Source organism: Rhinoderma darwinii, chromosome 3 (genome assembly GCF_050947455.1).
Source record: "Rhinoderma darwinii isolate aRhiDar2 chromosome 3, aRhiDar2.hap1, whole genome shotgun sequence".
Classification (NCBI taxonomy): Eukaryota; Metazoa; Chordata; class Amphibia; order Anura; family Rhinodermatidae; genus Rhinoderma; species Rhinoderma darwinii.
The window spans coordinates 35538305-35610393 of NC_134689.1; the positions used below are offsets into that span (position 1 = coordinate 35538305).

Here is a 72089-nt window from a genome sequence, read left to right on the forward strand (position 1 = left end):
TAGTGCCGCACTTAGTGCCTCCTGTAGATAGTGCACTCTGTAGATAGTGCCACAGTCCCTCCTGTAGATAGTACTTCAGTGCCCCCTGTAGATAGTGCCACACACAGTGCCCCATGCAGTGAGGGACAAACACTGTCCCCTGTAGATAGCACCACAGTTCCCATATAGATAGTGCCACAGTGTCCATATAGATAGTGTCATAGTGTCCATGTAGTATCATAAACTCCCCTCTGTAGATAGTGCCACAATGCACCATGTAGATAGTGCCACAGTGATCCATGTAGATAATGCCACATACAGTGCGCATACAGTGTCACACACAGTGCCCATGTAAATATTTTACATTGTACATGTATTTTACATTGCACATGTAGGGAGTGCCACACTGCCCCCTGTAGATAGCATCACAGTGCTTCCTGTAGGATAGCCACACTGACCCCTGTAGATAGTGCCACTCATAGTGCCCCTTTATATAGTTCCACACACTGCACCCTGTATATAATGTGCCTCAGAGTGTCCCCTGTAGATAATGCGCCTCCGAGTGCCAATGTAGATAATGTCACATACTGCCCCCTGTAGATAGTACCATACTGCCCATGTAGATAGTACCACATATGCCACTGTGCATATGTAGATATTCCCCCTGTACATAGTGCCACATTCACCTGTCTTCCTGCACCATCCTTTCCTCCAGCAATGCAGGTCTGGTCTCCTCTGACCAGGCCTGCTTCAGCAGAATGACGCAGGTGTCATCACGCCGACGGTATCAGAAGAAAAGCGGCGCATGGCGGAGAAAGAAAGTAATGATTCCCTTGCCTTGCCAGCGCTTTCAATTGAGTCCCGTTGTATGTGGGGGTGCTGCCGGGAACGAATGGAAAGGGGGCAAGTTGGTGGCAGAGGGCTACATTTTTTCCACAGTTGGCAGGGAGCCCCTGTGGGGATGGGGTCCCTAGGCAATTTCCCAGTTTCCCTCCCCCAACGCCGGCCCTGAGCATCCCTTATCATATCATTGTTGATCTCAGTCTATTAAAAAAATGAAAATGTTTCACACTCTACAGACATGTCTTCAATTAAGTTTGACTCAAAAGACTGGGAGCAATAAGAAGATTGTTCTCACTCTGTGAATAAATTCCAAAGAAACCTTAAGGAGGGATGGGTTGAACCCTCTGGGTGACCAGATATCAGAAGAAGCAGTCCTATGAGTATGAATGTCTGACAATGGTAACTGTCACATTGCTACCAGGGGCATATAGGGAGGTGTGGGGGCCCCATAACAAAAATTAAAACGTTTCCCCCTTCTGGTAATGGTTACACTACCATCTCTTGGGACAGGTATGCTTGGTGCTTGTCTGCCCCCATTTAATTTCTATGATCCTTTGGTTAATCCCCTACATACTTGTCTAAAGGACTTGTGGTAAAGGTAGCCCTCACATGTTCTCACCATCCATTAAAATACCAGCTACAAACCTGGCCAAGCCTCCTGTCTCCATGAGCCCCATAGAAGGTACACATGGCCTAAATATGCCTCAATAATACATATGCCATTGAAAGCTACTGTCACAGATACTCATGGTAGAGGAAGTTGATTACACAAACAGCTAAAAAGATTAAAAAAGAAAGTCTGAACATAGTTAGAATATACAAGTATTCAAGATTCTGTTATATTTGGCTAAAAGTATACTTTAAAAATGTTAAAGGCGTTGTCTGCTTTAGATTATTTATTTTTTTTGTTGGAAGGTTCCCCAGAAAATAAACTGATCAAAGACTATTCTCCTGCTGGGACCCCTACCAATCAGTTATAATCTGCAGGCAATAGGTGTTTAGTCCTCCTGGATCGCCACCACAGGAAAAATGATGAGTTACACAGATCCCTTTGAAATCAATGGGCTGCCTGTGTACTGCATAGATGTATGTGGTGCTTCAGAAATAGAAATGCTCTTTGTTGTGGTTATCTACTCCAGCTAATTGACAACGTTTCCCAATGAGGGTCAATGCTAATTTATATCAGAATTCCCAAATTGTATATTAGGAAATGTTTTTTCTTAACCACCCAAGCCCTTTAAGTTTTCAGTGACAATTATTATAATTTATATCAAAACAATGTGCCCACATTTTTTTTTTACCATTTATCTATCAGCACTATTGTTTTACTCTAAAATGTTATGTTTTTAACATCCCTGAGTTAGTAAATTTTAAAGCTAGGTAAGAAAGGGATAAGCCATGTAGCTCTTTGTCCCATTTTGAAATCATAAACTTACTATCAAAATAAAGCATCAAGACAAATGGATATGCAGCTTTGATTTTTCGATATTAAACTATGCTATAAGAGGTCTTACAATGACTTCTTGTTACCATGAATGCATAGATGCATAGATTATATTATTAATACTGTACAACTTAACTTTAACAGGTAAACTTCACTGATTATAGTACCATGTATGCTAATTACTACTTGGGGGCTGACATTTCATTTAGCGGTGAGATCACTCTGTGAATAGGAGATCATTGCTATTTATATAACTGCCGATAGATATAAAGATAGATAGATGGATAGATAGATAGATAGATAGATAGATAGATAGATAGATAGATAGATAGATAGATAGATAGATAGATAGATAGATAGATAGATAGATAGATAGATAGATAGATAGATAGACGGACGGACGGACAGAAAGGCACTTCAAATAAATAACCATCTTATATTTTACACAGAATAAGCAAACATATTGAAAATTTAACTTGGCACAAAAAAAATATGAAATATAATTTTGACGTTTTAAACACATCCTCCAAGAAAGTAAGTAATTACTAAATATAATTCAGTAGTTTCAAGAATGTAGAAAACAAAGTATACCTTACCTGGGTACATTGTTCAGTTGACATATTGTTATCAACATCTGCAGAACCTCCAGTGTCTATGAGATTCTCTGTAGGGACGTTCTCCACTGGTTTCAGATAAGCAATTTCATTCTGCTTTGAGTCCATAGTCACACACACATCATAGAATGGAAAAGGTAAACTTGTATCACTGATCTCAGAAGGACATCCCAGGGTGAACTGAGGATACACATTTCTATTGAACGCTGCAAAAGATGTTGGACTATGAGTTTTCCTGCATTTAAAAATGACTGTGATCAACACTGTCACGATGAATAACATAGAGATCATGGCTATGGCTATTACAAGGTAAAAAGTTGTATTAGAAGCCGTTGCTGAGTAATTGGGTTGGCGTCTTATCTCTGGTACAACTTGTTGAAAATTTTCAGCCACAACCAGGTTCAAAGTAACTGTAGATGACAGAGATGGGACTCCATTATCCTTCACTAGAACCACTACTTTTTGCCTCAAAGTTTCTATATCTGGAAGATCTCGTCCAATCCTGATTTCACCATTATATTGGCCAATTGTTAATAAAGATGGATCAGGAACTTGTAGTAAGTGATAAGAGAGCCAGGCATTGTGTCCAGAGTCAGCGTCCACTGCGATCACTTTGGTGACTAGATAACCTTTCTCAGCAGAGTGAGGAATAAATTCATATAATGCTGATCCCTCAGTGTCTGGAGATGGGTAGAGGATCTTAGGAGCATTATCATTCTTATCAATGATACATATCCTCACTGTGACATTACTGCTTAGAGGAGGAGATCCACTGTCTTTAGCCATCACCTGGAACTGAAATTCCCGCAACTCTTCATAGTCAAATGATCTCTGAGCGTAGAGAACTCCAGTCATTGAGTTGATGGAAACATATGATGTCACTGGAATGTCATCAATATTTCTGTTAATGATATAATATGTGACCCTAGCATTCTCATTTTCATCCAGGTCAGATGCATGGACACTATGTATTGATGTCCCTGCCTGGGTGTTCTCTGGAATATAGGAAATATAAAGGGGTTTATCAAAGATTGGTGCATTGTCATTAATATCTGAGATAGTAATGTGAACTGTCTTCTCGGTTACCATTGGAGGAGAGCCTTCATCTTCTGCTATAATTGTGATGTTATATGCTGAGGTTGTTTCTCTGTCAAGTGGTCCTGCAGTTTCAAGATTGTAATAATTATTGGATGATGGAACTAATTTCAGTGCCCGTGTATCGGTTATGTGGCAGTTCACTTCTCCATATTTCCCAGAATCCAAATCCTTCACATTAATTAATGCCACAAGGGTCCCAGGAGCAGAATCCTCTGGAATTGGTGTAGACAGTGATGCAATAGTTATCTCAGGAGCATTGTCATTAATATCCGTAATCTCTATTAAGACAGAACATTTGGCAACTAGGCCTCCACCGTCAGCAGCTTTTACAGTCATCTCATAAGTCTGTGTTGTTTCAAAGTCCAGTTTTCCTATTGTCTTAATGACTCCAGTCTGAGAATCAATAGTGAATATTTGTAGTGCATATTCCGGAATATGACTAAATGAATATGAGATTTCTGCATTGGATCCTTCGTCTTTATCACTGGCATTCAAATGTAGAACTACAAATCCAATTGGTAGATTTTCATTTAAACTAATTTTATAATCTTCTTGACTAAATACCGGATAATTGTCATTCGCATCCTGAACATCAATCTTGATAATGGCAGTTCCGGTTTTCTTAGGTCTTCCTCCATCAGAAGCAGTTAAGATTAATTCATATTTTTGTTGTTTTTCCCGATCTAAAGATTGCACTAAGGTGAGTTCAGGATATTCCATTCCAATCTCAGGTTTTTGCACCAATGAGAAGTATGGGTTGGGACTTAGACTATAACTCTGTAAAGAATTGGTGCCTACATCCGGATCTCTTGCATGTTCAAGAACAAATCGTGCTCCAGGCAAAGCAGATTCACTTATTCTAATATTAAATATTTCATTAGAAAAACCTGGTGGATTATCATTTATATCTTGTATTTCAATTTTTACTGAATAAACTTTTACTGGATTTTCTGCCAAAATTTCAAGGTCCATAAAGCAGCTCTGCTCTGATCCACAGATCTCCTCCCTGTCTATTCTGTCACTGACATATAAATTGCCATATTCTGTGCTGATGTTGAAACAATTTCTGTTATGATGAGAAACAATTCTTAATTTTCTTGCTTTAAGGTTGCTGCTGCTGTTCAATCCTAAATCTTCTGCAATATTCCCAATAATAGAATTCAGCTTCATCTCCTCTACAATTGAGTAGTAGAACTGATTAGAAGCAGCCATAGAAAAGAAACAAAAGTAGAAAAATAGTACTTGCCATGCCATGTCCTGTATATGGGAAAATGCTTAATCCGTGCAGCTGTTCTCTTAGTGTCCAAATAAAGGAGAAAACGAAAGGGTGGAATCCAAACACAATGTAAAGGAAAATACAGGAATACAACCTGGCTTCTTGTTCAGATCTGCAGAGTGTGTGTATTAAAAAAGAATCACCAGCTCCACATGCTGTTCAGATTGCTTCTCTGTATCGTTAGGCAACAGCACCATCATGAGGATTAATTTAGGTATTACAAATAAACTTTGTGTGCTAAGAAACAGTAATGTTTATACAAAATATTTTAAACAAATACTTAAGTGTTTGGTTACAATTAAAATTAAACTACAATTAAAATTAGAAATTAAACTTAAAATATTTTTTGAAATATGTATTTTTCAAAAATGTTTTCTTTCTTTGATTTTATGGATTAAGCACAAGTATCCACATATGGGCCACCACTAGTAAAAGTAAAGCCTGTGGACACAGTATGACATTTTATTTAAATGAGACATAAATCAATATGACAAACAATTCACTCAAAAACACAACATTATCGTCCTTACTAATCTTATAGAAAAAGTGTCATTTACAGTGATTTTTCTTTTTCTTTTATCTTGATCAATAGGCAATTAAAAATGACTGTCTTGGACACTATTTTCCTTTTTATTTTTTTATTTTTTTTATTTAATGGTAATATTTTAACTTTAGCATTGAATTTACAGTATAACTCGATATATGGCTTATATTGCTCCAATCTTTAAATTAAACTTTTTTTTCTTTTAAGTTTCTCAGTAAATTATACAGTGTAGAGAAAACTACATTTGCTTTACGTAGCTCTATAACATGCTTTAGATATCTAACACTCTTACTTTACTTATTCTCAGGTGTTTCTTATTGTAACTAATTTTACACAAAGATAACAGTTTCTATTGCTTAACTTACTTTATATTTTCTGGAAAAGGCACAGAATTTTAAAGTGCAGAATAATAAAATGCAAAAGCAATAATGAAATCTAAATTATCAGTTAATTTCTGACTTCGCAAACTTTTTCTTAGTTGTTCTAATGCATCTAAAATTAGGAAAAAGAAAGAAGTAACTTTTCAAATTGTCTTAATTAAAGATATCCTATTGTTTTGTGTCTGAAGCTTCTGTATGGGCTTATTGTTTTAATGGCAACAGATTAATCACTGGAATAGGGTATCCACTAATATTAATAAATAAATGTTATTGAGTATACTTTAAAGGGAACCTGTCACCAGCATTTCACCTATTGAACTTTACTTATCCCTCACTGGCCGGTGCATTTAAAAGTTCATTGCCGTTATCTCCTCCCCTAAACTCCTCCTCCGACTGTAAATAATGGTCTGCAAACATTTTGCGCCTTTTATCGTAATAATCCGGTGTCCGTTTGTGCGCACACACCAGAAGAGGACATCAATGCACAAGCGCGGGATTTTGTGTGCTGGAGGAAGGCGATGAGCTGTCAAACAAAAGTAAGGAGGCGGGGTAAACTCGGAAAGACTTGAATGAAGATTTGACTCTTTTCAAACGAAGATTTGACTCTTTTCAAACGAAAATATGACTATTTTATGCTCATTAGCATACGGTGTGGGAACACTAAAAAACTGAGTAATAAAGGTACAGAGCCGACTAAGAAGACAATTCTAGGTTATATAGAAATTATTTTTCACCCACTACCCCCTGGTATTGCTGGTTTAACAGGTGAAATGCTGGTGACAGGTTCCCTTTAAAATCAACCAAAATGGTGACTTAAAAAAGTTCACATAAAAAAATGAATGAGGTCCCTAGGCCATGGGATATGCTCGTATTCACGATTACCCCAATGGTGGATGTGTTTAGAAGTAGAGAGCTTAAATAAAATGATTATTAATCACCATTCAAGTCATTCAGTGCTTGCTCATTTTACACTAATAGTCTATATCAGATATTTATTTTCGTAGTTTATTAACATACAGATGCAATGACATGAGAGACTGTTGTGTTAGAGCATTAACAGTTAGTCATTTGGTTCAGCTCCTATATTTATCAGTCCCACACCCACATTAACCCAGCATTCAGGGGAATCACAGCATGGAAGATATATATGTGGCATGGAAGGCTGTTGTATTAAAGTGCTAACAGTCGTATGGTATAACTCCTATTTTCGTCAGTCCTACAGCCACATTTACCCTGTGAAAGTGACTCCATCTTGTATGGTAGGCGTCCATTTTGGATCGTTGGAATCCATCTTGTGGCCTCAAGGAGCCATCTTTAGATTAATAAGTAAAAACTAATATATTAATCTAAGTCAGCAGTTGTCTTGAAACAATTCCATGTTATGTGTTCTTGAGTTGAATGTTTTTATTATTCTTGTAAGGAGCAGATCAATCATCCTTGGTAGAATGGAGAATGACATTGTTTACCATAAGGGAGGGGGTGAGCCTTGAATAAGGGCTTTGTTTAAATGGTTTAATGTTGTGTCTCAGCCATCTTATCTGCAGTCTCCACTCTATAGTGAGATAAGAAGTAGAGACACATTAACTTGTGTATCTGAAGTGTGTCTCCCCCATGTAGCAAGGAATTGGCCACCTGGGAGACCTTTAAGGGTGAAGAATCATTATAATGCATTGAAATAAATCAGAGTCATTATCATATTGTAGATGATTGGCTGAAATCAAAGCCTACACCTTTTCTGCCCTCATACTTATATACTTGTTTGGATCAATAAAGATCAGAGGAGTATTTTGAGCATACCAGCAGTGTCTGTGTGTTATTTCTCCTCCGCGATATATCGATAACCAATAACCACTGAGATTATTTGAACCTGAACAGTTGTACTGATACAGGTGTTGGTTGACACACCTACCTAAATCTTCAGTCTAATATACTTTTGGACGAATCTGCGTCGACATACCCTGTTTTCAGGGATTCACAGCATGAAAAATATTGGCAAAGAAGACTGATGTATTGGAGCATTATTAGTTAGTAATTTGACACAGCTCCTGTTTGCATCAGTCCATGCATTGCACCTGTATACATGACTGTATGTTTAGCCTTACTCTCCCTGAAGATCCCTGAATGCAGGGTGAAACATGTTGGGGAGGCTAAAGATAACTTGACTATATTGACAGGATAAACTTAGAAGCAGATAGCTTAGGTAGTACACTCTGTTCGGAGTATGCTTCCAAGATAGTTCAGACTAGACTGTTTGGAAGAGATAGAAGGAATTTGTATATCTTTTATGCTGAGTCTCCCTGAATGCAGGTTTAATGAGGCTGTAAGACTGCTTGAAATAGGAGGTAAACTGAATGACTAACTTGTAGTACTCCAATACAGGAGCTTTTCATGCCAGCTGTATGTCCTCCATGTTGTGATTCCCTGAATGCAGGGTTTATGTGGCTGAAGGACTGATGCAGGATTGTCAAACTACTAACTTAAAATGCTCCAATACATCAGTCTTCTTTGCCAAGTACATATTTTTCATGCTGTGAATCCCTGAAAACAGGGTAAATGTGGCTGTAGGACTAACGAAAATAGGTGTTATACTAAATGACTAACTATTAGTATTTTAATACAACAGCCTTCCATGCCACATATATATTTTCCATGCTGTGATTCCCCTGAATGCAGGGTTAATGTGGGCGTGGGACTGATGAATATAGGAGCTGAACCAAATGGCTAACTGGTAATGCTCTAATACAACAGTCTCTCATGTCACTAGCATCTGTATGTTAATAAACTACGAAAATAAATATCTGATATAGACTATTAGTGTAAAATGAGCAAGCACTGAATGACTTGAATGGTGCTTAATAATCATTTTCTTTAAGCTCTCTACTTCTAAACACAACCACCATTGGGTAATCGTGAATACGAGCATATCCCATGGCCTAGGGACCTCATTCATTTTTTTATGTGAACTTTTTTAAGTCACCATTTTTGTTTATTTTAAAGTATACTCAATAAGTTATTTATTCATATTAGTGGATACCCTATTCCAGTGATTAATTTTTTGCCACGTGGTCTATAGAACCAATTTTTGGTTGATAACCAGCGATTATTTCCATGGCAACAGACAGCAGACATCAAACAAACCCTGTGTAGTCTGACTCTGCAGTCATATTGTCTTCCTTCAGCCCCCTATTTCTTAAAGACGTACATTTATTAGGCAAGCAAGATGTAGGGGAAAGATTGAAATCAATATGACTGCTGGATCAGACTACATAGGGTATAGCTATTTGTTGTCTGTTACCATGGAAATGTATAATCCATATATAGAAGCTGTACACACACTCATATATTTATATATATATATATATATATATATATATATATATATCTCAATCAGAGAATCGACAGGAGTATTTCTAGAAAATGTCAAATGTCTTCCAAATGTGGGAGTCTATGGGCGACAGATAGCATCTCTCAGAGTATCCGTCGGCCATCCATTGCCCAAAGACTCCCATGTTAAAAAAAAAGCATGTTTGTTTACCGTTTTTCTAATAGGTGGTGCAAGATTATATAGAATTGGTATCATGACAAATTGTATAACTTAATGCAATTTAAAAAAAAAGTAAGGGTGGACACATTTGTGAGTTAATTTTTAATTTAGATTGTGACCCCCAATTGTAACAGGGACTGATGTGAGTGATGACAATCTCTGTGCAGCGCTGCAGAATATGTTGGCACTATTTATATATATAAATAAACAAATAAAACTAAAATGTACAGGCAGAGAAAGGGAAAAAGGTGTCAACATGTTATCACTAGAGGGTAGGGTATCGGATGACAGATGACAGTTTAATTGTAGGCTGGATGTTATCGTATACACACAGATAATGCTCTATATGCATCTCCCATGCCACTTTTTGTTTCTGGAGGAAGCTATACTCTATTTCTTTCTATAGACTATATTAGTTTATGGACACTTTTCTGTCCATTAACTCCCATTCATTGCAGCAACCCGAGCCAGGCTTTATTGAATATACAATCATGCAGGAAAGATGTGTATTTTTCCAATGTGTTAGTCTCAGGGAAATGTAAAAAAAAAAAATAGCTACAACATTTAAAGAAAATAAAAAACACATTGGTGAAGATTTACTAAGCAAGATGCACTACAATTATGGCACAATTTGGACCAAAAAAAGTGCCATACATGGCATATGCTAAGTTTATTTTGTAATTTAGACACTTTTGCAGCTGACTTGACAGTGTCTAGGAAAAGGTGCATGGCTAAGAGTCTTTAACCCCTTAATGAACGCCGATAAGCCTTTTCACGGCAGTCATTAGTGGGCTTTATTCTGATGCAATAGCCTTTTCACAGCTCTGCATCAGAATAAATAAACAGAGCAGGGAGCCGTTAAATGTCCCTGCTCTCAGCTGCCAGAGGTAGCTGAGGGCTGGGGGCATCCCTGCTCGAACGTGTGAGATTGATATTAGTATCAATCTCACCCGTTTAACCCCTCAGATGCGGCGCTCAATAGCGAGTGCCCCATCAGAGTTGTTATGGAGAGAGGGAGGAAGCTCCGTCTCATCCCAACGGCACCCGGCGGTAAAATCGCAGAGTGTTTGTGTCTCCGATGGCAGCCGGGGGCCTGATAAAGGCCCCCAGGTCTGCCTGTAGTGAATGCCTGCTAGGCTATGCCAGAGGCATGTCCTAGCAGATGCCTGTCCGTTTTACACGGACAGGCAGTAATACACTGCAATACAGAAGTATTGCAATGTATTATAAAAGCGATTGGATAATCGCATAGTAAAGTCCCCTAGTGGAACTAGTAAAAAAGAAAGTTTAATACAGTTAATAAAAAAAATGTGAAAAAAAATGAAAAACCCACCTTTTTCCCCTTACAAAATGCTTTACTATTAAAAAAAAAAACAACTAAATAAAGCAAAAAAGTTACACATATTTGGTAAACGGCGTAGAGATTTAGGACGCAAAAAAGAGTGGCGAAATTTCAGGTTTTCTTCTATCCCCGCCAAAAAAAGTTAATAAATGTTAATCAATAAATAATATGTACCCCAAAATGGTGCTATTAAAAAATACAACTTGTCCGGCAAAAAACAAGACCTTATACAGCTATGTCGACGCAAAAATAAAAAAGTTATAGCTTTTCGAATGTGATGATGGAAAAACGTAAAAAATGGCTTGGTCATTAGGGTCCAGAAAGCAAGCAGGAGGAAGGAGTTAAATGTGCCAAAAATATTAACAGCGTGCGCTATTTTTGGGCACAGAATATTGATGTAAGGTAAACCAGCCATGAGGTGGCATAAGAAATAGAAAAGTGTTTAATATGTCTAGGGACAAAATTTGTTATATAGCGTGCGCCATTGTAATTAATTTGGCACAGTTTCTCCCTGTTCGGTCTAGTTTTATCCTGTCTATATTACGGAGAGAATTAATAAATCTGCCACATTATTTTTCTACAACATACTTACATTTAATTAAATACAGTAGATATTTTTTTTAATCCATTATTAAGGAATAACAGGGCAGGATTAAATTTGGTAAAGGCCCCTGGGATACCACAACATCAATGCAGCAGACTGCAATTAAATAGTTGCAAATGTGACCACAAATTATGAATCACCATTTGTTAAGGTTACTACTAAGGATATGCTGTTCTCCTACTCTAGTCCATCTTTACATAAACTTAACATATAGATGTGTCCACCTCTACCTTTGCTTGAATTTGGTTAAGGACTTAAATTTCTTTTAAAACAAATATTATACAATATTGTGACATACTGGCAAAACCCTTGACAGTCTCCAGCCCACATCATAACCACTGGGTTGCCACAAATAGACATATACAACATAGACACCTCGTGACAGCATATATCAAAATATTTTTTTTTCAAAGCTGGTCATCTTGCCCCACACATCTCAGTCAGGATATGTTGAAATAAGAGAAAAGGCAAGGAAGGACACATCTGTACACATATATACCTACTTAACCTAAACAAGTTAACATAAGGCTATATAAACTCTAATAAATAACCTACAAGAGCTAGAAACAAGAAAGGATTTTTATAAAATTATGAGTAATCTTTATAATGCTAAATATATATATTAAAAAGCAAATAAAATCATGGACAAAACTGAGTTACAGTACAGGATATACACCTGTCAGACTCCTATGGTCTTACTGCAATAAATATCAATATAACTACATATGAATCACTTGACATGATCAAAGGCAAACAATGAATTCAATCAGCCTACAAAAATTTGCATGATCAAAAAATGGTTAAAAAAAAGAACATGACAAGAAACCTAAACTACATATTAACATGTGGCCTGGAGACTCGGCAAGCCCTCAACATATGAGGTTTTTTTCATATACACTTATATGTGTGTACATGTATACAAGTGTTCATTTATACATAGTTCATACACACAGTTCACACACACATAATTCACAGCATTTCCCATTTCATACAAACACAGTTCATATACACATAGTTCATAAACACACGGCTCATAAAGGGTGTCGGGTCTATGCAAATTTACATGAAAAGTGCATATTTCCAGTCATTAATGGGGCATTCCTGGGCCAAGTAGGGGCAGGGCTTAAAATGCTTTGATTTGGTGAATTTAAATGTTGGTAAGTATGCTACACAAAGTCTTACTTGTATTAATCTACCTTCTTTTTTATTAAATATCAATTACATTAACGCCAACCAATCGGTTCATGACCTCTGCAGTGGATTCAATCCCCTCATGGTTATGTGACCGTAATGTCATTAAAGGTCCTCCAATCCTACTAGAGGTTAGTACATATAACCATCATTTATTTAGCGATAAACAACAACTTTTGTAATTGACTTTCATTGAAAAAAATACACTGTCTCATTTCTGCAGCTTCTCTGTTTCAGAGTACATTGAAGTTGCAGAAAGCCGTTTCAAATCAAATCCATCTTTGATCAGCACTGCACTGACAGCTCAGCTGACAGCGACTCCTGTGTGCTCCTGAGCAATTTTCTAAGCTGAGTTCTGATTAATGTTGAATTGATCAAAACTGAGCTTAGAAAATCGCTACACAGAAGCCACTGTCAGCCGAGCGATCAGTGCAGCTCAATGATGGATTCGATTTAGAACTGCTTTTTGCAAATTCTGTACTGTGAGATAGAGAAGCTACAGAATTGAAACTTTTTTTTAAGAAGTCAATTACAACCGTTGTTTTAATCACTAAATAAATGCATTTAATAAAAATAAAAAAAGACAGCTAAGGTGTCCGTAGTCTTTAAGTAAAGTGCACTAAGACCATTTCCATAGTTATGGGAACATAGTAAAAAAAATATACCTTACCTGTGCCACTTGTTCAGTGGGGGCATTTTCTCCAAAAATAATAGAATCATCAGAGTCTATGACATTCTCTGTCTATGTGATATAATAATTTTCCATAATTTCATAAAAGAAACTTCTACATACCTGGATATTTTTGCTTGTAGACAAGATGGCATTTATAGAATCAGTTCCAGGAGCTGCAACTTCAGTGTCTATGAGATTCTCTGTAGGGACATTCTGCACTGGTTTCAGATAAGCAATTTCATTCTGCTTTGAGTCCATAGTCACACACACATCATATGAGAATGGAAAAGGTAAACTTGTATCACTGATCTCAGAAGGACATCCCAGGGTGAACTGAGGATACACATTTCTACTATATGTTCCAAAAGATGGCGGTGTACTTGACTTCCGGCACTTAAAAATAACAGTAATTAATACTGTTATAATGAACAATAAGGAAATCAGAGCTATGGCGATGACAAGGTAAAATGTGGCATTAGAGGGAATATATGATTTATTGGGTTGCTGCTTGATTTCTGGTAAAACCTGCTGAAAGTTTTCTGCCACAACCATAGTTATTGTGACTGTTGAAGACAGAGACGGAACTCCATTATCCTTCACCAGGACCACAATCTTTTGCCTTAAAGAATCCATGTCTGGAAGATTTCGTCCAATCCTGATTTCTCCAGTATATTGACCAATGATAAATAATGATGGATCTGGAACTTGTAGTAAGTGATAAGAGAGCCAGGCATTGTGTCCAGAGTCAGCGTCCACTGCGATCACTTTGGTGACTAGATAACCTTTCTCAGCAGAGTGAGGAATAAATTCATATAATGCTGATCCCTCAGTGTCTGGAGATGGGTAGAGGATCTTAGGAGCATTATCATTCTTATCAATGATACATATCCTCACTGTGACATTACTGCTTAGAGGAGGAGATCCACTGTCTTTAGCCATCACCTGGAACCGAAATTCACGCAACTGTTCATAGTCAAATGATCTCTGAGCATAGAGAACTCCAGTCATTGAGTTTATGGAAACATATGATGTTATTGGAATATTCTCAATTTTTAGATTTCTAATAGAGTATATTATCTTGGCATTCTCATTATCATCTGGGTCAGATGCATGGACATGAAGCAGGGAAGCTCCTGCTGGGGTATGCTCCAAAATATAAGCATTATAAAAAGATTTTTCAAACCGTGGTGGATTGTCGTTTGTATCTGAAATAACTATATTCACTGTTTTCTTAGTTACCATTGGAGGAGATCCTTCATCCTCAGCAATAACCGTGATGTTATAAGTAGAATTTTTCTCTCTATCCAAGTGAGTTGCAGTCACAAGTTTGTAGTAATTATTAGATGATGGAATTAATATAAATGTAATGGTTTCTGATATTTGACATGTAACATCACCATTTTTCCCAGAGTCTAAATCCTTAACATGAATTAAAGCCACAAGTGTCCCAGGTGCAGAATCCTCTAGAATAGATGTTGATAGTGAAGCGAGCATTATTTCCGGTGCATTATCATTGACATCCACTATTTGTATTATTATAGTACATTTGGCAACAAGGCCCCCACCATCTGTAGCTTTCACAGTCATCTGGTAATTTTTTGTTAACTCATAATCCAGTTCTCCTTTTGATCGAATGATTCCAGATTGCCAGTCCATAGTAAAAACATCATTTGCTTTTTCAGGGATATGACTAAATGAATATGTCACTTCTGCATTGGATCCTTCATCTTTGTCAGTAGCATTAAGTTGAAGAACAAGTGAACCAACTGGTGAATTTTCATTTAAATTGATTCTATAGGTGTCTTGACTAAATACAGGATAATTGTCATTTGCATCTTGTACTTCAATTGTAATAAATGCAGTTCCAGTTTTCAGAGGTTTTCCTCCATCAGACGCAGTCAGAATTAATGTATACTTTTGTTGCTTTTCACGATCTAGACTTTCCTCCAGGATCAGCTCTGGATGTTTTGTTCCTTCACTGTCAGTTTTTTCCCCTAAGGTGAAATGTGGATTTGGGCTTAAAGTATAACTCTGTACAGAATTGGTCCCAATATCTTGATCAAGTGCATTTCCCAGAATAAAACGTGCACCCGGAGAAGCAGACTCACTTATTCCTAGCTCAAACATACTCTGAGAAAATGTTGGTGAATTGTCATTGATATCTTGGATTTCAACCTTGACAGGATAAACATTTACAGGATTTTCAGCCAGAATCTCAAGGTCCATAAAGCAGCTCTGCTCTGATCCACACAACTCTTCCCTGTCTACCCTGTCACTGACATATAAGTTGCCATTTTCTAAACTGACATTGAAATAATTCTTGTTGTTATGAGAAACAATCCTTAATTTTCTTATTTCTAATTCATTAGTATTTAATCCCAAATCCTTCACTAAATTCCCTACTACAGCATTTATCTTCATCTCTTCTAGAATTGAATAGTGAAGCTGATTAGAAGTTGCCACAGAATATAAGATAAAACACAGAAATATTACTTGCCATGCCATGTTGTATAGAGAAGAAAAGTCTCGTGCTATTCTTCAAAATCCAAGAAAAACTGTAATGCAGAATCCTGAATCATAGGAAGAAAATAATCCAAATTCTAAGAGGAGTAGTAGAAATGTCACTATCCTTCATTGAGATCTGCAGTGTGTGAGTATTGTAACATTACCAGCTCCCCATACAGAATATTCAGCTTGTCTACCATCTTATCCAATACTGACATCATGAGGATAAATGTAAGAACTGCAGCACTATTCTTCGAAAACTAAGCATACTCTTTACATTTATCTTATCATCAATGAACTTGCAACAAATAATAAAGAAAACCAAAACATTGATTAATTAAATGTTTTTTTTAAATATAAACAACAGACAAAAGGGAAGATCTGCCCCTCATTTACCATCCGTCCCCAACTTAAACAATCATGATTGCTCTCTTTTCCAGACTCATGTATGCAATCCAATATTGCCATTGACAATAGGACTTTTCAAGTCTTGAATTGACCCTAAAATATGATTTTTCATATATGATTACTCTGTTCAGATGTCTTCATCATTCCAAAAACCCCGGAGAGAGCCTTACACAACAAAGACTTACATCCAGTTCCTATGTCATTTTGGGTCATTTCAAAGTAGGTATGCAGGGTCCTCATCAGGTGCTAAACATTTTAAACATTTAAGGGCATTAATAATATTACATTTTTTCAAAATGTTGATGTCTAATGAAGTCTGTGGTTTATCATAAACTGTGAAATACGGTGTGCAAAATGTAATGACAACTGTTTAGTGCCTTTGTATATATTTTTATATTTTACCTCTGGCATTGGACCCATATCCCTTTCCCATTTAACCTTACTCTTATTAAATTATGAATACTATAGACATAGTGACATTATCTTGTTCAAAGCCAAAATTAAACCCTTCTTTTTACTTTGTCTGTTTAATATAGTGTATATTAAAGATTCTCATTAATTAAATCTTGACTTCTATTCCATTTTATTAAATATGTAAAAGATTTGTGCAAACTATATAAATCCATACCTTGGAAAGGAACCTTCCTTTTGCAGCCCAAATGTATTATCCACGTTATGTTTCCCCACTTTCCCAGGAACTCTGTGTTTATTGCAGTTTCATTCTAGCCCACACAGCTTTGGAATTGACTTGCAATAATATAATCACAAATTTGGGAAATAGAGACCTCCATGCTCAATTTTTTTTTTTTTATTGTTCATTTGCTTACTAACTGAAAAATGAAGCAACTTTCTAAATAGACTACATTAAAAATTTCCTACAATTTTGCTTATGTAGAGTCTGTGTAACTCCTGTAGACAGCCAATCTCGTGCAAATTTTAACTTAAATCCATCAGTCCACTACTCCTGATGCCTGACTCAACAGCTCTCCCCTTTCTCTTCTATCGGTATTGGAGACATCAACAGGGAGGGACAGTGGAGTTGCACAAAGCAGACTAATGTATAGAGTGAATGAAAGCTTTTAAGCGTTCAGGGAGGGCAGATCACACAAGTTGTTAGTATCATAGTGTAGATAGGGAAGAGATCACATAGGTTATCAAGATGCTTTCTCTATACTCTGACCTGCTGCGTACAACCCCACCCTTCCTTCTGCTATCTCGAACACAGAGAAGAAAGGGGGGAGAACAGTTGAGTCAGCCATCATAAGCAGGGTGGATTAAGGGTACCATGGGCCTCGGGCACTTTTTCAAGTCTGGGCCCCCCAAACTCTGAAGACAGAACTCTGAAGACGCTGTACTGTATACATTTGCAGATTTCTGTTTAGGCAGTCACAGATCTGGCACGGTTTTTAATTAGCTGTAAAAGCAGAATGAGCCATACAGAATAGAATACACTAAAGGGGTCAGGAGCTTTATAACTTTTTTTATTTTTACGTCAATGGAGTGGTGTGTGAAGGATTATTTTTTGAGGGAGGAGTTGTAGTTTTTATTGTCACCATTTCATGTACCAAAAAATGGGGGAATTGGAAAAAACTGAGATTCCTCCATGGTTTTTTTGGGTTTAGTTTTTACAGTATATATTTACATTCTTTTAAGGTAAAAGTACATTTAACATCTACTTTTACCTTAAGAGAAAGTAAATATATACAGCCCCAGAACCAAGCTCAGTACATATATAGAGGACCAGAACTAAGCTCAGTACATTAATACAGCACCAGAACAAAGCTCAGTACATAAATATAGTGCCAGAACTAAGCTTAGTACATATATATTTAACTCCTGAACCAAGCACAGAACATATATATAACTCCGGAACCAAGCTCAGTACATAAATACAGCCCAAGAACCAAGCTCATTAAATACATACAGCAGCTGAACCAAGCTCAATACATAAACAAAGCAACAGAAACAAGCTTAGTACATATATACAGCACCAGAACAAAGCTCAGTACATATATACAGCATCAGAACTGAGCTCAGTACATAAATACAGCATCAGAACCAAGCTCATTACATAAATACAGCACCAGAACAAAACTCAGTACATATATACAGCCCCAGAACCAAACTCAGTACATAAATACAGCACCAGAACCAGCCTCAGGACAAATATACAGCACTAGCACCAAGCTCAGTACATATATACAGCACCAGAACAAATACAGTTCAGTACAGAGATAATTTGCAAATTCAGTTTAACCCCTGCCGTATAAATTTGTACAATATAAAACGACAGCTCCCAGTACAGCCTGAACAATGGTTAGGATATACTGGGAGTTGCTGTTTAATAAAAAAAAGACTGCTACCATCCGTCATCTCGCTGCAGATCATACAGTGACTACAGTACTGATCAGTCACATTGAGAATAAACATTTGCATTGAGTGACTCACAGGTGACGTCTCAAATTCTTTTTCTTTCTTTTTCTCATTTCTTCTCCATCCAGTCCAGACCTCTATAATGACTTCTCCCGTGCACGGACCATTTCTGCAGTTTGCAGCTCAGATGTCTTCGGCTCCTCACTTTTCCAACATTTCCACACCTATAGACGAAGATAAAATTCCACACTCTATATTTCCGCACCTATAAACGAAGATAAAATTCCACACTCTATGCCTCTAAAAAGAATATTATCATACACTGTGCCCCTGAATATAATAGTACTATACACTGTGCCCCTGAATATAACAGTTTTATACATTGTGCCCCTGAATATATTAGTACTATACACTGTGCCCCTGAATATAATAGTACTATACACTGTGCCCCTGAATATAATAGTACTATACACTGTGCCCCTGAATATAATAGTACTATACACTGTGCCCCTGAATATAATAGTACTATACACCGTGTCACTGAATATATTAGTACTATAAATTGTGCCCCTGAATATAATAGTACTATACACTGTGCCCCTGAATATAATAGTACTATACACTGTGCCCCTGAATATAATAGTACTAGACACTGTGCCCCTGAATACAAGAGTACCATACACTGTGCCCCTGAATATAATAGTACTATACACTGTGCCCCTGAATATATAATAATACCATAAACTGTGCCCCTGAATATAATAGTACTATACACTGTGCCCCTGAATATAATAATACTATACACTGTGCCCCTAAATATAATAGTACGATACATTGTGCCCCTGAAAATAATAGTACTATACACTGTGCCCCTGAATATAATAGTACTATGTACTCTTCTCCTGAATATAATAGTACTATACACTGTGCCCCTGAATATATTAGTACTATACACTGTGCCCCTGAATACAATAGTACCATACACTGTGCCCCTGAATATAATAGTACTATACACTGTGCCCCTGAATATAATAGTATTATACACTGTGCCGCTGAGTATAATACTGCCATATACTGCGCCCCTGAATATAATAGTATTATACACTGTGCCCATGAATTAAATTGTGTCAAACACTGTAAAGTAAAGCACCACGCACTAACAATGCCTCCTGTAGATAGCGCCAGTCACAATGCTCCCTGTAGATTGTGCCAGGTACAATGCCCTCTGTAGATAATGCCCCTTGTATATGGCGCCAGTCACAATGCCCCCTGTAGATAGTGCCAGTCACAATGCCCCCTGTAGACAGTGCCAGTTACAATGCCCTCTGTAGATAATGACCCCTGTCGATAGCGTCAGTTACAATGCACTCTGTAGATAATGCCCCTTATAGATGGGGCCAGTCACAATGCCCCCTGTAAATAGTGCCAGTTACAATGCCCTCTGTAGATAACGCCCCTTGTAGATAGCGGCAGTCACAATGCCCCCTGTAGACAGTGCCAATTACAATGCTCTCTGTAGATAATGTCCCCTGTAGATAGCGCCAGTTACAATGCCCTCTGTAGATAATGCCCCCTTGTAGATATTGCCCCCAACACTGCCCAGAAAAAATAAATATTCTCACTTGTCCCAATTCCTGCGCCGTAATCCAGCGACGCAGGACTGGTCAAAGACCAGACGGCATCATCCAGCGTAACGACGCAGTTGGCGTGATGACGTCATAGCGCCGACTGCGTCAATAGTAAAGCGCTGAATGGGAGGAAGGGAATGGAACGTTTCCTGTCTCGTCAGCCCTAAAGTAAGCAATTGTATCCTCATCCTAAAGACGCGGATACAATTGTGTGAGAGGTCCTGCTTCACCCCGATTCTCTGAACCGGCTGTAATTTTAGCAGCCGGTACGGGAAAACCGGGGCGAACTGGGTCCCCTTCCAGCCTCGGGCCCCGGGAACTTGCCCAGATTGCCCTCATTATAATCTGCCCCTGATCATAAGCAGTGGACTGATGGATTTGATTAGAATTTGCAGGAGACCATCAGTATTAGAGGAGTTACACAGACTCTACAGTAGGCAAATGTTAGGAAATATTTCATGAAGACTATTTAGAATGTTGCTTTACTTTGCATTTAAGAAGCAAATTAACAAAGAGAATGTATTTCAGTTCAAAGGTTTACATAGCTTTTTAGGTCAACATATTCAAGTAAATCCTTAGATATTCTAGCCCCAAGGAAAGGAGCTTACCCGCTCTAACCCTAGACATTGGAAGACTGATAAACCTACAGTGGGGTTCAGTAGTAGTAAACTAGATTCTTCCCAGTTGATCCCCAGCCTGGAGTAAGCACTAAATTGTTCATAATTTCAGATGACATTCTCCACTAAAAATAATATTTCCCAGAAAAAGGAGCATATTGTCCGCATACAACATAATTTTTTTCCTCGTCATTACCAAAAGGAAATCCCCTTAAATTGCCCTTGCTTCTCTATATAACAATTTTATCCATCCTATACATTTCTTGACATTTACAAAATGGGCCAAGACCTTCCATAGAAAACAACAATCCACAGTGTTGAAGGCCTTCATCAAATCCAACGACAACAGCCCTCCCCACCGCCAAAGCTCAGACACTTCCTGAAGGTTAGAGAAAACCCTTCATAGATTATGTACGATGGATTTACCAAATAAAACGTAACTGGTCCGGGTAAATTACAGAAAAAAATATTGAACTAAGCTAATTTATCATTTGCCAAAATTTTGACTAGAAGTTTGCACCACCAAAACAGCTCTGACTCGTCGAGGCATGACCTCCACAAGACCTGGCATCTTTTAGCTTTGGACAAGCTTGTACAAGGACTTGTTATTCCAGCAAATGCCACAGATGCTTGATTGGATTGAGATCTGGGGAATTGAATGGCCAAGTCAACACCTTGAACTCTTTGTCATATTCCTTAAACCATTCCAGAAGAATTTTTACTGTGTGGCAGGGCGCATTATTCTGCTGAAAGTGTCCACTGTCATTAGAAAATACTGTTGGGGTATACTTGATCTGCAACAATATTTAAATAGGTAGTATGTGTCAAAACAACATCCACATGAATGCCAGGACCCAAGGTATCCTAACAGAATATTGTCCAAAACACCACACTGCCAACTTGCCGTTTTCCCATAGTGCATCCTGGTGCCATCTCTTCCCCCCGGTAAATGATGCACAAACACCAGACTGTCAACATGATATATATAAAAGAAAACGTGATTAATCAGAACAGGCCACCTTCTCCTGGATGCTAACTTGCCCATTGTAGATGCAGCCCCAAATGCAGCAATCTGCAAAGGGTGGAAGAATGTAACCCTATGCAAGTCAGCCCCTCAAAAACTCCATATATAAAGACAAATCTACCATCAGAAACAATGTTTACATCTATGAATTAATATGCTAACACCACAGGAAAATGATGAAATTACTGAGAGAAAATCGTAGGACAGCCACCTTTTACTGAAAAAATTAACTTATTTAGTGTCTCTTGTACAGGGTGGGCCATTTATATGGATACACCTAAATAAAATGGGAATGGTTGGTGATATTAACTTCCTGTTTGTGGCACATTAGTATATGGGAGGGGCGAAATTTTTCAAGCTGGGTGTTGACCATGGCGGCCATTTTGAAGTCGGCCATTTTGTATCCAACTTTAGTTTTTTCAATGGGAAGAGGGTCATGTGACACATCAAACTTATCGAGAATTTCACAAGAAAAACAATGGTGTGCTTGGTTTTAACATTACTTTATTATTTCATGAGTTATTTACAAGTTTCTGACCACTTATAAAATGTGTTCAAAGTGCTGCCCATTGTGTTGGATTGTCAATGCAACCCTCTTCTCCCACTCTTCACACACTGATAGCAACACCGCAGAATAAATGCTAGCACAGGCTTCCAGTATCCGTAGTTTCAGTTGCTGCACATCTCGTATCTTCACAGCATAGACAATTGCATTCAGATGACCCCAAAGATAAAAGTCTAAGGGGGTCAGATCGGGAGGCATTTCTTCTGCCTAGACTAGCTCTGAAAAAACATGCTGCAGATGAAAGATGAGAATGGTACAACTTCAACATATTAAAACATTACAATTCGTCCTTACACTTTTCATGAGAGTCGCATATAACACGAGGTGGTAGGCCAACGTGCCTTTTATTATTTACAGGTTTGTAGCTATGCTTACAAGGTGCTTAGACAACTACAGAATAAAGACTGGTATAATTTATTTTACCTTTCAACCCCTACATATCGAAACAGACATCAACAGATCACCATATATTACAATATTTTGCGGAAATCCTTTGACTATTCTACCTTAAAGTCGGGTATATCTTACTGGACGGAACGCCTAGACAATGTGACGCATGAAGACATTTTCACATCTATGGTAACTGCAGCTAAGCATTTCCCTTCAGCCATGTACTGGGAGTTTACTTTAAAGATAGTCCACAGAGTCTACGTTTCCCCCCACATTGGCATTTCTTATGGGGAACTCCTCTGATCACTCCTTCCCGAAATGTAACATGTCAAATGCGGATTTACTTGACTGTTTTTGTACATGTCCCTCTATTACCCTATTTTGGACACAAATTCGACAGTTTACTTCAGATTCTTTGGCATTACAATGTCCGTTTACTCTTCAGTGGGGACTTTTGGGGATTTTGCCATCAACTATGCTTAACATCCCAAAACATCATAAAAATTCCATACTTTGTGTCAGCTGCCACATGAAAATAAATTCTACAAGTCTGGATTGAGATCACTTCTCCTATCAGTCGAGTTTTTCTGGATAAACTGTCCTATTTGTTTCAGATGGATTGGGTGGAGACTTCTCTTTGTAAAGAAAATCTAATTGAAAAATGTATTTCTCTCTTACCATCACATATAAAACAAAAGCTTACTGAGGGTGTTGGTCCTACCACATGGTATTTGGAACGTCAAATGATAGGAGACGTACCATTTGCTATATAATCTCCTTTCCCTTAATAAGTTTGTAATCCCACGTCGGATGAAACAAGCGTTCACCTCTCCTTCCCTTCCGTACGACTTCTTCCCCATTCCCCAGTTTTCTTTTAGAATATATGCTCCCTGATACTGAGATAATCTTATATTTTTTGGGGAAAAATCCCACCCCTAGAATAGCTCGAGGTTAATGAACTATATTCACGGGAATTGGTTTTTTTATTTCCTGCGATTATTACAGGGCCATTTCCTTGTGCTCTTTACTTACTGTTATTAAAACTTATTTGACCTCTTTTGAAGGGATTTCCAAGGAATATGGAATTGATGTATTTACTGTTGTGCTTTTGTTTTCAATTTGTATTGAAAAATGGTTAATAAAAATATCTATTACAATTGGTACCAAAATCACAGAATAGTCTTTCAAAAACTACCAAAAAAGCACAAATAAAAGTATCATGCAATGCCCAAAAAATGCCACCACAAGGTCCAAATAACATGTCTATACAGTGCCTTAATAATAATACCATACAGTACACTAATATATTGCCCAAATAATCATATTATTTAATTAAAGTTTATAATGCCCCGCTAACACTGCTCAAGTCCCAGGTTTCCAAACCTTTGCTTCGTTCAACATGAATTCTTAATAATCATTATCAAAATAAACCATCAACAAACATTGACCAGCAGCTTGAGTAATTCTTTTTTAAGCTGTATGCCTAAAAAGACATTACATTGAATAAATATTGTATATATATATAGTTTTTTCCATACTATATAACTCTTGTTCTCTAACTATAACAGACAAGGTTCCCTGGTCAAAAGGACCATATATGCCCATTTTTATTTGGGGGCTGGGCTTGCTTTTAGTAGAGATCACTCTGTGTATAGGAGATCCTATAGAACAGTTTTTTATATGTACTTTTTATTATTGCCATTAAGTCGGAAGTATTCTCTGGGGCAGATTTACTAATACTGTCTGGATTAGCGTAAACTTAGTCAAAGCCGTCAAAAAATGCTACAAATGTAAAGGATCTGCCAGGCACAGCTTCGGGGTTAACGCCCATAGATAATCAGTCTTCACCTGAGTCTATGTCTCTGAGACTGAATCCAGCTTCCACCACTCAGGCTGGCAGGCTTAGGAGTGGGAGAGCCTATCGCAGCCTGGCCAGACTCAGCTAGCTCCCGCCCTCTGTCTATTTATACCTGCCTTTCCTGTTCCTCCTTGCTTGTGATTCTTTCCGTGTGGTTTCCTGGCCCAGCTACAGCTCCTACTATTTGATCCTGCTCCATACTGACCCTGGCTTACTGACTACTCTCCTGCTCTGCGTTTGGTACCTCGTACACTCCTGGTTTGACTCGGCTTGTTCACTACTCTCCTGCTCTGCGTTTGGTACCTCGTGCTCTCCTGGTTTGACTTGGCTCGTTCACCACTCTGGTTGCTCACGGTGTTGACGTGGGCAACTGCCCCTTTCCCTTTGCTTTGTATTCCCTTGTATGTTTGTCTCGTGCACTTATTGAGCATAGGGACCGCCGCCCAGTTGTACCCCGTCGCCTAGGGCGGGTCGTTGCAAGTAGGCAGGGACAGAGTGGCGGGTAGATTAGGGCTCACTTGTTCGTTTCCCTACCCCCGTCGTTACACCAAATTTGTGAAAGTATAATAAAATTGTTGCATCTTGCTAGACATTCTAGACACTTTTCTCTTCCTTATACCTCCTATTGGTTGGCTTAGATTATGCCAGTTTTTGGCTCAATTTTAATAATAAATGTGGCACACACCATGTATGCCAGAATTCTGGTGAATTTTGAAAAGTATATCTGTCCCTCTATGAGTTAGAGATAGATTATTTTTTTTATCTAATTTTGCATGATAGAGAGTTCAGAGCATCATGCTTTTGTGCTTTATATTAATATGCTAACTGACATAAACGTTTCACAGTTTCTAACTAAAGATATTTTACCTAACTTCTAAACAAAATAATGTAACTACACATGATTGAAGAAAAATAAATAGAAACCGATTATTTTCCACTCTGAGAATTATTTAATTATTTAAGATGATTATAAATAGCAGCCAAAACTATGCCACACTTTGCTCGTGCCATGGGTAACACGCTGTAATTAAGTCCCTCCAGTTTATATGGCAAGATATTGGTAATTTTATACCCCTACTTAAAACATGCATGCAATATCAATATAAAGTATTGCCTGCAAAAAAAGCAGAAAGAGCATCATCTAACTACCGTATAATCACAGTTGAAATATTAAAATTAACATAAATGTAATATCTAAAGTTTTTTTCATTTAAAATAAAGAGACACCTAAGTTCTTTAGGAACTTTAATATCGGCACTAAGTATTCAGAGACGATAACAGAAGCAGATAATAAAAATGAATATAAAAAAATTACAAATTTGTATAAATCCACAGATAAAATGTTCAAAATAATCAAGGTTTCAAAATTAATAGCTTTTATTGATTATATAAGTATTAGGCTTCTTGAAAATAAATTTTAGCTCAGCTTTTGACCCAACAGTTACAGGGACAAGAAGTAAACTCATCTAGAAGCTTTTATTGCAAGGCTTCACTGTATAAACAGAAATGGACTTATGTATATGCCCCATCCCATGCATTCATGTTTCCATAATTTAAAAATAATTTACGTAATTTTAGAAGAAAATGTTGGCTTATGTCTTAACTATAGGAATTGTAGGCCAAGATTGCTGTTATGTATTCATACTCCTTTCTGAATTATATTTATAATTAATGCAAAGGAAATCCCATTATTAAATGACACATGGAACCATAGCATAGATGGATCATAGCATAGATGGAGAATACTGTTAGTGAATTAAAAAAAAGCTCAAACGATTTAATATTGCACATTTTTATATTTTCTATAATAATCTGCTTCATACCTGGATATTGTTGCTTGTAGACAAGATGGCATTTATAGGATCAATTCTAGGAACTGCCTCTTCAGTGTCTATGAGATTCTCTGTAGGGACGTTCTGCACTGGTTTCAGATAAGCAATTTCATTCTGCTTTGAGTCCATAGTCACACACACATCATATGAGAATGGAAAAGGTAAACTTGTATCACTGATCTCAGAAGGACATCCCAAGGTGAACTGAGGATACACATTTCTATTAAAAGCTGCAAAAGATGTTGGACTATGAGTTTTCCTGCATTTAAAAATGACTGTGATCAACACTGTCCCAATAAATAACATAGAGATCATGGCTATGGCTATTACAAGGTAAAAAGTTGTATTAGAAGCCGTTGCTGAGTTATTGGGTTGGCGTCTTATCTCTGGTACAACTTGTTGAAAATTCTCAGCCACAACCAAGTTCAAAGTAACTGTAGATGACAGAGATGGGACTCCATTATCCTTCACCAGAACCACAAGTTTTTGCCTCAAAGTTTCTATGTCTGGGAGATCTCGTCCAATCCTGATTTCACCATTATATTGGCCAATTGTTAATAAAGATGGATCAGGGACTTGTAGTAAGTGATAAGAGAGCCAGGCATTGTGTCCAGAGTCAGCGTCCACTGCGATCACTTTGGTGACTAGATAACCTTTCTCAGCAGAGTGAGGAATAAATTCATATAATGCTGATCCCTCAGTGTCTGGAGATGGGTAGAGAATCTTAGGAGCATTATCATTCTTATCAATGACACATATCCTCACTGTGACATTACTGCTTAGAGGAGGAGATCCACTGTCTTTAGCCATCACCTGGAACTGAAATTCCCGCAACTCTTCATAGTCAAATGATCTTTGAGCGTAGAGAACTCCAGTCATTGAGTTTATGGAAACGTATGATGTGATGGGAATGTCGTCAATATTTCTGTTAATGATATAATATGTGACCCTAGCATTCTCATTTTCATCCAGGTCAGATGCATGGACACTATGTATTGATGTCCCCGCTGGGGTGTTCTCTGGAATATAGGAAATATAAAGGGATTTATCAAAGATTGGTGCATTGTCATTAATATCTGAGATAGTAATGTGAACTGTCTTCTCAGTTACCATTGGAGGAGATCCTTCATCTTCTGCTATAATTGTGATGTTATATGCTGAGGTTCTTTCTCTGTCAAGTGGTCCGGAGGTTATAAGTTTATAATAACTATTGGATGATGGAACTAATTTCAGTGCCCGTGTATCGGTTATGTGGCAGTTCACTTCTCCATATTTCCCAGAATCCAAATCCTTCACATTAATTAATGCCACAAGGGTCCCAGGAGCAGAATCCTCTGGAATTGGTGTAGACAGTGATGCAATAGTTATCTCAGGAGCATTGTCATTAATATCCGTAATCTGTATTAAGACAGAACTTTGTGCAACTAGGCCTCCACCGTCAGCAGCTTCCACTGTCATCTCATAAGTCTGTGTTGTTTCAAAGTCCAGTTCACCTTTAGTCTGGATGACCCCAGTCTGAGAGTCCATTGTGAATACTTGCTGAGCATTTTCAGGAATATGACTGAATGTATATGAGATTTCTGCATTGGATCCTTCATCTTTATCACTAGCATTTATATGAACAACTATATATCCAATTGGTAAGTTTTCATCTAAATTCACTTTATAATGATTTTGACTGAACACTGGATAATTGTCATTGGCGTCCTGAACTATAATCCTGACTGCTGCAGTTCCAGATCTTAAAGGTTTTCCTCCATCAAAAGCAGTCAACGTCAATTCATATTTTTGCTGTTTTTCACGATCCACTGACTGGACTAAGGTGAGTTCTGGATAGTCCCTTTCTGACTTTTCTACCAATGAAAAATATGGATTGGGAGTAAGATTATAACCTTGTAAAGAATTTGATCCTAAATCTGGATCTCGCGCATTCCCAAGAACAAATCGTGCTCCAGGCGAAGTGGACTCACTTATTCTCACAGTAAAGCTGTCTTTAGAAAAACTTGGTGGATTATCATTTATATCTTGTATTTCAATATTTAGAGGAAAAACAATTACTGGATTTTCGGCTAAAATTTCAAGATCCAGAAAGCAGCTCTGCTCTGCACTACAGATCTCCTCCCTGTCTATTCTGTTACTGACATATAAATTGCCATTTTCTGCACTGATGTTGAAATAATTTCTGTTATGATGAGAAACAATTCTTAATTTTCTTATTTTAAGGTTGCTGCTGCTGTTTAATCTTAAATCTTCTGCAATATTCCCAATAATAGAGTTTAGCTTCATCTCCTCTACAATTGAGTAGTAGAACTGATTAGAAGCAGCCATAGAAAAAAAATAAAAGTAGAAAAATAGTACTTGCCATGCCATGTCCTGTGTATAGTAAAATGATGATTCCTTGGAGCTGTTCTCTCAGTGTCCAAATAAAGCTGAAAAACTGAAGATTATTATCCAAAACACAATCTGAAGGAGACATACAGGAGTATTGCCTGGTTTCTTGTTCAGATCTGCAGTGAATGTGTATTAAAAAGCAGTCACTAGCTCCACACAGTGTTCAGATTGCTTCTATGTAGAGTTAGGCAACAGCACCATCATGAGGATTTAATTAGGTACTACAAATAAACTTTATTCAATAAGAAACATTAAAATATGTTTTTAAACAATGTATTTATATCTTTGCATCTAAAAATTTATTTTCCAAAACTATTGTTTTTTTAATTCACTGTATTAGTATTAATGATATGTTGTTGTTGATAATTTTTAACTTTGTTTGTATTATCATGAGTTAGAAAACGAATCTCAAAATGTGATGCAAGTTGAAATACAGGATAATTTACTTTAATATACATACTAGATGAATACATAAAGTTAGTCACAGCACAGAATAAAAAGTCACCTGCAATATAAAGGCATGATGTTGCTATACTTTCAATTTTATATTCTGTATGTCAAATTTTAGGCCAGTTAAAAGTCGATATCAGATGACAAATTATATTTCAATATACTGCAACACAAATTCATTTTGACCATAGAGACAAATATGTCATAATTCCCCTTAATAACATTATACAAATCGTCCCAGATTTTTTTTTTATTTTTTTGCCCAATAAAATGTTTTTTACTTTTTTGTTAAATAATTTTCTATTAGCTATAATATCTCATATAAATGTACATACACAAAAATTGCTTCTTGGTTCAGTAATTTTTTCTTTTTATTTTATTAGTAAAAATCTATTCATTTTATTTTACCTTTGGCTTTTAATTTGATATTTATACCTTTTTTTCAGTATTGAAACTACAGTATAACTCAAAATATTAAAACTTTTGGGGACATAATTTCTCCACTCTTTATTATCTTTGCTTATCTTTTTTTATTTTAAAGTTAGCCATTGAGTCATACAATGGAGAGAAAACTGTATTTTCTTTATTTACCGTATGTCTATGGAATGTTTTACAGAGAGATAAGAGTTTCCATGGCTTAACTTACTTTATATTTTCTTGAAAAAGCACAGAGCAAACTTATAAAATAGAAAATTCTAAAACTGAAATAATCAGAGGGGAAGTTTCACTATAACTTGCTAATTCTTAATGTACAAGACAAAAATGCAACTTTAGTACAATTTAGTAATTTGAATGATCTGAATGCAATCTTAAAGAACCATAGAAAATGAATGATCTATATAGTTAAAACACATATCAAAAAATATTTTGTCTTTGGTGGATTTCTGGCATATTTAGCATTTTCCTGTTAATTCTCAAATACACTAGTGATTGTCTTCCCTGAGGTCAATAGGACATTTTCTGACTTCGTTTTGTTATGCCCAGTTGCTTGATATAAATCAAATTTCCTCATAATATACTTTTATTTTCATGCAAAGAAAAAATATACTATCGGGAAAACAAAAACACATAAGAAAAAGAGAATGTTTCAGTCCATATTTTTAATTAGTTTAAAAAAAATTCCCTTTAAATAAAGTCGACCAATTTATTGTTTGCCTCTCCATATTTAGCATCACTTTCAACCCACTACATGTAAACAATAAAAAGCATGCAATATTTTTATTTTATTATAAATCCCTTCCCTGTCTTTATGCTTTCTTTACATGTTCAGAAATGTCCTTAAAAATGTATTAGAAAATAGTAAATAGTATACAGGGAGGAGGGAAGAAAAGGTATACGTCATGCGCAGCGTGCCCTTTACGCGAAACGGCCATTGCCTTGTGTGTAATCCAGAATTTTTCCCTTCTGTGATACCTGTGAGTGTCACAATAAGGGTATGTTCACATGGCAGCCTCCGTTATGGCTGAAATTACGGAGCTGTTATCAGGAGAAAACAGCTCCAGAATTTCAGACATAATGGCAAGTGCAGGCGATTTTCGCTGCGTCCATTCCGGACGTAATTGGAGCTGTTTTTCCATGGAGTCAAGGGAAAACGGCTCCATTTACGTCTCAAGAAGTGACAGGTACTTCTTTGACGCGGGCGTCTTTTTTACGCGCCATCATTTGACAGCGGCGCGTAAAAAACATGACCGTCGGCACAGAACATCGTAAAGCCCATTCAAATGAATGGGCAGATGTTTGCTGCCGCTTTGGAGCCTTATTTTCGGATGTAATTCGGGGCTAAAACGCCCGAATTACGTCCGTAAATAGGGTGTGTGAACCCAGCCCAAAGGATTTTTTCATATGACTTTTGGTCGGTGCCACGTCTTCTATGAACTCTCATAATATAATAACAAATAATTATTTTTCTGCTTAAAATGTACTTCTATTTTTGTTTTATTTTTAAAAATGTTGAATACACAAATTTCGCTAAATATGTAAATAGGGGTTGGTGCTCCAATTAATTCATAAGAACTAAAGCAAGACTGCAACTAAAATGGTTTAAAATATGACCAAAAATTGTGATCAGAATTTTAGCACTGACCACCATCTGCGACCGCTGTGACTCCTTTTGTTCCTTTAAGCCCCATCTCTTAGTTTGGTTTATTCATCAAATTATGATTTATAAAAAAAATGTCATAGCAACCGATCACAGCATAGCTTTAATTTTTCAAGCACACCATAAGAAATGAAAGCTATGCCGTAATTGCTTGCTATGGGCAACAAAGACAGTTTTTCAAGACAGTCTTATATACAACAGAGGTCAGCCATTCTATAGTGTAGTATGACTGGTGCTTGTTAGCTCTGGCAGTATGCTCAATCTTATTCTCCAGTCTTCTCCTCACAAGACACATGGATCAATCAAATAGAGAAGTGTCTTGATAGGAGGAGAGCATATCCTTAGTAGAAGTGGTCACAAATAATCATCAAAACTAAAATTCTGATCACCATTCCTAATTTTTGATCAAATGTGTTACCATTTCCATCCCAGTCTGCAGCGTTGACATACACAGACTTCACATACAGACTCTTTATACACACACACTTCACACATACATAGACTTCATCATAGACGTCACACAAACACAGAGTTCACAAACACACATAGTTCACACATATTTTACAGAAATATCACATGCACCTCAAACACACACAGTTCACACATACTTTAAACATAACCTCACACATACCTCAAAACACACACAGTTCACACGCACGCACGCACGCACGCACGCACGCACGCACACATACCACACAAATAGTTCATAAACAAAGGTCATTCACCAACTCCTTTTTTGCAGCTTATCCCCAGGATATGTCATAAATGTCTGATAGATGCAGGTCCCAGCTCTGGGAAATTAATCTGCATCAAGAACGGAGGTCACCCAGCCCCCTTATTTCTGGTGAGCGGGGCCAACTGATTCTGTAACTCCCATAAAATAGAATAAGCATAAGTTATCTATAATATATATTCAAAATGACTTTGGGTTTCTAGAATAAGATTAATAGGAGGTGCAGTCATAGGAAACTTTATAAACTCTTTTCTATGAACATTAAATAAAGTATTCTAAGACTATTTCTTTAGTTCTGAGAAAATATACCTTACCTGTGCAACTTGTTCCGTGGACGCATTTTCGCCAACAATAACAGAATCATCAGTGTCTATGAGATTCTCTGTAGGGACGTTCTGCACTGGTTTCAGATAAGCAATTTCATTCTGCTTTGAGTCCATAGTCACACACACATCATATGAGAATGGAAAAGGTAAACTTGTATCACTGATCTCAGAAGGACATCCCAGGGTGAACTGAGGATACACATTTCTATTATATGTTCCAAAAGACGGCGGTGTACTTGACTTCCGGCACTTAAAAATAACAGTAATTAATACTGTTATAATGAACAATAAAGAAATCAGAGCTATGGCGATTACAAGGTAGAACGTGGCATTAGAGGGAATATATGATTTATTGGGCTGGTGCTTGATTTCTGGTAAAACCTTCTGAAAGTTTTCTGCCACAACCATAGTTATTGTGACAGAAGATGACAAAGACGGTACTCCATTATCTTTCACCAGAACCACAATCTTTTGCCTTAAAGAATCCATGTCTGGAAGATCTCGTCCAATCCTGATTTCTCCAGTATATTGTCCAATGATAAATAATGATGGATCAGGAACTTGTAGTAAGTGATAAGAGAGCCAGGCATTGTGTCCAGAGTCAGCGTCCACTGCGATCACTTTGGTGACTAGATAACCTTTCTCAGCAGAGTGAGGAATAAATTCATATAATGCTGATCCCTCAGTGTCTGGAGATGGGTAGAGGATCTTAGGAGCATTGTCATTCTTATCAATGATACATATCCTCACTGTGACATTACTGCTTAGAGGAGGAGATCCACTGTCTTTAGCCATCACCTGGAACCGAAATTCACGCAACTGTTCATAGTCAAATGATCTCTGGGCATAGAGAACTCCAGTCATTGAGTTTATGGAGACGTATGATGTCACTGGAATATTTTCAATGTTTACATTTATAATGGAGTAAATTATCTGAGAATTTTCATTATCATCCGGGTCTAATGCATGAACAATCTGCAATGAAGTACCTGCTGGGGTATGCTCTGGAGTATAAGCCATATACATTGGTTTATCAAAAAGTGGTGAATTGTCATTTATATCTAAAATGGTTATATAAATTGTTTTCTTAGCAACCATTTGAGGAAAGCCTCCATCCTCAGCGATAACTGTGATGTTATAAGTAGAATTTTTCTCTCTATCCAATAAAGTTGCAGTCACAAGTTTGTAGTAATTATTAGATGTTGGAATTAATATAAATGTAATGGTTTCTGATATTTGACATGTAACATCACCATTTTTCCCAGAGTCTAAATCCTTAACATGAATTAAAGCCACAAGTGTCCCAGGTGCAGAATCCTCTAGAATAGGTGTTGATAGTGAAGCGAGCATTATTTCCGGTGCATTATCATTGACATCCACTATTTGTATTATTATTGTACATTTAGCTGCCAGGCCTCCGCCATCTGCTGCTTCCACCGTCATCTCATAACTTCTTGTTGTTTCATAATCCAGTTCCCCTTTTGTTTTAATGATTCCAGTTTCAGAATCCATACTAAACACATTATTGGCTTTTTCAGACATATGACTAAATGAATATGTCACTTCTGCATTGGATCCTTCATCTTTGTCAGTAGCATTAAGTTGAAGAACAAGTGAACCAACTGGTGAATTTTCATTAAAATTGATTCTATAGGTGTCTTGACTAAATACAGGATAATTGTCATTTGCATCTTGTACTTCAATTGTAATAAATGCAGTTCCAGTTTTCAGAGGTTTTCCTCCATCAGACGCAGTCAGAATTAATGTATACTTTTGCTGCTTTTCACGATCTAGACTTTGCTCCAGGATCAGCTCTGGATGTTTTTTTCCTTCACTGTCAGTTTTTTCTCTCAAATTAAAATGTGGATTTGGGCTTAAAGTATAACTCTGTAAAGAATTAGACCCAATATCTTGATCAAGTGCATTTCCCAGAATAAAACGTGCACCCGGAGAAGCAGACTCACTTATTCCTAGCTCAAATGTACTCTTGAAAAATGTTGGTGAGTTGTCATTGATATCTTGGATTTCAACCTTGACAGGATAAACATTCACAGGATTTTCAGCCAGAATCTCAAGGTCCATAAAGCAGCTCTGTTCTGATCCACACAACTCTTCCCTGTCTACCCTGTCACTGACATATAAGTTGCCATTTTCTAAACTGACATTGAAATAATTCTTGTTGTTATGAGAAACAATTCTTAATTTTCTTATTTCTAATTCATTAGTATTTAATCCCAAATCCTTCACTAAATTCCCTACTACAGCATTTATCTTCATCTCTTCTAGAATTGAATAGTCAAGCTGATTAGAAGTTGCCACAGAATATAAAATAAAACACAGAAATATTACTTGCCATGCCATGTTGTATAGAGAAGAAAAGTCTTGTGCTTTTTTTGATGCAATGAAGAATCCTGAATCATAGGAGGGAAAATTATCCAAATTCTAAGAGGAGTAGTAGAAATGTCACTATCCTTCATAGAGATCTGCAGTGTGTGAGTATTGTAACATTACCAGCTCCCCACACAGAATATTCAGCTTGTCTACCATCTTATCCAATACTGACATCATGAGGATAAATGTAAGTACTACAATATTATACGAAATATACTTTATATATCTTTTATATACAGTGTTTTTAAATAGAAACGAAGTCTAACATATTTTATTAAATAACTACTTTAGATTTTATTACAGTGTAATATTATTTCAATATGTATTTTCCTATATTATACATTTATCTACATTATAAATATAAATCATTTTCATTTTGGCTTTGCAATAAATACAGCAGGAAACCAAAACTAATAAAAACTGATAGTGTTTTTTTTAAATAATTTTTTTCCTCATCTGCTATTTTATCATGCAGTGATTTCAATTATGAAAATTACAAGAGTAAGTAAATTAATAAAGACAGGAGGGGTCTCAGATAACCTTTCCCCCCAACAAGTGATCATTATGTTACGGTCGCATTGTAGCGATATAACACATTAGCACAGATTTATTACTGTATATGGGTCTAAAAAGTGTTAAAAAATGTGCCAAATTTTGTTTGAAAAGGAGGAAAGACTTAACAGAGAGGAGACGTGGCTTGTCAGAAAGGGCGTGGCTTAAAATTCATCAATGTTCACCAAAAACGGGCACAAAATTCTTGCACAAATAAGCCAAATCAAAAGTGTTATAAGGAAGAGAAAGTGTCAGGCAAGGTGCACCAAAATTACAATGCAGCTTGCTCCACTGTGATAAATTTGGTGCATTCTGTAACTGTCTGGTCTAAGTTTACGCACTCTAACTATTAAACAGCATTAGTAAATAAGACCCATTGACCAGCAACTTGGATCTTTCATAGAGTATAAATTGTAGCCCTGGAACCAACATAGTCAGGGAAAATTACAGTGTAGCCACTATCTATACCAAGACTGTATAAATCAATAAAAAATCTTCACTTGGTAAAAGATCCATGTCTGATCATTGGTACTTCATGATTGACATTTCATTTGGCAGAGAGATCAATCGTCAATAGAGAACGATCAGAGTGATTAGTTACTATGTATATTTCCTACTATACATCCGATACAAGTTTTGTCACATAATGCTGTGTAAGAAAGGGCTACAGAGGATATTGCTCTGGTAACATGCAGTCATTTGCCACATAACACTGACGTAACACAGTTCTTTAACTCATTCATGGAAGGGGGTGTTTTGGGCTTTGATGCCCAGGACAAATTTCCACCTTTTGGAATGCTACAATAATCTTCTTGTTAATCTATCTTCATTTTTTTGGCTTGCTTATAATTTAAAATAAGAGCAGCAGGCATTTTATGTTTAAGTAAAATACCAGCAGCACTCCAGGATATCAGGGTGAAAATCAAGTTTATAACTTTTATCCCATAGCAGGCGACGTTTCAGCTTGAAAAAGGTTCACCTGTCTTGAACCAAAGCATTGCCTTCTATGTAATTAAAATTCTAAATTTGATTTTCACCCTGACATCCTGGAGTGCTGATGTTTTTAACTTTATACATTGAGGATCTATAGCCTGGATCCTGAGGCTTGCGCCCAACCTTTTACTCTATACACACTGGACTTTTCATGTTATATAATATATATTGAATTGAATCTCTGAAATAAATTAACTTTTTGATGATATTTTAATTCATTGAGAAGGAATAGTATATGTATTGATTTTTTTTTACTTTTTGTAATGTTTCATTACTTTTTCCATCCAAATGCAAAAGCAGCTACATCTGCATTTGGGTGCACAATACTCAATATTAGCCCTATGTTTAGGAGTTTCGGTGACGGAACTGATTTTAGTTCCCTGTCAAGGCACAGGATCGGCTATTAGTGTGACAGCCCAATGCAGCCGATGGCACTGATTCCATCCGAGCGCAGAGCCATTTAAGCAAGCCCATAAATAAACATGCTAATTACACGAGGTCCGTGCTATTAGCACATATGTAGCAGAACCTGTAATCAGAGGGCTCAGCTCTTTGATTGGCTGCAGAGGTTACATGCTATGTGCATGTAAACAACCACTAAGAGCGCCACAGCGCTGGATTGCCAAGGGCAAGGATAGGTAAGTATTGCATTTTTGGTTTATTTATTTCATTTCCAGACCCTAATAAAAAAAATTCACATCCCGGATAACTCCTTTAAGATTATACTCTACCTATGTTCTTAATTTTATAATAAAAGAACCAACAATATAGAGTTTTGATTTTGTTTGTACCATAGCTACAAAACTTAATTACGGGATTAATATGTATTGTATTGTATTGTATTGTATTGTATGTATTGTATTTGGTAACAGAAGACAGAAGACATAACCTAAAATTAAAAACAGAGAATTAAAAATAATTGGGTTTATTTATCCAATATCCACTACAACGTTTCACCTTCTCTATGAAGGCATTTTCCTAAATTATCCTAAAATTATAAATTAGGATATGGCTAACAGATAATCATTTATAAGAAACGACTTTGTGTAACATCTTTTATATCAATATATTCAAAGCTATGAATTAACAAATGAAAGCAAATCAGTGATATAATAATTTTCCATAATTTCATGAAAAAAAACTGCTACATACCTGGATATTTTTGCTTGTAGACAAGATGGCATTTATAGAATCAGTTCCAGGAGCTGCAACTTCAGTGTCTATGAGATTCTCTGTAGGGACAGTCTCCACTGGTTTCAGATAAGCAATTTCATTCTGCTTTGAGTCCATAGTCACACACACATCATATGAGAATGGGAAAGGTAAACTTGTATCACTGATGTCAGAAGGACACCCCAGGGTGAACTGAGGATACACATTTCTATTAAAAGGTCCAAAGGATGTTGGATTATAAGATTTTCTGCATTTAAAAATGACTGTAATCAACACTGTCCCAATAAATAACAGAGAGATCATGGCTATGGCTATTACAAGGTAGAAAGTTGTATTAGAAGCCGTTGCTGAGTTATTGGGTTGGCGTCTTATCTCTGGTACAACTTGTTGAAAATTCTCAGCCACAACCAAGTTCAAAGTAACTGTAGATGACAGAGATGGAACTCCATTATCCTTCACCAGAACCACAAGTTTTTGTCTTAAAGAATCAATGTCTGGAAGATCTCGTCCAATCCTGATTTCTCCAGTATATTGTCCAATGATAAATAAAGATGGATCAGGGACTTGTAGTAAGTGATAAGAGAGCCAGGCATTGTGTCCAGAGTCAGCGTCCACTGCGATCACTTTGGTGACTAGATAACCTTTCTCAGCAGAGTGAGGAATAAATTCATATAATGCTGATCCCTCAGTGTCTGGAGATGGGTAGAGGATGTTAGGAGCATTATCATTCTTATCAATGATACATATCCTCACTGTGACATTACTGCTTAGAGGAGGAGATCCACTGTCTTTAGCCATCACCTGGAACTGAAATTCCCGCAACTCTTCATAGTCAAATGATCTCTGGGCATAAATAACTCCAGTCATTGAGTTGATGGAAATATATGATGTGATGGGAATGTCATCAATATTTCTGTTAATGATATAATATGTGACCCTAGCATTCTCATTTTCATCCAGGTCAGATGCATGGACACTATGTATTGATGTCCCTGCTGGGGTGTGCTCTGGAATATAGGAAATATAAAGGGGTTTTCCAAAAACTGGAGAATTGTCATTAATATCTGAGATAGTAATGTGAACTGTCTTCTCAGTTACCATTGGAGGAGAGCCTTCATCTTCTGCTATAATTGTGATGTTATATGCTGAGGTTCTTTCTCTGTCAAGTGGTCCGGAGGTTATACGTTTATAATAACTATTGGATGATGGAACTAATTTCAGTGCCCCTGTATCGGTTATGTGGCAGTTCACTTCTCCATATTTCCCAGAATCCAAATCCTTCACATTAATTAATGCCACAAGGGTCCCAGGAGCAGAATCCTCTGGAATTGGTGTAGACAGTGATGCAATAGTTATCTCAGGAGCATTGTCATTAATATCCGTAATCTGTATTAAGACAGAACTTTGTGCAACTAGGCCTCCACCGTCAGCAGCTTCCACTGTCATCTCATAAGTCTGTGTTGTTTCAAAGTCCAGTTTTCCTATTGTAGTAATGACTCCAGTCTGAGAATCCATTGTGAATACTTGCTGAGCATTTTCAGAAATATGACTAAATGAATATGAGATTTCTGCGTTGGATCCTTCATCTTTATCACTAGCATACAATTGTAGAGCTACAAATCCAATTGGTAAGTTTTCCTCTAAATTGACTTTATAAATTTTTTGACTGAACACTGGATTATTATCATTAACATCCTGAACGGAAATCTTAATCATTGCAGTTCCAGTTTTTATAGGTTTTCCTCCATCATATGCCGTTAAAGTTAATTCGTATTTTTGTTGCTTTTCATGATCTAGAGGTTGCACTAATATAAGTTCTGGGTATTCCCTTTCTGACTCAGATGTTTCCACCAATGAGAAGTATGAGTTGGGACTTAGACTATAACTCTGTAAAGAATTGGTACCTAAATCTGGATCTCTCGCATTCCCAAGAGCAAATTGTGCTCCAGGGGAAGCAGATTCACTAATTCCAATGTTAAAAATATCTTTATAAAAACTTGGTGGATTATCATTTATATCATGAATTTCAACTTTAACAGAATAAACATTTATTGGATTTTCTGCCAAAATTTCAAGATCCAGAAAGCAGCTCTTCTCTGATCCACAAATCTCCTCCCTGTCTATTCTGTCACTGACATATAAATTGCCATTTTCTGTGCTGATGTTAAAATAATTTCTGTGGTGATGAGAAACAATTCGTAATTTTCTAATTTTTAGGATGTCATTTCTCAGACCCAAATCTTCTGCAACATTCCCAATAATAGAGTTTAGCTTCAGCTCCTCTAGAATTGAGTAGTGGAACTGATTAGAAGCAGCCATAGAAAATAAATAAAAGTAGAAAAATAGTACTTGCCATGCCATGTCCGGTGTATACTAAAATTCTGAATCCTCGTATCTGTTCTTTTAGTATCCAAATAAAGCTGAAAATGGAAGATTATTGTCCAAAACACAATATAAGGGAGACATACAAGAGTATTGCCTGGCTTCTTGTTCAGATCTGCAGAGTCTGTGTATTAAAAAGAATCACTAGCTCCACACACTGCTCAGATTGCTTCTCCGAATAGTTAGGCAACACCACCATCATGTGGATAAAATCAAGAATTACAATTTAACTTTTTAGTTCACTAAAATGTTTTATTATTTTTAATTTTTTTAAGAAATCCATATATAAAATATAAAAAAGGTAATGTAGTGATGATAAATATATATAATGTTGAATTAAGTAAAATAAAATTCATAAAAAAAACTCAAATGGCTTTTGGATCTAGCCAACATACTTTACTTTTGAAACAGATAGACCAATCTAATAATTGCCAAGTTAACTCAATGACCACTAAAGATATAGAAATAAATAGATAAAACATAATATACAGCTTTTTGTTCCTCTGGGAGACTATTTAGATCTACCTAAAAGTTTATTACAAGATAGAGTTTGACTTTTCATAGGTTTGTTGAAAGTATAAATATTTAGTGTATGTTTTAATTTATATAACACAGTATGTTTTTATAAATTATATAAAGTATATTGTCAAAATTCAAAAAATGCTGTTTTAGACAATAGGGTTGTAATAAAATGATATAGTAAGTTTATAAGCTATATATTTTAATTTAAGTTATACATCTTATGATATCTACATTTTGTTACAAAGTTTTGAATGTAAAAAAGAACAAAAATTTTACATTACACCATATCATAACTGTTTTAATGAATCTGAGAAAAAACTGTTTCTATAAAAATATAAATGAAAAATATTTTTAAAAAAAATGTTATATAGCTTTAGGATTTTATAAAGCATTACACATTAAAATGTTTATTTCCTTTTTTTATTTCATTTTGACTTTAAATTATCATTTCTATTGTCTCTGCATAATATGGTTTATCTAGAAATATAATTTAAACAGCAAACAGAAAAACATTTAAAACAAATTAGATAAAGATAAATTTACTTTTGCAACTCTGTCTTTTTACAAAAAATTACTTTACTCATCAAATTCTTTATAGGGTGGGATATCTGTAAAATATAGAAAAGCACTAACTTTTATACAAATCTAAAAACCAAAGAATTACAATAATTTCCAATTTTCAAATTGATGGGGATGTAGAACTGCTTACCCCTTTGGCACTATTTTCCATCTCATGTGAATCTCAGGTGCCACACATAATAAAGCATCTTTAACTTCAGCTATTTTAGAATATGATTTTAAAGCTTTGTGATTTAGAAAATGACAATGATAAAATTGTTCACACATTTAAATAAATCATTAATATTGATGTTAGTGAAATATTGGAACATCACTTTAAATACATTTAGGAGATATTTGAATATAACATACTTCAGGCAACTAGTACTAGGTCTACAGTGACATTATAATTTCTAAGTGAATGTCCTATTAGCATCAGTATGATAGTTGCTATTGATGATATTTAGAAACATTATATTGCATATAAGACTGTTTTCTATTGCTAAAATCGTTTAAAACCGAATCTATATTTTTTTTTTTTAGAAAGAAGCAACTACAAACTACTTCTTTTAAAGAGTACTTGTCACCAACATCTGAAGCTGTGATTCTCTTTAGCGACTAAAACGTATGGTCTTATTATTAAAAGGATTTTCCCATCAGAGACCTATCTCTAGAATGTGGACCCCCTAAACCCCATTCTACTGCTCTGTGTTGTGGCTGAATCATGTAATTTCCGACCATGAATTACAAAAACGCTGAGCTACGCTGTTTCCGTAACTCTGAGAGAACAGAATCATAGTTATGAAAACAGATTAGCTCACATGCTTCGCTGCTTCCATAACTGAGATTCACTACTATTGGAGTTACTGAAACAGCGTAGCTCAGCGAGCTAAGCTGTTTCTGTAATTCATGGTCAGAAATTACATGATTCAGCCACAATACAGAGCAGTAAAATGGGGTTTAGGGGGCCCCATTCCAGAGATAGGTGCGGGTCCCAGAGGTGGGACCCACATCTATCTGACATTTATGACGTATCCTGTGGATATGCCATAAATGTCTCTGATGGGAAAACCCCTTTAATGTTCTTGTAGACATCAGAATTAGGGTTGCATGCTTACTGATATAATGTCTTCTCTCTCTCCCTCTCTATCACTACAGCCTCACAAACATTGACCTCAGTCAGTTATATGACACATATCATTAAACAGGATCTAACTTAGACTTTGAAGTCTAAACTCAGATGCTTATATTCAGTATACAGGGAAAATTGATGTGTTTTTACATAAAATAGCTACCACAATATCAATACTATAATGATCTGTCCATAGAAAAATAAAAATGACCACAAAACAACCGACTTCAGTTGAGAACATTTACAATATTCCTATCAAGGCAATATTAGTTAGAAGTCCATTTTGAACTTGTCTAACCATAGGTGGACTTGCTTTATTTCCTGTGCTTATTAAGCTATTGGATATTGCAAACTCTATATTTTAAACCATTGTCAAAATGTGTTGCCTTTTCATTATGATATTATAGAGTGCCATGGAAGTTTTACTGTCTCTAGATATTTTCATAAAGATTAACTGTAGATTCAAAATGTACATCAACCAAATATGTTTGCATAGAAACTTCTGCATTCTGTGCTCTTACAAAGACATTTTTTTTTTTTTTTAATTTCTCTCACAAAACCTCCTATATCTCAAAGAGATGCCATTTTATGTTCTATGCCTAGATCCTAAATAATTTGAAATAATTAAAAAGTGCAATATTCATTGTTAAAATAATAGGTTCCTTTGTCTCTCCATTCCAGTATTTTCCTATAAAGGAACAAGATCAGTGGACCTACAGAATACAGCATCGGACAGTAATGTGAATTCAGCCTGACCAAAGATGCCAATACTAATATTATTTGTCCCCCCTCCATTAAGGATCTTTAAAGTAGGGATAGAAGTAGAATTTAGTATAAAAAAAAACAAAAAAAAATATTTTTAGGGTAAGCAAAATGTAATTACTGAAGCTTATATAAAGAACTGCTACGCATAATGATATAGATATATACACGTGTGTGTGTGTGTGTGTGTGTGTGTGTGTGTGTGTGTGCGTGTGTGTGTGTGTGTGTGTGTGTGTGTGTGTGTGTTTCTGTGAGTGTTTCTGGAAATTCTAATTTTAGGAGATATGTGAGGCAATAATCATGAGGGTAGACATTATTGTCACTAATCCCATTGAAAAAAATGTTAACCTTTTTAAGATCAATATGGCTCATACTAGACACAAACAAATGACATTTAACTACATTGTAAATAAGATAATATGGTTTAGTATATTTTTATTAGTGCCTACTCTGAAGAAAACACCAGTGGTCTTTTATACTTCATATTAAAATAATAAATGGTATTTATACACAATAAATGCAAACGAAATTAGCTATATTAGAGGCATCACAAATATTATGAATAGCCACACCTCTGTAAGGCACCCCTGATGGGACTTTAAGAATAGAGTAAAAACAATATCTAATTTAAAAGCTATAAATCATAAAACTAAATGCCTATTCCATGACAGGGTATTACTCCGACAGACATGCCCTAAACACGTATAAGATAATTCTATCTTACCTGTGTAATTTGTGATCCCGCTAATTTTTCACTAACAATAGCAGAATCACCAGTGTCTATGAGATTCTCTGTGGGGACGTTCTGCACTGGTTTCAGATAAGCAATTTCATTCTGCTTTGAGTCCATAGTCACACACACATCATATGAGAATGGGAAAGGTAAACTTGTATCACTGATCTCAGAAGGACATCCCAAGGTGAACTGAGGATACACATTTCTACTATATGTTCCAAAAGATGGCGGTGTACTTGACTTCCGGCACTTAAAAATAACAGTAATTAATACTGTTATAATGAACAATAAGGAAATCAGAGCTATGGCGATGACAAGGTAGAATGTGGCATTAGAGGGAATATATGAGTTATTGGGCTGGTGCTTGATTTCTGGTAAAACCTGCTGAAAGTTTTCTGCCACAACCATAGTTATTGTGACAGAAGATGACAAAGACGGTACTCCATTATCTTTTACCAGAACCACAATCTTTTGCCTCAAAGAATCCATGTCTGGAAGATTTCGTCCAATCCTGATTTCTCCAGTATATTGACCAATGATAAATAATGATGGATCAGGGACTTGTAGTAAGTGATAAGAGAGCCAGGCATTGTGTCCAGAGTCAGCGTCCACTGCGATCACTTTGGTGACTAGATAACCTTTCTCAGCAGAGTGAGGAATAAATTCATATAATGCTGATCCCTCAGTGTCTGGAGATGGGTAGAGGATCTTAGGAGCATTGTCATTCTTATCAATGATACATATCCTCACTGTGACATTACTGCTTAGAGGAGGAGATCCACTGTCTTTAGCCATCACCTGGAACTGAAATTCCCGCAACTGTTCATAGTCAAATGATCTCTGAGCGTAGAGAACTCCAGTCATTGAGTTTATGGAGACATAGGATGTAATTGGAATATCATCAATATATGTGTTCATTATAGAATATATAACTTTGGCATTCTCATTATCATCTGGGTCTGATGCATGAACATAAAGCATTGATGTTCCAGCTGGAGTATGCTCAGAAACATAAGTAATATAAGAAAGTTTATCAAAAAGTGGTGGATTGTCATTTATATCCGAAATTATTATATAAATAGTTTTCTTAGTTAAAATAGAAGGATGTCCTTCATCCTCAGCAGTAACTGTGATATTATAGGTCGAATTGATTTCTCTGTCCAGGTGACTTGCAGTTATAATTTTATAATAATTATTAGATGATGGCATCAATGTAAATGTCCCTGTTTCTGATATTTGACATGTAACATCACCATTAGCCCCGGAGTCTAAATCCTTAATATTAATCAATGCCACAAGAGTCCCGGCTGCAGAATCCTCCGGAATAGGTGTCAACAGCGATAAAATAATTATTTCAGGTGCATTATCATTGACATCCACTATTTGTATTATTACAGTACATTTGGCAACAAGGCCTCCACCATCTGCTGCTTCCACCGTCATGTCGTAACTTTTCATTAACTCAAAATCAAGTTCTCCTTTTGTTTTAATAACTCCAGTTTCCGAATCCAGAGAAAAGACACTGTGGGCTTTTTCAGGAATGTGACTAAATGAATATGTAATTTCTGCGTAGGATCCTTCATCTTTATCAGTGGCACTGAGATGAAGAACTAGAGAACCAACTGGTGAATTTTCTTGTAAGCTTGTTCTATAAATGTCTTGGTTAAAGACGGGAAAATTGTCATTGACATCTTGTACTGAAATTTTGATTACAGCCGTTCCAGTTTTCAGAGGTTTTCCTCCATCAGACGCAGTCAGAATTAATGTATACTTTTGTTGCTTTTCACGGTCTAGACTTTGCTCCAGGATCAGCTCTGGATGTTTTGTTCCTTCACTGTCAGTTTTTTCCCCTAAGGAGAAATGTGGATTTGGGCTCAAATTATAACTCTGTAAAGAATTAATCCCAATATCTGAGTCTCTTGCATTTCCCAAAACAAAGCGTTCTCCGCGGAAAGCAGACTCGCTTATTCCTATTTCATAAATATCCTTGGAAAAGATTGGTGAATTGTCATTGATATCTTGGATTTCAACCTTGACAGGATAAACATTTACAGGATTTTCAGCCAGAATCTCAAGGTCCATAAAGCAGCTCTGTTCTGATCCACACAACTCTTCCCTGTCTACCCTGTCACTGACATATAAGTTGCCATTTTCTAAACTGACATTGAAATAATTATTTTTGTTATGAGAAACAATTCTTAATTTTCTTATTTCTAATTCATTAGTATTTAATCCCAAATCCTTCACTAAATTCCCTACTACAGCATTTATCTTCATCTCTTCTAGAATTGAATAGTGAAGCTGATTAGAAGTTGTCACAGAATATAAGATAAAACACAGACATATTACTTGCCATGCCATGTTGTCTATTAGAAGAAAAGTCTTGTGCTGTTCTTTAAATCCAAGGAAAACTGTAATGAAGAATCCTGAATCATAGGAAGAAAATAATCCAAATTCTAAGAGGAGTAGTAGAAATGTCACTATCCTTCATAGAGATCTGCAGTGTGTGAGTATTGTAACATTACCAGCTCCCCACACAGAATATTCAGCTTGTCTACCATCTTATCCAATACTGACATCATGAGGATAACTGTAAGTACTACAATATTATACTAAATGTACCTAAAATATATTTTATATGCATTAATTTTAAATTTAAAAATGGTCTTATATAGCCTATAAAATAAGTATTCCATATAGTTTATGACAATATAATATTTTTAGATTATATATTTTGCTATATTAGAAATAAAATTAATTTTCATGTGATTGCAACACATACTGAAAATCAAAACTACAATGAGAACCGGCTATGTTATTTTTAATTATTTTACTCAAGTATATTTAATGTTTCTCAATTAAATTGTGTAACTTACTGTTTAATGCATATACTAATTTATTAAAATGTAATAACTGCAGCATTTATATTATCCTCACACATTACCTGCTGTCTTACATTCCCTGATATCAAAATTCTGTTTTGAAATTGTTACTGATTATCCTAAATTAAAGATTTTTAATAAATTATACTGAACAGGAGAACCTTATATGTACCTTATATATTTATATGTACTAACCTAAAAAATACTGAAAGAGCAAAAAAATACTTATATTTGCTTTTGTCATATGAACAGAGCCTTGCCTATCCTTTAAAATCCTCAAACAATATCTATCTTAGGTACTGAATTACATTTTTAGATTAATCTAATCTATTTACTTAATTATTTCTTATATTCTTAACAGTATGTACAGAATGAAATTGTGTCTATAAATCAGTTTTTAAGGAATATATTTCTACGGTAGTTTTCAACATTAGTTTAATATTTTTGAAGAATTAACAATTAAAGAAATACACTGTAAAAACAATTCTGCAAATAGCAGCTCTAGAGACCCTAGCACAACCATGTATTAAATAGTCACCCATTTCACTAAATAAACACCATATAAAACCACATTTTCCTATAGAAGTCTCTGCAGGAGAAATTTGTAGAAGTCTATAGCTTTAGCTACCAGGTCCATGGCGACAAGCTGGAACAATCCATTCGATAAATGAAGGTAACTAAACACAAAAACTGGTACATTTATATCTATAAATCACATTAGGTACTGAAAATACATTAAAACTTACAGAAACAGATTAATGTATAACATATATTTCTAACAAAAGATGAAAGCTAAAAAAATAAATTAGGGAAAAATTGTTAATGTTTTCACAGATCTTTCAAACTTATTTAACCTTTTATTTTATATATATTTTTGTTCATTTTTTCACTGGTAAGATAAAAAAATAGAAATGCAAAAATGCATGAATTTTAAATATTTCCCCACCACTGACCTTCTCCAATATGGGAATTCATTTTTCCATAAAAGTAATTATAGTTGGCAACGATTTTGTTAACACTGAAAATATTAACCCCTTCCTGACATTTGACGTATCCATACGCCAAAGTCGGGTAGGGGAAGAATGGAGCGGGCTCCAGGAGTGAACCCACTCCATATGATGCGGGTGTCGGCTGTTTGTTACAGCCGACACTTCAAAGTAACGAGCGGCATCATGTTCGAGCGCGATCCCGCTTGTTTAACTCGTTAAATGCTGCGGTCAATAGCGACCGCAGCATTTAAAACGTTAGAAAGAGGAGGGCGACCCCCTCTAACAGCTCATCGCGCCCCCCGCAACGCAATCGCGGGGTGGCGATGGTTGCTATGGCTGCCTGGGGGCTTAATGAAGGCCTCCAGGTCCGCCATCATTGTGCACCTATTAAGCCCTGCCTCCGGTGGGGCTTAATAGATGCCTGTTAGAATCACAATATACTGCAATACATTAGTATTGCAGTATATCGTGCAAGCGATCTAACGTTTTGTGTAAAAAAATATATATATATTAAAAGTTCAAAAAACTTTTCCCCCTAGAGCATAGTAAAAAAAGAAATAAACATAATTGGTATTGCCGCATCCGTAAAAGTCTGAACTATTACAATATATCATTATTTAACCCGCACGGTGAACGCCATAAAAAAAAATTGTAAACGCCAGAATCTCTATTTTTTGTTCACCTAATCTCCCACAAATAATAAAATAAAAAGTGAACAAACCGTCGCATGTACACCAAAGTGGTGTTATTAAAAACTACAGCTTATCCCGCAAAAAATAAGCCCTCTTACCACTTAATCGACGGAAAAATAAAAAAGTTATGGTTCTCGGAATTTGGCGACACAAAATAAATTTTCTTTTTTACACTTAGATGTTTACTTGTAAAAGTAGTAAAATATAGAAAAAACTATATATATTTGGCATCACCGTAATCGTATTGACCCACAGAATAAAGTTAACATGTTGTTTTAATTGTACAGTGAATTCCGTAAAAATGGCGCGCAAAAAACCATGGAGGATTCGCTGTTTTTTTTTCATTTTCTACCCCACAAATAATTTTTTACCCGTTTCCTAGTACATTATATGGCAAAATAAATGGTGCTACGAAAAACTACAACTCGTCCCACAAAAATCAAGCCCTCATAGTACTATATCTACGGAAAAATAAAGACGTTATGGCTTTTGGAAGGTGGGGAGGAAAAAACAAAAATTAAAATCTGAAAAAGGGCTGCGGCGGGAAGGGCTTAACATTAATTTTTTGCATTGATTCTTTTAGGCTCTGTTCATATATGTGTTATGATCTTTCTGTCAGGTGTCCTGATATTTTTCATAACTAGAAAAGTGCAGTCTGTAGCACTATTCTAAGGCCCCGTTCCCATCCCATCAGAGGAACAGATAAACAGAAAGACAAATGGAAACGAGCGTTTCAATTTGCAATACCATTGATTGCAATAGTATTTTTTTTCGTTCAGTTGGTTTCAGTTGGCGTGCGTTCCACTAGGTTTCTGTTGTTCCGACAGGAACAATAACGCAGCACATGATTTAAGGGCAATATAATGCCCTTAAATCATGAGTAATGCACATGAAGCCTTCATCAGACTAAAAAAATAATTCAGACCCCAGAAACGAATTCCCAAATTAAGACTTTCCTATGATTTCTAGGTGAGACAGTTCCCCCGCCCCCTCCCCACCCCTCTGATTTTCCTCAAACAGTAGCTCTGAAGCTGATCTTTACTTAAATCACTGGCTGTTCCTGCTGTGGTTTGAAGGGATGTACCCTGGAATATAGGAAATATTAATTAGTTTATCAAGACTGGTTTATTGTCATTCATATCTGAAACAGTTATTTGTATTGTTTTCATACTTATTATTGGCGACGAGCCTTCAGCTTTAGAAAATAATTTATACGATTTTATTTCCATGTCCAGCCCTTTGAAGTTACTAGATTGTAATAATTATTAGATGACAATAACGTAAAATCAAAAGTCTCTGATAATTTATAAGTGACTACATCATTTTCTCCAAATGTTTGACATGAATTAGGGCCACATTATTCCCAAGAGCTGCAATTCCTTTGGAATTGGTGTAAATAGTGATAAGAAATATATTAGGGTCATTGTCATTCATATCCACTGCTATTTTTGGCTTCGACAATCGTTTCATATGTTCTTGTTTTCTCATAAACTGAATACCCAATAATTTGATTAACTCCAGACTAAGAATTGAAAGAAAAACATAGTATTTTCTGCAATATGAATAAATAAATTGGTGATTTTTGTATTGGATCCTTCGTCTTGATCTGTGGCATTTAGATGAAGAACTAAAGATCCGCTTGGAGAATGCTCATTCAAAATTATCTCATACAGCTGTATTTTAAGAACAGGATAATAATCCTTAAAGGGAACCTGTCACCAGCATTTTAGCTATAAAGCCAGCAATACCTAGTGAAAGTGGGTGAAAAATCATTGTCATCTAAGCTATAAATATGTTCTAAGTAAGCTCTGTACCTTTAGTATTCCGTTTTTCAGTGGTCCCACACCGTATGCAAATGAGCAGAAAAGAGTCAAATCTTCATCTGAAAAGAGTCAGGTTTTCATTCCTCCAGGATCTCAGAGTGGACTCCACCACCTTCTTTTTGATTGACAGCTCCTTAGCCAGTCAGGGCCGGACAGGTGGTGGCAGTGGGCGTGGTTAAGAAGCTGCATCCCAGAGGGAAAAATAATTACCATAAAAGGCGGGAAAAGTTTAAACGACTATATTTACAGACAGAGGAGGACTTCAGGAAAGAAGAGAACAGGAACGAACTCTGGACAGCTGCGGCCATTGAGGGGTCAGGCTAGTTTAACAGGTAAGACGTTGATGACAGGATCCCTTTAAAGCGAACCTAACTTTTCAGGTGACTTTTCAAAAAAAGCTACCAGATGTGTGTACATGAGGAAAAATACTTTTTCTAGCCATTATATGATTTGTATCCTGCAATTTTTTTTTGATCAATTTTCCCCTCCACGGGTTCTATTTTTAATTATTAGTTTTTCCTGAGCCTAATTCCTATCATGTTTCTCATACACAGTATAAACCCTCTCCATAAATTTTGTTGATAACCTAGTTCCTGATCACAAAAGATTCCAAGCACAAAATATGCTCCTGTGTCAAAAAAGTTCTTAGAAAGATGTGGAGAATTGCCATTCATATCTTGGCTTTTTTTAACTTATCTTAAGATCTAGATTTCACATTGAAATATTTTCTATTGCTATAAGTAACAATACCTACATTTCTTATTGCAAAATTGCTAATTATTCTCAAATCCTTTGCAACAATTCCAATTACAGACCATATTTTCATCTTCTCTAAAAATGATGTTCTGAAGCAGATATAAAGCACCTATATTATGGAAAGTAAAGCAGAGAAACTCTACTTGCCACTTCATTATCATTGGTGTTTAGATCTTAATTTCATGCACATACAAAAATAGTAGCTATAGTCCTAAAAATTCTGTATTAATGGCAGCCAATCTGACATGGATCTGATACTGTAATTACGACTTGTTTCTTGTTATTTTCTGCAGGTATTAGGATAGTTACGAATTTTTTTGCACTACAGCTGAAAACTGTATATTTTATATTTAAAGTAACATATATAACAACATTTTTACATTTATTGCTCAAGAATAAACAATACAATTTACAGCACATGTCTTATATATTGCATAAAAATCTCTTATTATGTACTTTATTTCTAAACTAGTATTTTTTTTAAAGAACTTTTTAAAAACTATACTCCTATAAGAATGATAGCAAACATAAAACATTATTATTATTATTATTATTATTATATAAAAATGCATTAAAAGATTAAATAATGAAACAATGACAATTAAAAATGTATTGTTATATTTAGAATGGAAATCAATTATCAGTTATTTTGTAAGATCAAATTAGCAAATCATCATTATTAATAAATTACTAATGATTACTAATAGTACACCTTTACTCTGCTTTTTTTTTTTTTAAAACGTTTTTTTCTAAATCATTTAAATATGATAACCAAATTTGTCAATATATGTTCTTTAATTACTGAAGGGCTTTGTACATTTCTTATAACTGCAATAAAAAAGTAAACTAAATAAAGGTTTTAAATTATAGTTCAATTCTAGTTAACAGGCACTCTGACCAGTTTGCAGCTATGCAGCCTTTCTATCATAGCCATTTACTATTCCAGCCAGGTACCGTTTAAAATGGTTCCGCTGGCAAAGGGGCACGTCAGCCAGGTGCTTGCCTTTTGGTTAAAGTTGCCCTGACACTGATGTTAGTATGTGAGAACTATAAAAACATTGGCCTCAGAACAGTAGTAGTTAAAAATCAACAAATCATAACTGAAGCATATCTTAAGTTTACATGGTGCACAATTAAGAAGAGCATGGACAGAATAATGAGTGTGGTCCCTACATTACCTGCCATTATCTGCATTTTAAAAATCAATATATCAACCAACCAACCAACCATATTATTAACAAAATAAGAAGAATTGTTGTATCATTTCTTACCCATCTCTTATTTTCATAAAACTATGTCTACATCTATTCCTTCCTATACAACTTCACAAATACTATCCATGAAATAATTTTAAATCGTCACTATAATATTGTCCTGTTAAAAATAGTCATGAGCAATGTAGAAGGCTACATGAGCCCTAGTCATCAACTGTGAGATATTTCTGTCTAAACTAAATAATCCATGTATACAAAACATTAAAACAACATATGAAAATATTAAAAAAATTATCAATTGGATTACAATCCTAGAATTAACCATACCTCAATGTTGCTCTCCAAAACCATATTTCCAGTGTCTATGAGATTCTCTGTAGGGACGTTCTGCACTGGTTTCTGATAAGCAATTTTATTCTGCTTTAAGTCCATAGTCACACACACATCATATGAGAATGGAAAAGGTAAACTTGTATCACTGATCTCAGAAGGACATCCCAGGGTGAACTGAGGATACACATTTCTATTATATGCTCGAAAACATGTTGGACTATGAGTCTCTCTGCATTTAAAAATTACTGTGATCAACACTATCCCAATAAATAACAGAGAGATCAGGGCTATGGCTATTACAAGGTAGAAAGTTGTATTAGAAGCCACTGCTGGGTTATTGGGTTGGCGTCTTATCTCTGGTACAACTTGTAGAAAATTTTCAGCCGCAACAAGGTTCAAAGTAACTGTAGATGACGGAGATGGTACTCCATTATCCTTCATCAGAGCCACAATCTTTTGTCTTAAAGAATCCATGTCTGGAAGATCTTGTCCAATACTGATTTATCCAGTATATTTTCCAATGATAAATAAAGATGGAGCAGGAATTTGTAGTAAGTGATAAGAGAGCCAGGCATTGTGTCCAAAGTCAGCGTCCACTGCGATCACTTTGGTGACTAGATAACCTTTCTCTGCAGAGTGAGGAATAAATTCATATAATGCTGATCCCTCAGTGTCTGGAGATGGGTAGAGGATCTTAGGAGCATTATCATTCTTATCAATGATACATATTCTCACTGTGACATTACTGCTTAGAGGAGGAGATCCACTGTCTTTAGCCATCACCTGGAATCGAAATTCCCACAACTGTTCATAGTCAAATGATCTCTGAGCATAAATAACCCTGGTCATTAAATTGATGGAGACATATGAGACTGGGATATTTTCAATATTTACAGAACAAAAAAAGAAAAAAGAATCCAAAAACAAAGCAGGCACTCTTTGGGATAATAAGTAATATATATAAATTTTATTAAATTCTATAGAAATTCTTGAGGATAAATTTATAAAAGAAGGGTTTGGGTAGAAATACTTTTTCCAAACGAAATGTACACATTTATTTAATTAAAATATCTACTGGCCAGGATAGAAGCACATATACATATAACAATGCTTCCAATAACATATCCCCCTCAATGCAAGATAAATTACATCTATCATGAATAATAATTGAAAAAATAATTGAAAAAAAGGAGAAAAAAGGGGGTAGGGCCCCATTCATTGGCTTTATGCAAACAGCATAGAAGAGACCAGATGAGTATTTTAGCAAAACTTTTCTCTTCGTTCCAGAAACCAGTTACTGAAATGTAAGCTACTCTGTTTCCGTAAGTCCCATAGAACTTAATAGTAGTTACGGAAACAGTGTAGCTCACATGCTACGCTGCTTTCATAACTACAATTCCATCACTATGGAACTTAAGGATACAACGTAGCTCGGCTTGCTACGCTGTTTTCTTCCTCATGGTCAGGAATCACATGACTCAGCCGGAGCTCAGAGAGGTAGAACGGGGTTTAGGGGGCCCCATTCTAGAGATAGGTGCGGGTCATAGAGGTGGGACCTGCATCTATCTGACATTTATGGCATATTCTGTGGATATGCCATAAATGTCCCTGATGGGAAAACCCCTTTAATGCTACAAGCGTCCCAGGCAATGTATTTTCAATAATTGATATAGACAATGATGAAAGCATGATCTATGAAATGTTGTCATTGACATGTTGACTCTGTATCATGAGAGTACATTTTGCCACTAATTCACTTCCGCCTTTAGCTCACACAATATTTTGTAACTGTGTGTTGTCTCATAATCCAGTTCGCCTATTGTTTTAGTGACTCCAGTTTGAAGGTCAATCAAAAAAACACTGTGTGCACTTTCAGTAATGTGACTAAAGGCGTAGCTTGGTACTCCAGCACCCGGGGCAAAGATTCAGTTCCCCCCTCCCCACCCCCTACCTCTTTTCCGACATCTCCTTCCCACTTGCCAGATTTGCTTTCTCTACCAACCACTGAGAGGTAATTTTTTTCTCATCTTTTTTTTTTTATGTAGCTCGAGCATAAAACCATTTGTACATTTTACAAGCAATAGTTATATAACAATACATTAAAAGAAAAGAAATAAAGAGGTCAGGGCCGGACTAAAACAAATTGTATAGCTGAAGCTAATGAGACCATATGGTGACCTAATGAACAGCCTCCTCTTATAGATAGTGCCACACACCCCCCTTGTAGATAGTGCAACACACAGCCCCCTGTAAATAGTAGCACACACCACTGTAAATAGTGCCACACACACCCTCCTGTAGATAGCACTACACCCCCTCCTCCGTTTACATAGCGCCATTGGGTCTCCCTAGAAGAGCCTCTGATGTCACTGTCCATATACGGACAGTGACCTCAGGGGCTTCTCCAGCAGCAGAATCCCCAGGAAGAGCATCGGCAATGCTTTGGCCGGGGATTCCTCCATACCTCCAAACTTTCAATTATCACAAAGAGGGGCAACTGATGCGGCACGCATAGCAACACAGTATATTGCCATCTAGCTGCCACCATAAATATAGTAACCCCATGGCTGACACCATACAGTATAATGCCCCCATAGATGCACCCATACAGTATAATGCCCACAAAAATGTCCCCATATAGTATAATGGCCACGCAGATGCCCCCATACAATATAATGCCCACACAGATGCCCCATGCAGTATAATGCCCAATCAAATTAGATAGTGCCACAATGCCCATGTAGATAGTACCCACATTACCCATGTAGATAGCACCAGTGTGCCCTATAGATAGTTCTCCTATATATAGACATAGTGCACATGTAGATAGTGCCCACAGTACCAATGTAGATAGAGCCAGTGTCCTCTGTAGATAGTGGTACCCCCACCCCCTGTAGATGGTGCCTTTGGGACTCCCTCTAAGAGCAGAAATCCCCAGACAGAGCATAGGCTGGGGATTCCCCTCCTAGAGGCTACTGGTCATATATGGACAGTGGTGTCACTGTCCATATATGGACAGTAACGTCAGGGGCTACTCCTGGAGCGGAATCCCCTGCCATAGCATCAGCAACGGGGATTCCACATCAGAGGACCAACTGAGTAGCGCTGTGCCCGGGGAGACCTCAGCGAACAGAGGAGCTCCCTCTGCTCCTCTGCTCTAAGCTAATGCTGAAGCAGGGAGAGTACTGTTCCTTGCTTCAGCATTAAGTTCAACTGTATCTGTGTCCTGAGGGCGCAGATAAAGTTGACTTCAGGACAGGCCACCCAGGACAGATGGGAGGTATGATTACTCTCCTGGAGAAGGAGCCCCTGACGTCCCTGTCCATATATAGATAGTGACGTCAGGGGGGATTACGCTCCAGGAGGAGTAGTCAATTGTACCTGTGCCCGCCAGGCACCCCCCGCTACTGTCTCTCCCCGCCTGCCCCCTACCTACGCCCCTGCTATAGGAATAAGTGATTTGTCCATAAGATCCTGCATCTTTGTTACTGGCATTAAGGTTAAGAAACTCTAGGTGTCTTGGCTGAATGCTGGGTAATTCTCATTATGTCAATTTTAATGACTGCTGTTCCAGTTCTCCTCAATAATAAGCTGTTAAATTGAATGTACATCTCTGTTGTTTCGCTTGATCCAGAGGTTGTTCCAAGATTGTTCCTCCATTGTCAGTTTTCTCAACAAGTATAAAATATGGATTTGATGTAAGCTGTAACTCTGTATTGAATTGCTACACAGGTCAAAATCAAATGCATTGCCCAGAACAAAGTGATCCCCTGGAAAAGCAGGCTCACATTCGAATTTCAAAAGTATCCTTATAAAAACTTGGAGAATTATAATTTATATCCAGGACTTGGACTGTAAGGGCACGTTCAGATGTGGCGGAATTGCTGCGGAATTCCGCTGCGGACAGTCCGCAGTGGAATTCTTCAGCGGCTGTTTTTTTCATTTCTTTCTATAAATTTTTAGGAACGTTAGTTCAGACGTTGCAGAAAATTACTTTGCGGAAATTAGGCCACGGTGCAGATTTTTCCCTCCGCAGCATGCACTTTCCATTGCGGAGAAGAAGCGGAATTTTCACGGCGGATTTCAGCCTTTACAATGCAAAAACTGAAATCTGTGGCAAGTCCGCTGTGATATCTGCAACGTCTGAATTACCTGTCAAATATGCAAATGTTGGTGCAGATTCTTTGCATAATTACCCCAAATCTGCACCAACATTTGCAGCGGAAAAATTCCGCCACGTCTGAACGTGCCCTTATAGGAAAAACATTTACAGGATTTGCTGCTTGAATGTCAAGCTCTAGATGATAGATCTGTTTTGAGCCAAATAGTCCTTCCCTATTTATCTTATCAGTGACATATAAGTTGCCATCTAAACTGACATTAAAATGACTGTTTTTCCTATAATGTGACACACCATTTAGTTTTCGTGTGCCCAGTTCTTTGTTACTTATGCCCATATCCATTACAATATTTACTATTATAGAGTTTTGCTTAATCTCTTCCAATACAGAATAGTGAACCTGATTTGCTTCTATCAGTAAATAAATATAAAAACATAACAATATTACTTGCCAAATTGATGTCCCAGTCATTGTCCAATATGATTTTTTTTTTAGTATCCAAATATAAGATTAGCAATATGCAAAATCCCCAAATGTAAAATAAGAAAAAAATTTGAAGAAAGGAAGCATTCCTCTTCTTTCTGGCTAAGAATTGCAGTATCTTACAATAGTGAAGTTCTAGTATATATGCTTTTTATAGATTCTCCACTCTATAAGTCATCAGAGGCACCTAGTGGACAATATCATAAATTGCAGCAAAAGTGGTTTATATTTTTTTTAAAAAACATGTTCCAGTTAAAGAAATATATTATTATAGGTAAAAAGCTAAATTTGAATGCAATTTAATTTTTAAATAGACATTGTAAGAAGTGATATGGAAGCCTGGACTTTCTATCCTCCATTTTGTATATTATTCTCAAGTTTTAAAACTACTGATACAGTAATGTAATACTTTAACCTTTGTTCTTCCTTTTAGATGTCTCACCGCGAGCTAAAATGAGCCTTCCTCTTTCTTAGACAGACTATGAATCTGCTGGCATAGCTAAAATATATAATGTCTGAGCACGTAGCTAAAAAATATGCTGATTACCAATATTACAAAACATGTGATATAAATTGATACAATGTAATATAATGTATACGTGTTCTTTTATGATAAACTCCCTCGTGATTTAGAGGAGGAGGAGACATGGTCAATATTGATTGGATAGACTGAATGCCACGGCCCCTCCTATGTGATTGGAGAGGGAGACCTGGCCAACACCCATTTTAATGATATATAATCTATGTATTATTTGCTAATAAACTAGAGAATCTGATTGCACTTACAATATGTGTGAAGTGTGTAGTTTCTCTCCGATGCATCGTTAAGCTCTCCCACACATTTGCAACCAGATAAGAGACATCGAGGTCCAGTTGATGACCTGCCTAAATTGATGACCCTTAACAATTGGTGCCGAAAGCCCGGGATGGAAGACAACAAGTAACGGACTGAACACAGTGGACGGATTCGGGAGGAGTCGCTGACATAAAACTGCGGTGAGTAACACTGTTAGTTACTTAAAAATTGCCTCAGCCACTCCACTCCCGATCCTGTCTCAAGTCAGTCAGTGTCTCTTACATTTCCATCCCGAACAAATGTCTCTATCTGTGTTTGTATCAATGTTTGAATGTAAGGTCTACAATGGAGCTCAGACTCTATAGACAGATGTAACTTGAAATGTCAGTAACAGATATTGATTGAAATACCAACTACTATTGTTTTTTTTGTGTTTTACTGTATGTAATCTTCATTATGTAGTTATGGTTAAGATAGTTAATAATTATCAACTTAACGGATACCCCACTGCACACCTAGTATAGTGTATTAAGATAGTAAAAGATATATACCTTTCGAGTGCTATAGGCCTGGGGAAAATATATAATTGTGTACTAATTGTAAGGATATAATTGAATCTGATCTAGTCAGATTTCAACAGGGGGTGATGATATACCAATTCCTTTCGAGTGCCGTAGGCCTGGGGACGGTATATCACTATATCCTGATTGTTTGGATATAGAAAGGTTTGACACAGTCAGACAAAGGAGAGTAGTCCTTCGAGGTCTGGTACAGCTGACCTGGGAACCTCCTTATAAACTCCCGACATGGGGTTCAGAGATCTTGAACCTGACAGTGGGTGTCTGGAATCATGGGTTTCAGCAGTTGATTAATTAAACGGTTGAAAGGTGAAAAAGCCATCAAAAACTGTAAAAGAATGTTTCAACAAATGAAGATAGAAAGTAATGGTACGTTAGATAAAGTAGATTGTTTACATAGTTTAATATGTAAGACTAACTGATCAGAAAATCATAACTATAGAAGAATGTGTCAATGATGTTGATATGAGTATGTGTATACCAGCATAGATTTTGGTAAGAGTGACTGTACTAGTGATGTAACGATTAATACAGCTAGGTACAATGCAGTGAGTAATGTGGATTATGATGAGACATGATACAGTGTGTGTGTCCATGTATACAGTGTGTGTGTGTTGCGGACTAGTCTTAGGAGCAACTGGAGTAAATGAAAATGTGTACGGTTTGATGTGAGATGTTTTTCTCAATCCAGATTGAGAACTGAATTTATTGAACTTTAAATTATTGCTATTCTATTTAAAAATATTGTGTAACAAAAAGTCCTAGAACATTGAACTGAAGTACAAGGTTTTGTAAATAGACTGATGTTTTAATTTACCTTATATATAAGGTTTAAATAATTAAAGTTAGAGTTACAAATATAGCAGAGACTTAGTTGCCTTTCAGCATTTTGGCTTGCTGGGGCTTGTAGTTCTAAAAAAAAAAAAAAAAAGGAAGTTGTAAATGGTGGGGTGTGGGGCGGCAGCAGCTGGCTTCAGTGTGTGAGAATGTTAGAAAAGGGAAGTATTTTGCTGTTCTTTCTCTGTCCTTTAAGTGAAATATTACAAGCACGGTCTGCATGAATGACTGCTGATTTATCAGAAAGAAAACTGATAATTGTTACCAATATTTTGCCTTCACACACAGAATGCCTTGGATAGTGCTTCCCCAGGGTCCAGCAAATTCCCCTGATATTGCCACCCGTACAATGAAAGAGCTGCTGGATAAGTGGTCCCCCGAACTCTCCACCACTTGTCTATTGCAATATATTGATGATTTGCTTTTGTGTTGTGTCTCTGTTGACATATGTGCTCAGGAAACAGTCTCATTATTGTTGTATCTGTCCCATATAGGTTGCAAAGTGTCCAGGAACAAATTACAACTTTGTAAGCCCACTGTTATTTTCCTTGGACATTGCCTGTCTGCTGGTGTATTGCACCTGACCCCCTCCAGGCTTACTGCTATCCAAGACCACCCAGTCCCACACAACCATCGCTCTGTCAGAGCCTTCCTGGGATTAGTGGGTTATTGTAGACCATGGATTGGAAGTGCGTTCATATCAATGCAGCCCCTGTATGATTGCCTGCAAACTGACGCTCTAGATGCACTGTACACCCTCCAGCGGTCTTCAGTCTCAGCCCCAGCTCTGGGCATTCCCAGCTACCGTAAGCCTTTCCACCTGTATTGTCACAAACAAGGTGGTCACGCTTCAGGTGTGGTCACACAAGACCATGGTGGTCGTATGCGGCCCATCAGATATTACTCCGCTAGCCTCGATCCCATTGCATAAGGTGTGCCCTCTTGCCTCAGGGCTATTGCTGCCCTCCTCCTTGACAAAACTGCAGACATTATTTTACAACATGATTTAGTGCTTCATGTCCCACACACAGTTTCACTCTGAAAACATGTACTACGCTCAACCCTGCCACTCTGATGCCTATGGTTGTAGCGAAAGGAGGGGAAGGGGGGGGATGTCAGATCCTTAATGTACGAACTTGAAATGACAATGACTTATTTGATATGGAAAATGAACGTGATTGTCCCAGTTTAATGCAACTTGAATCCCAAGGGTTACCAGGTGTCACTGATGAACCTTTTACTAACTATGATGTTCAGTATTTTGTAGATGGATCCAGATACTGGAATGAGCAGACAGGACATTTCACCACCGGGTATGCAGTAGTCCAGGAAGGTAAGACAGTGCTGCAAAAGTTACAGTTATAGTGAGTAATATGTATCATATTAGGATCTGAAGATAATCCTACAGAAAACTATACTAAATTTAAACATAAAAATGTCTTGAAAATAAAAGACACTTTTCTTAACAAGGAATCAAAATTGGAAACATAACAAAACAAACAAAAACATAAGTTACAGTAAATAGCACTAAAAAGTAAATGTAATTAATATCAGTTTAAAATAATATACGCAATCCTATATATTGCAACAAAAATGAAGAAAACAATGTAGAAAAAAAGTCACCAGGACTATATAAAACATCTCAAATAATGAGGGTTCAAGCATTGGATAACTTTTAAAATTTGCTAAACATGCTGCAAATCTAAAAAACAGAAAATGTGGCACTTTTTCTTGCTATTGACAGTATGATGTTAATAAAAGCATGGGGCTGACCTTTTAGTCAATAATTTCACTTTTGCCCATCTTATCACATTTTACGCTATCCTTATCCTAATATATACCCAATTTTTAGAATGAACCCCTATGACAGCTTCTCTAGTGACACATATTACAAGAATGGTGCAATACATTTCTGAATGATGGAACAAATGTAAATTAGACAAAAAGGACATTTCTGTGCACTGAATGTTGTCATGAACAAATGTCTCCAACTAATGTAGGTTGCGGCTGTACACTGCATTCATTCCAAAGAAAAAAAAATATCATTTTGTTTTCTGGCAATTTAGACAGATTTGTGGAGACATACAGTATGTATGCAGACCTTGACTTACAGTAGGTGGTATGTACGAATTCTTTACACTTTCACTCATTTTATTTTATAAGTAGCTGTTTTATATGTTAGGGATCTTCTAAGGTTAGAGTTATAGGGGAAAATGTTAATTTGCATGCCAGGTCTGCAACATCAGAGTTTTAGTTGTATGATTAATGATAAAAATGTAGATTTTGGTAGTTTATTAGCTTTATGGGTGTGCACTATATAATTTTATCAAATTTGCACATGAAGGACAAATGTTGCATGGGCCCTGTTTGATTATCTTTGAGAGAGAGCACACGATATGATAAATATAAACATGTGTAAACTTTACTCACCTTGATAGATTTATTTTATTATGTAAATTTTATTTTTTTGTGTTTATGCTTGGACGTTTCGGAACAAATACAAGATTTCATGAACCCAGGCTGGGTTAACATATATAAGCTTCTTCTAGGCAGTGGCTCAGCATTTGCAACGGATACAACTGGTGCCATAAGTGCTCCCATAAGAAAGCATGGGATCAATTCTGACATCAGTTTCCCTCTGGCTTATCTGTACAATGCGGCAGGGAAACTATGCTGGATTGCTGAATATATGGGAACCCGACCTAAGACAACTGCAATAATTTAGGAAATATACTATAGTGTGGGGATATGTCCCCTTTTTAACGTGGGAATTTCACATTTAATAATTGTTATTCTACCTATATTTATCTTACAAATAAACATTGCCTTCCTACTATTTTAGTTTTTTTAAGGCATGCACATGTGGATGTAGACATGTGAGGTAAGTTTAAACTTTACATCTATTGGGGGAGATTTATGAAAACTGGATAGTATAAAAACTGGCCTTCTGTTTGTTTCTGCTAGACAGTTTTAATAAATAAGGCCCATTGAATTTACATTTTTGGAAATGTCTTTTGTGGATAAAGGTTTACTGGGGTCCACTTTTTAGTACATTTTCTGTTTCACAAAGTTGCATGAAGGTGAGAATGACTCTAAACTACTAGTTAGGACTTTTATATTCATCTGGTTGCCTGCTTTCAGGAAATATATTGTTTTTAAGTGTATACTCACTTTTCAAGACATGTTATCCGTTTTCATGAGGTGTTTACTTTTTAAAATTTCCTTTGTAAAATCCAATTTTGTAATTATATAGACATATAGACATAAGCATAAGTGGCATGTATGTACAGTACACATCTTGAAAGTTTTTTAGGAGCATTGTGTGTCTAAGGCTCTGCTTGGGACAGATCTTTCATTATAAACATGAACTTGTATACATTTTTTTTATGGACTCTTGGATTCAAAGCTGCATGAAGGCGCTTGTGAGTATAAAGTGCTAGCATTTTAACAAGTTGTTTTGATTTAGAAAATATATGGTCATAGTGATGTAGATTAAGTTTATGGTTTCACGATTATTTATCATGGGTTAGGCTGAGTTCACTCATTGCGGTCAATTTGATTTTGACCATGAAGTCACCTTCCTGCATTCGGACGTGCATGTATGTGATGGTGATCATGTGGGCAAATAAACTGTGCACGCACGATCATCACGGGGAGCCCGGCTGTGACTGATGTTTTGACAGAAGGAAGGGGTTCCCTCTGTTACCCATCGGTGGCCCGTGAATGCGATCGCCCACTAAAGACGTGTTGACATGGCAGCCGGGGGCCTAACAAAGGCCCCCAGGCCTGCCCTGGCTATATGCCTAATAGGCCGTGCCAGAGGCATGGCCTAATAGATTGCCTGTCAGTTTTATACTGACAGGCAATAATGCTTTAGTATACTAAGTATACCAAAGCATTATATATGCAATCAGAAGATTGCATGGTGAAGTCCCCTATAGTGGGACTAAAAAATGTAAAATTGAATAAAGTTTATGAAAAAAAATACAAAAAATATATTTTTTCCATAAAAAGTGTTTTTATTTCATAAAAGTGGAAAAACTTGAAAAATACACATATATGGTATGGCTGTGATCATAACTACACAAAAAATAAAGTTAACATATTAATTTAACTGCATGGTGAATGCCATACAAAAAACGCAAAAAACAACGGCAAAATAGCTTTTTTTCTCCAATCCCCCCAAAAAATAGAATAAAAAGTTAATCAATAAATCCCATGTATCCAAAAATAGTAACGATGAAAACTACACCTCATCCTGCAAAAACCAAGCCCTCATATGGCGACATCAACAGAAAACTAATAAAATTACTTCTCTTGGAATGTGGTGATGCAAAAATGTATTATTTTTGTTTAAAAGGTTTTTTATTGTGCAAACATAGTAAAACTTAAAAACCTATGCATATGTGATATCACCGTAATCGTACCAACCCATAGAAAAAAGGTAACATGTTATGTATGTCGCATAGTGAATGGCGTAAATTTAAAATGTGAAAAACCATACTGGAATAGCTGTTATTTTCAATTCCCTCCCCAAATAAAGTTAATATAAGTTAATCAATATAATATATGCACCCAAAAATGGTCTATTGAAAAATACAACCCATTCCGCAAAAAACAAGCCCTCAAACGGCTATATCGATGAAAAATAAAAAAGTTCTAACTCTTGGAATATGAAGATGTGAAAAAGTAAAAACAATGCTTTGTCATAGAGTCCAAAATAGGCCTGGTCTTTAAGGGGTTAATCACTCTTTGGTGCAAAGGTGCCTGAACGTGGTTGTGTGTATCATTTATTGAATTGTATTTTTATGCACCAGAGGTTTCCGTTTCCATCATCATTGATTTCAATGGTGACGGATCCAGTGCCCGCGGTTTCCGTTTGTCTCTTTCGTGCACCGAATCCGTCGTTTTGCCAGAAGCAATAGCGTGACATTTAATAACATGTTAAACATTTGGAAATTATTTATTCCATTTTGATCTTTGATTTTGTAGCTGTCCACCTGTATTTGAGAAATGTAAAACTAAATCATATAGACTTTATTTTTATTGACCAATAGTTGCTGAAAAATTTCTATATTAATTTTTTTGTGCATTAAATATTGTATTAAATACACAAATATCATTTATAGCTTTAAATTTAACCTGTGTTCAAGGAAATCAAATTATTCTTCTTTGCAGCAAAAGAAAGGTATTTAGTTACCAGCCTTGAATCTATTTTTTATAAAACAAATCTCCAATTTATAAATTGATTTAAATTGTTTTTCTTTTCCAAAACACAAGCTGTTTTGTAAAATTAAACATACTATAAACTTGTCTTTACATCAGTTTTTTTTAGCACGTAATGCTATATTATTAAACTAATTTAAAATTATGTTCCTTGTTTTTTTGTAATATACCATCTTAGAGCAATTGAAATTATTTGAGGCAAAGTAAATTGTAACTTGTGCTGTAGTTATCTTTTGCTAGACATGAAACAAGAATATACAACTTTTGATAAGATCTTGGTAAGGGATAACAATTCAAATATAAACAATTTAAAATAGCTACAATTTTAAAATTAAATTAAAATGTTAAATAATACATACATAAACAAAATATTTTAAATATATTTAAATTAATTAAAACTTAAGTCTTAGAAACTATGAATAGCATACATTATTTATTTAGACTATATATTGTTTAAACATAACCAAGTAATTATAAATTGCTTTAACTATTTTAAAACTATTTATTCCAAATGTGTTAAAATGATATATGTTTATAAACGAAACTTCTTTTTTATGTAATAAAATATATTTAATATAGAAAATATATTTAAAATGTACATTGATAATTGTATTAAACATGTATACAATTATACAGTAAGATACTATCATTATATAAATCTACATTTTAAAAATTTATAATATTTTTTTATATAAAAACTTTTTTAAATTAAATAATCATATGAATTGTGCTAGTTTACAAAAATATAGCTTATTTGGCTTAGTAAAGATAAAAAAATTATTGTAAAAGTTTGTGCTGGCGTAAATATTATAATGATCTATTTATATAAAAATATACAGGAATAAAATGTAATAAAACTTTTACAGACCTTAAAATTGTAATTAAAATTAATAAATAAAAATATAATTATAAAAACACTGTTTTTGAAAAATATTATTCTAAACAATATGATACATTAATAGTGTTTAAATATTGTTCATTTTTAGTTAATAATTTTTTTACTTTTGTAATATAACTTTAGATTTGAAGTGAGAAAGTAACTATGTGGGAACCAAAAATATGAATTAATTGGTATAATGATATAAATTCATATTAATTTGCAAAAGCTAAGATTAACATTTTGAACCATACTTAGGCGCTGTTCCCATATATCCGGCAATCAGGCATAGTCTAATCTCTAGCGTGGTATAGAAACGTGTTAGAAAAGTTTTATTTTAAATTTATTCTTACTTCATGTAATAGATATTAAATGTGCATTCAGTGTTCCCAGAAAATGCTTTAGTTAACAAAGGGTTAAATATGTTATATTCTTAAGTGTGTGAGACGGTTGGATTTTTTAATAAAGATTGCAATCTCCAGAGGAAGTCCAACCGTGGCCTAATTTCATTTTGAAGTGTAACATTTCATGTGACAGGAAGGCCACAAACAGTTTTCAGTTAGTTTGTACTGCAATATGCATTGACATGTGTATATAAACCTGTGCTTATGGAATGAAGTCAGACATAGTCTCCACACCAGTGTGAATAAAACTCTTATTGGGATGAAAACTTGAATCATTATTGATAAAGTATGGAAAATTCTTCTAACATCTTGGTTCTTCGAGCCGGAAACCAATATCTCCAGACCCTCGTCCACCCGAGGACTGTACACCGTGCACGGGGTGAGTCGTCAAAATACTCACTTAATTCAAAGACCTCCTGTTAAATTACCGTTAAAAAGAGGCCAGTCAGACGGAGGGACGAAGTGGCGTGACGGTTTTTATAAGAACATAGTAAGGGAGTGGCAAATTTGGATTTAAAAGGAATTTGAGGGTAATTGAATGTTATAATTTAGTGAAGAAGAAAAGAGAAGTGTGGTTTTGATTGTGTAAGACGACGGTTGGAAGAATCTCACAAGGTAGAAGGTTGGCAGAATGTTAAAATGATCAGGAAGATTAAAAGAAGGTTGTTCATATAGTTCAAGATGAAAAACTTTCATAGAACAAAATGCTGGCTGGTTGAAAGACCATGAAATGATCGGAAAAGCAGCAGAACTAACTTTAGAAGAGTGTGTCAATATATATTGATATGTATAGTATGTGCATAAAATAATAGTATTCGATAACAGTGACTGTACTAGTGATAAAGAGTAATACAGATAGGTACATAGCAATGAGTAAGGTGGATGATGATGATAAGTATGATGTAGACATGTATACAGTGTGTGTCCCCGTGTATACAGTGTGTGCGTCCATGTATACAGAGTGTGTATCCATGTATCCATGGAACATTAGTCTGATTGTCACAGTTTAATGTAACTTGACGCCCAAGGGTTACCAGGTGTCACTGATGTACCTTTGACTGAATATGATGTTCAGTATTTTATAGACGGATCCAGATACTGGAATAAGCAGACAGGACATTTCTCCACCAGGTATGCAGTAGTCCAGGAAGGTAAGACAGTGCTGCAAAAGTCACTGCCCTCCAGCAGCTCTGCCCAGGAGGCAGAACTCATGGCACTCGCAGAAGCATGTAAGCTGGGCACAGATAAAAGTGTGAATGTCTATATGGACTCAAGGTATATCTATGGAGTCGCATATTATGACACAATATGGCGCGCAAAAGGATTTCTGACTGCAGCAGGCAGACCAATACAACACTGGTTTGCACCTGAATTTCAGAACGCAATCGCTCGACATGTAGAGGGTTGCCTGACATGCGTCAGACACAATCCCGGTAAAATGATAAAACACCCAGTAAGCACATGCCTCGCCCTGATTACTCCTTCCAGCGACTGCAGGTGGACTACACACAGCTACCCATGGTTGGTGTATTTGAATATGTCCTTGTATGTACTGACATGTTTTCAAATTGGTCTGAGGCATGGTCAGTAACCAAAAACATAGCTACAAACACTGCAAGGAAATACTCAGTGGAGTAATATGTCGATATGGAGTTCCTGAAGTAATTGAGAGTGACAGAGGAACCCACTTCATAGGAGAAGTATTAGGGCATATACAGTGAAGGAAATAAGTATTTGATCCCTTGCTGATTTTGTAAGTTTGCCCACTGTCAAAGACATGAACAGTCTAGAATTTTTAGGCTAGGTTAATTTTACCAGTGAGAGATAGATTAAATTGAAAAAAAAAACTGAAAATCACATAGTCAAAATTATATATATATATTTGCATTGTGCACAGAGAAATAAGTATTTGATCCCTTTGGCAAACAAGACTTAATACTTGGTGGCAAAACCCTTGTTGGCAAGCACAGCAGTCAGACGTCTTTTGTAGTTGATGATGAGGTTTGCACACATGTTAGATGGAATTTTGGCCCACTCCTCTTTGCAGATCATCTGTAAATCATTAAGATTTCGAGGCTGTCACTTGGCAACTCGGATCTTCAGCTCCCTCCATAAGTTTTCGATGGGATTAAGGTCTGGAGACTGGCTAGGCCACTCCATGACCTTAATGTGCTTCTTTTTGAGCCACTCCTTTGTTGCCTTGGCTGTATGTTTCGGGTCATTGTCGTGCTGGAAGACCCAGCCACGAGCCATTTTTAATGTCCTGGTGGAGGGAAGGAGGTTGTCACTCAGGATTTGACGGTACATGGCTCCATTCATTCTCCCATTAATGCGGTGAAGAAGTCCTGTGCCCTTAGCAGAGAAACACCTCCAAAACATAATGTTTCCACCTCCATGCTTGACAGTGGGGACGGTGTTCTTTGGGTCATAGGCAGCATTTCTCTTCCTCCAAACACAGCGAGTTGAGTTAATGCCAAAGAGCTCAATTTTAGTCTCATCTACCCACGCCACCTTCTCCCAATCACTCTGAGAATAATCCAGATGTTCATTTGCAAACTTCAGACGGGCCTGTACATGTGCCTTCTTGAGCAGGGGGACCTTGCGAGCACTGCAGGATTTTAATCCATTACGGCGTAATGTGTTACCAATGGTTTTCTTGGTAACTGTGGTCCCAGCTGCCTTGAGATCATTAACAAGTTCCCCCCGTGTAGTTTTTGGCTGAGCTCTCACCTTCCTCCGGATCAAGGATACCCCACGAGGTGAGATTTTGCATGGAGCCCCAGATCGATGTCGATTGACAGTCATTTTGTAAGTCTTCCATTTTCTTACTATTGCACCAACAGTTGTCTCCTTCTCACCCAGCATCTTACTTATGGTTTTGTAGCCCATTCCAGCCTTGTTCAGGTCTATTATCTTGTCCCTGACATCCTTAGAAAGCTCTTTGGTCTTGCCCATGTTGTAGAGGTTAGAGTCAGACTGATTAATTGAGTCTGTGGACAGGAGTCTTTTATACAGGTGACCATTTAAGACAGCTGTCTTTAATGCAGGCACCAAGTTGATTTTGGAGCGTGTAACTGGTCTGGCGGAGGCTGAACTCTTAATGGTTGGTAGGGGATCAAATACTTATTTCTCTGTGCACAATGCAAATAAATATATATAATTTTGACTATGTGATTTTATGTTTTCTCTATCTCTCACTGGTAAAATTAACCTAGCCTAAAAATTCTAGACTGTTCATGACTTTGACAGTGGGCAAACTTACAAAATCAGCAAGGGATGAAATACTTATTTCCTTCACTATACTTACTAGGCTCGGCATCACACAGGCATTCTATACACCATTTTGCCCAAGAAGGTAAATATCTAGATGAAGGAAGACAGTCAGCAATACTCCAAGCACCGAAACCTCTGACAAAAAGACAAATTATGTCCTTTTTGGGTATGACTAACTTCTACAGAAATTGGATAGCCAATTAGGCTGCTATTACAGGATCATTGTTGTCTTTGATTTATGAAGAGGCATTTTTTTCAGATAAAACAGGCTCTTGTAGTGCTTGGACTAACTGATTATTAAAAAAAAAAAAAAAAAAACAAAGAAAAAAACTTTATTCAAACTGTAGATTGTAAAAATTTATATATGACTTCAGGGCTAACACAGGAGTATGGAGGAAAGTATAGACCTCTAGCTTACTACTCATCAAAACTTGACCCAGTAGCTTACCTCCCTGTGTTCAATCTGTTGTAGCCACCGCAGAAGCTATAAGAGCTTCCACCACATTAGTGTTATTTATGATAGAAAGATGTACCACTTTACATTTTTCGACATTGATGTCTACTGCAGAGGATGGTGAACCACTTGATAGCCTATCCTCCATAGCAGAAAGAGTGTTACCAAGATCAGATCTTAAAGATATTCCACTACTAGATAGTGATCTCATACTGTTTGTAGATAGATCTTGTAAAGACAAATACATCCTACCCAGCAACTTATTCAGATAGGAATTTATATTGAGCCATCGGACAAGCCATGTCGCAACAGGGGGATGGTAGAAATAATATCTAAAGTGTTCACGGCATATGGCTTTACTAACTACTCTAAAAAAAAAATTGTTTAACTTGTTTAACATGCGCCAAACATAATCTACAGGGGAATGTAAGACCAAAGAGAGGACAGTTCCCAAATCCACACTATACATTCTAACACATTTGTATGGATTTAATTGAAGTTGTTTTTGCTTCCTAAGATATTAGGTATATGTATAAGGGTGTTAATTTGAATCTCAGAGTAGGTAAGTCAAAATTTGGTTTGAGACACTTGTCAGATAAAACATATGGTATTTGTGAATATTTCTGTGAGTAGAAGATGTTACAGGTAATCAGCTCAGATCAAGGTATAAATCCTGCTGAAAAGGGTAACAATAAGTGTGACATAAAATGTACCCAGTAACTACATATTATCTAGGTGCCCTGTCCAGAGGGACAGAGAAGTTCTTCTTATATAAAAGATGTTTGTTTGTTTGTTTGTTTGTCTCTTTGTTTGTTTGTTTGTTTGTTTGTTTGTTTGTTTGTTTGTTTGTTTGTTTGTTTGTTTGTTTGTTTTGATGTACAGGACTTGTCAATGAACTGATGGGAACCAAACATGAGGGGTGATAGCATGAGATTGGTGATAGTATTATTTTCTTAGTTGAGACCCTATTGTTTATATTGTCTGAGGTTTATAATCATAATGTATGTAATATGCCACGGTATTGTGAATAACAACTTGAGGTGTTTTATGTGGAGTTATGAGGTGAAGGTCACTGGTTGTTGTAACTCATAAGTAAAAAGAACATGGCAGCAATGAGAGCCCTGAGCTTATGTGACCTGGGTGTCTTTAGGTTTGAGAAAGATGCTGCCCATGACCTGTTATATCTGCAGGGGTAAAAGTCGAATTAGGACAGTAAGTGACAATGCAACAATTTTGACCAATATGTACCGTGGAGGAGAAGTTTGGATTATTGCCAATATTAGTAGGTTTAGCAGTAAAGAATGCTCATAATATAGAGAAAGTGGCCGACAGATTTGACACTGTTACAGATTATGTGTTTGATGTTTTGAATGCTGCCCAAGGGGGCATTTCCCAAGTAGTGACCCAACCTGTTGCCATTGTATAGACTTTTTTGGCATTATGCAGGATAGAGCAAGCTAAGAAAATAAAGTCCGTAAGGGGGATAAGCCCTATTTTAAGTACCTGGCTTGGGTACAAAATGTCCTCAAATAAACAAAAGGTGGGAAAAATGAATTAATTTTGTGCAGCAGCCATCTTGTCTGGAGACCCCGTCTTGTTCTTATGTAGTGAACAAGAAAGACATTGTTTCTTTAATTATATATTAATGCTGATTTCGTATGTTATTAAAATTAGTTATTTTTGACATTAGTTCTTATGCGGAACTCAAAGGGAAGAAATATTGTTTAGTGATTATTGATGTATTCTCCAAATGGGTAGACTATTTGTCATACGACAGTACATCTATTCTCTAGGATGGATGAAGAGTTTGATTTTACACTTGCTGAATATATGGAAAAAATGCTAACCAACAGGGAAGTTTCTATCTCTAATTGTATTCCAGGTGTACCTGTACCTGAACCTGAACCTGAACCTGTGAAGCCAGGAAATTTGATATTATTTTTGTTGAAAAAGACCTTATCAGGTTCTGCTTACCACACCTACAGCCTTAAAGATAGCCAAACATACCTCTTGGATACACTTATCACAATGTAATGTAGTTAGGGAATTGCCACTATCCTCCTAGGCTATAAAAGACTGATTACAAAGGGTGGTCATTTGTTAGAAGTGACTGGTCTCAAACTTCAGCGAAGAAAACATCCAGAGCCTGGGAGGAGACAGGGCAAAATGTTATTAGTTATTCTAGGTATCCTATGGGGGTCCAAGGTGTGTCAACCAAAGGTATGGGATCCCTGGGAAACAGGTTCAGAGTATGATTTCCTAAAGACTTAGCTTGAATAGTTACATATTTTAATTTCACTGAAGGTAAGACTGCAACATATAGCTGTGTTATAGATCAATGCAAGGATAGAAACATAGCTTACAAACTAGCATATTCAGATAAATACATTTGTACTATCTATGTAAATACCCTCATTTAA

At 36.3% G+C, this 72089-nt stretch overlaps 2 protein-coding genes across 2 annotated transcripts; both read right to left on the minus strand.

The window, feature by feature from the left end:
• Window positions 1–37609: 37609 nt before the first annotated feature.
• LOC142750355 (protocadherin gamma-B4-like) lies at window positions 37610–40331 on the minus strand. Its single transcript, XM_075859354.1, has 2 exons — window positions 37819–40331; window positions 37610–37654 (listed from the first exon to the last, which is right to left on the minus strand). Exons 1-2 carry the CDS (start codon window positions 40198–40200, stop codon window positions 37610–37612), a joined length of 2427 nt encoding a protein of 808 aa, XP_075715469.1. The 5' UTR covers window positions 40201–40331.
• Window positions 40332–41319: 988 nt separating this feature from the next.
• LOC142750356 (protocadherin gamma-B4-like) lies at window positions 41320–53094 on the minus strand. The gene is made up of 4 exons (XM_075859355.1): window positions 52615–53094; window positions 49537–49579; window positions 43920–46357; window positions 41320–41388 (listed from the first exon to the last, which is right to left on the minus strand). The coding sequence occupies exons 1-4, from the start codon at window positions 53092–53094 to the stop codon at window positions 41320–41322; spliced, it is 3030 nt and encodes a 1009-aa protein (XP_075715470.1).
• Window positions 53095–72089: the final 18995 nt, after the last annotated feature.

Coding starts and splice junctions, on each gene's coding strand:
- LOC142750355 (XM_075859354.1), bottom strand. CDS start 40,200: ATGGCATGGCAAGTACTATTTTTCTACTTTTATTTATTTTCTATGGCT. Junction 37,655..37,818: donor CTACAAGCAAAAATATCCAG/GTATGTAGCAGT, acceptor TTATAATTTTAG/GATAATTTAGGAAAATGCCT.
- LOC142750356 (XM_075859355.1), bottom strand. CDS start 53,094: ATGGATTCTTTAAGACAAAAGATTGTGGCTCTGATGAAGGATAATGGA. Junction 49,580..52,614: donor TTTTGGAGAGCAACATTGAG/GTATGGTTAATT, acceptor CCTATATTCCAG/GGTACATCCCTTCAAACCAC. Junction 46,358..49,536: donor AGGAACAGCCAGTGATTTAA/GTAAAGATCAGC, acceptor CCTATGATTCAG/GATTCTTCATTACAGTTTTC.